The sequence below is a fragment of the Sycon ciliatum genome, chromosome 6 (assembly GCF_964019385.1).
Source record: "Sycon ciliatum chromosome 6, ocSycCili1.1, whole genome shotgun sequence".
NCBI classification, from domain to species: domain Eukaryota; kingdom Metazoa; phylum Porifera; class Calcarea; order Leucosolenida; family Sycettidae; genus Sycon; species Sycon ciliatum.
The window spans coordinates 30,916,203-30,978,702 of record NC_088648.1 but is presented as its reverse complement, the minus strand read 5'-3'; the positions used below and the strand labels follow the sequence as shown (position 1 = coordinate 30,978,702).

Below are 62,500 nucleotides of genomic sequence, written 5' to 3'. Positions count from 1 at the left end.
ATGCATGGTGATGCCGAACCAGACCATTTCTGCAAGGGCGATAGGATCAGACTCATAGTTGGAGACAAAGTAGGAGTTGAGCTTAGCTTGATCTTCGTGACAAAGAGCGTCCTTATGCTGAACTTCCTTCAGCTGGCCATCTTGCTTCATTTTCTTTATCAAAGCTTTGAGCGCTTGGTTTGCTTGCACAAATTCTAGGTCCGTGATTACGTTGATGGGTCGTCGTAGTTCGGTGAGGCGTCGTTGAATGGCAGCACGAAATGAAATGAGGCTTGCCTTGCTGTACATCTTTTTTCATTCTTGGTCCGGATTTCGACGTATGCATGTTTCAAAATGCCAGCAAGGTCGGTCGGAGAAACAGTGGCCAGATCACACGTTACTTTCTTCTTGCGGCAGAAATCGGTCAGAACGGCAAGCCATTTTTTGGTGGCAGGTGTCGTGTTTTGGCTTTTCGTTTCGTCGATAAGCTTTTCAATATCTTCGTCAGATACTTCTTGAAATCTGCTCGTTGTTGAACTACTTGAAGCGGTAGCATCATCACGTAGTGAACCCGGATCGGGAGGCAGTGAAGGTACAGTTTCAATCCCCATATTTGCTTGTCCACTATACAAAACTTTGAAAGGAACTTTCTCTCACGAGCTCGCAAGGCCGGTAAGGTGACCTGCATGCAAATGACAGTACGCATGCGAACTGGGAGCAGATTCAGCGGGCAATACACGAAAATTACTACCCGCTTAGCAAGAGCTGTCATTGGCTGCAGTACAGGCAACCCTCACGTGACATGCAACGAGAGAGCTTGGAAGCTCAGGGCCCTACAGTATGCTTTTTGCTTGCTCATCATGCACAGTAGTAGTAGTAGTAGTAGTAGTAGTATTGTTTTTTTTGTAAATCCCTACAGACATTGCCGTCTTTTTACAGGCAACCCTAGGTGCTCTTTGCAGAGCGAAATGAAAGCATGTAACCTGGTAAAGTGTCAAAGCTGTGTGCACCCTGGCTAGTCGCTAGCGTCAAACGATATTGAACTAACGTCTGTTGCATAGCTGCGCGATTAATATTTTATTTGGTATTTATTTTTTATTTTTTAACTTTTTTTGTGTCACGCCTAGCCTGGTGCTATCCCGTATTCGTCCCGCACCGTACCGTACCATCAAAGACAGCTGGCCACAAACAGTTGGCCACAATATTTTTGGTTGTTTGTACCATCAGCATGCCTGGCGCTATCCCGTACCTGTATCGTTTCTGACGGTCACGGTCGTTCTGGAGTCGACGGGATGTCTGTCCTGTCGTTTCCTGTGCCCGGCGCTGACTCTGCCGATCACGAATGTTCTGGAGTCGACGGGATCTCTCTTCCGACGTTTCCTGTGACCGGCGCTGACTCTGCCGATCACGGACGTTCTGGAGTCGACGGGATCTATTTTCCGACGTTTCCTGTGACCGGCGCTGACTTGCCTGTTCAGGATTATTTTGGAGATGACGGGATCTCTCTTCCAAAGTATGTTTATGCTGGCGCTTCCTGCCACCTATTCGGCAACTAACGTCCAATCTAATTACATTTACTTGTCTCCCTACTTCGTATTTCTTTCCAGAAAATCTCCCCATACAGCAGGGATTCGTTTACATATACGACTCCCTGCTGTACATACGTTATAATTATTATCCTATCGGCCTACATGCGATTCCCGGGCTGGTCGACAGGCGCCCCAGCCAGCCTGCTAGTGGGATCTCGGCCTCGCACACAAATCCACACAAAATGTTACTGCACTGAATGCATTCCCCCGATACACTTCGCATATATACTCATTGTCTTGATGGTACCGTACTCTTGATGGTACGGGACAGGTACAAGATAGCGCCAGGCATGCCGATGGCACAAACAAACAAAAATATTGTGGCCAGCTGTCTTTGCTGGTACGGTACGGTACGGTACGGGACAGATACGGGATAGCGCCAGGCGTGACACAAACAAACAAACAAACAAACAAACAAACACCAAATCAAGGCTGTGTGGACCCTGGCTAGCGCCAGACGTTACTGAAGTAACGTCTTCTGCATAGCCGCGGGAATAAAATGAAATTAGTGCCGGACTCACTACTAATTACACGTGATCTCGAGTAACTCATCCGTTATCAGTTGAGACTGATCAAGGTGGGGAAACATGTGCTCCAGCAGCACTACATTTCATAGCCCTCAAGCTGTCAACACATCATCAGAGGTGCTAACTGACAGTGACTCACTGTGTGGTGAAGGTGTGTCTATTTGTTGGAGCTGACAGACTTGTGAAAGGCTAGCTGGCTCTGCCGTCTGTTTTGCATCACTCCATTAGTGAGTCAGACTCACATTCCTAACTGGGGCTTCACAAGGCAATGTGTTCATCATGATGCAAATGGAGTATAAATACTTCCACCAAAAGGAACAACCGCCACAATATAACGATCTTGTTATAGTTCACCACCTATCATAAAACTTCATGTCACTGAAAGGGAGTCCTCTCTGCCTTGAGCACATGCAGCCCCTTGTATTGCCCAAACACCTAATACTTCATTGCTGATTGATGTGTGCGTGCTTGTGATTTGTTGCAGACCTACCTGAATCCTTCTGTCACAGTAGCTGTGAAAACATACCCGAGAATGAGCGTAGGTGCGAGAGTGGCTGCATCGGGACTGTCTATAATTATACTTGTGTTGGTGAGTCGTCCAGTATATACAAGAACCTTGTTGTTCTGTTCAAGGACCGCATATGCACAATTACATTAGAGCCTACCGGCTCAGAACGCAAACAGGCTGGCTAGTGAAGCTCTTGGAATTTTGCTGACATTTTGAGTAGATACTGCAGCCCACTGCAACCATGAGGAAGGTTTTGTTGCTGGAGATTTCTCCACGCCTGAGCCTAAAAAGGCACAAAATGGATAAGAATTAATTCAAACTAGGGACAACAAGGAATTGTTAGAAAAAAAATAAGGAATAAAAATTAGGAATGGGAGAACTTCAATTTTCCAGAGCTGAGGCGGGAAAGTGGACTGCCAGAAAAGAGACAAAAATGCCAGACCCACCAGGACTAGAAACCTGGACCTTGCTTGGTATGAGCAATGCCCTAATCAACTCAGCTATGGGGCCAGGCTGAACTTAGGCGCTTATAGGCTATTCAGACTACGGCCACGTTTTGCGTTTTTTATTTGAGTGTTTTGGAGGTGGTTTGTTTTTTTGTCGAGATGGAGGAGACTCAGAGGAGACGTGCTGCCGTGTTGCCGTGTGCTGCCGCTGGTCACCTCCTCATCAGGTACAAGCTGTGTGGCACATGGAGTCAAGGTATCCACGCATTCACCTGGACCCCACTGCGGATGCTTGAAAAAGTGCCTGTGGTATTGCTGCAAATTGGGCCACATCGATGGCGCTGCGACCAGATCGAACATCGACTCGTCCGATGACGTCCCGGTGGCAGTTGGTAAACGGATTTGCTTGTACAATTCCCTGCCTTTCCCTGCCTTTCTTTTTTAGGCTGTCCAACTTGTTGTGGACTTCTTGCTGGATGAATATTTTCTCACCTTGTTGCTGATTCAGTAGGGAGGTGGCTTTTTGCTCCTTCGCCGCCCGACTGGACATATATTTGTCCAGGCTGTGAAGGAGATCTGCCCAAATTTTCAGGAAGATGCGCTCCGCATTGTCGGAAAACGATCTGTTCGGCATTTTCACTACCACTGACAGACTTTCGCTACAACTGACAACAGACTGCCAAAATTCCACACATCTGCATGTACTGTGACAAACGACAAACGAAAATCTGGGGTCCGAGCTTTTCGGTCACGTTTGCGATTTCGCGCTTCAGATCTCCCGCCACGTTCGCCGTCACCATGGAAATACTGCCGTAAACGTCGATTTGGCCGTAGTCTGAATAGCCTATTAAAAGTTTTCACTGCAAAGGCAACTCCCCAGATGTGTCCCACATACTGATGGCACTTGGGTCTGGGTTTGACTATATACTAGGGGACATAGTCCAACTATGGAGCTCTAGTTGAACATATACTAGGGTGACACAGTCCAACTATGGAGCTCTAGTTGAACATATACTAGGGTGACACAGTCCAACTATGGAGCTCTAGTTGAACATATACTAGGGTGACACAGTCCAACTATAGAGCTCTAGTTGAACATATACTAGGGTGACACAGTCCAACTATGGAGCTCTAGTTGAACATATACTAGGGTGACACAGTCCAACTATGGAGCTCTAGTTGAACATATACTAGGGTGACACAGTCCAACTATGGAGCTCTAGTTGAACATATACTAGGGTGACACAGTCCAACTATAGAGCTCTAGTTGAACATATACTAGGGTGACACAGTCCAACTATGGAGCTCTAGTTGAACATATACTAGGGTGACACAGTCCAACTATGGAGCTCTAGTTGAACATATACTAGGGTGACACAGTCCAACTATGGAGCTCTAGTTGAACATATACTAGGGTGACACAGTCCAACTATGGAGCTCTAGTTGAACATATACTAGGGTGACACAGTCCAACTATGGAGCTCTAGTTGAACATATACTAGGGTGACACAGTCCAACTATAGAGCTCTAGTTGAACATATACTAGGGTGACACAGTCCAACTATGGAGCTCTAGTTGAACATATACTAGGGTGACACAGTCCAACTATGGAGCTCTAGTTGAACATATACTAGGGTGACACAGTCCAACTATGGAGCTCTAGTTGAACATATACTAGGGTGACACAGTCCAACTATGGAGCTCTAGTTGAACATATACTAGGGTGACACAGTCCAACTATGGAGCTCTAGTTGAACATATACTAGGGTGACACAGTCCAACTATGGAGCTCTAGTTGAACATATACTAGGGTGACACAGTCCAACTATAGAGCTCTAGTTGAACATATACTAGGCGGAAACAAAATATTAACGCGAGCAATGAGAGCTGAAAGAAAATTACACCAATTAACGATATCAGGTGACAACAGATGAGATAAATTCACCACTAGAAAGTAACCATGCAACCGCAAACGAGAACTACTGATCTAAATTCACAAAAAAATTCAATGTAATCATTTTTTTCTGCCTGCACAAGATCGGTTTGGTGGTAAAGATGTAGGTAGACTCCAATACACGCAAATACCTTTGACTCCGTGAACGAGACCAAACGGAAAAACACTCAGCAGTATAACTAGAACGACAATCACTATCCTGAACAAGATGGTTAGCAACAGAAGATTCATACACCCTTACAAAACTACTAGAACCAGTACATGCTTTGGAGTTACTTGGCAAGGAAACTGACCTGTCAGTCCTTGCCACTCCTGCCGTTCCAGAAGAGGCTGCCTGCTGCGATGATGCTCCCTTTGATGTACCAATGGCTGTTGATGTTGATGATGATGAGGAGGAGGAGGACGAGGAGGATGCTGACGCCGACGATGACGACAGCGACGGAGACGATAGTGACTCTGTCAACTTCTTCCTAGAGCAAGTCACAGGTCCCGCAGACACATCTGGCGGTTTCTTAGGTGGTCGGCCACGTTTTCTGCCACTGGAGGTGGACACAACCGAACACGGTAACGAGGAAATCAATAAAGACGAAACCGAGGATACGAACGACTATGACGGGATAGAAGGAAGAGGCGGTAAAGACGAAGGCAATGACGAACATGCCGATGACGACGAAGAAGACAACGGCAACCAAGTCGGTGCCGTCCCCAGTGAGGAAGCGATTCCAGTCTCAGTACCATACTTAGGGGGACGTTCACGTCTAGGCCTCGATGACCTTGCCTCCAGGCATACCGTAAAAGCCCCTGTATACGCCGATCCGAAATTACGCCCACCCTCCGTGTACATGCCCAGTCTAGGCCCCCCGCGTTTGGGCCTCTCAGAGAGGCCCAAACGCGGGAGGCCTAGGAGAAACCCATCACCTACACGGCAGGATAGTTCCCTGCCTCTGTCTGCCGTTCCCCCTCTGACATCTGTGTTGGACGGGCTTGAGCTTGGCAGCTCTTTGGAGGTGCGTGCGGAACCGCCATTGGTGCAGCCCTCGGGTGTGCCTAAGTCTGCCTCTGGGTGCTTTGCATGGGGCTGTGCCTCGAGTGGTGAACTCAACTCGGCCGTCACCCTGCTATCACATCCCTCCCTTCGCCCTTGTCCGCTGAGTGCGTAGCTTCTGTTGTAGTTGGACCCGGTCAGGCGGGATGGACGAGACAGAGAGAGTACAGAGGAAGCGGAGGATGGAACGGACGGCGGAGGGAGCAGTGAGTCGGAGAGCAGTGATGGGAGTGATGGTGAGAATGCCGGTGAGAGTGTTAGTGTTGTGCGTAGGTTTCGTGGTAGCAAGTCTTCAGTGTACAATCATCTGCTAGCTAGTCCTGATTGTTGCAATTCGTATTCCGACTCTTCGTTCACTGTATTGTGCCGTGGTCGTCATGGTTATGGACTACAGTTAAAAGTGTTGGAAGCTGTCTATCAGCGTCTCTACAAGCCTAATTTGTGTGTACAGAAAGATAGTATAATTGGGTTGAAATTGTTCAAGTAACGTGTCGTGTTTAGTGCGGCCAAGCTTGGCCGTTAATGTTCTAGGTGTAATGTACTGCTGTTATGTGTTATCACGTTGTCTTTCCTTCCCTTCTCCTTTGTTCATTTCTCGCTTTGATTGTTAAAATTCACACTTGTAAATTTCACTGTTGTTGCTCTTTGTGTTATTTCTCTAACTTAGATTTTCTCTAATAGTTCAATTTTTGTTTCAGTGTCCTTTAGTACAACGACGATTCCTGATGAGTGTTGTACGAAAACTTGTTTGAATACATATTTTTTCCCTACACCATTTCTTCATATTTTCATCGTTTTATTGCACATCGTCTCCACCGTTTTTACATTGCATGAATAAAGTACACAAATGTCGGTTCAGCTAGTTTTATTGATTGCGGTTATCAAATTGTTATTATTATCATCCGTTCTCACTTTTTTGTTTTTGTTGCTGATACACACTTGTCACGCTTAGTTCTTAATAATAATAATAATAGTAGAAAGGAAAAGGACATATGGAAACGAGTTAAGAGTAACTCTCCACCACTGTAACTAGATACTATATACAGTCAGAAAGTGCAACAACTAGGCACAAAACTGACAGAGTACTGAGACATTCGACGTCCTGACACCTAGCTTCAACACATCTCCAGGTGTCAGGACGTCGAATGTCTCAGTACTCTGTCAGTTTTGTGCCTAGTTGTTGCACTTTCTGACTGTATATAGTATCTAGTTACAGTGGTGGAGAGTTACTCTTAACTCGTTTCCATATGTCCTTTTCCTTTCTACTTTTATTATTGGCTCAATACCCGAGTTTCAAATAATAATACTAATAATAATAATAATGAACACACGGCGAGGAGACAACAATTTGATAACCGCAATCAGTAATTCAAGCTGGATCGACATTTGTGTACACTTTATTTATGTAATGTAAAACTGTGGAGACAATGTGCAATAAAACGATGAAAATGCGAAGAAATTGTGTAGAGAAAAAAAAGGGATTCAAACAAGTTTTCGTACAACACTCATCAGGAATTGTTGTGAAACCACAAGTCCTCGAGAGTGAAAGGCCTTCTCGCTTGTGACATTGTGTTCGTGTGAATGCAGTTGTATCCCGACTCCGCCGGACCGCTGATGATTACGACGTAGTATATGCCACATGCGCTATGTGCGGTTTGCTGTGTGCGCTGTAGTTGTATGTTGTATGTGTATGGTTTCTCATATACGCTGTCATTTTCACGCTATAACTACCTGGTGGTTTTAGTGTTGATCATTCATTCATTCATTGTTCATTGTTATTAGTCGATGGAAATTTAAAAAAAACTGTTGAGAATAAATAGTTGTCCTTGTGCCGTGTGTGGTCGTTCGTTCCTGATACTTAAGAGAACCAGAGGGTTCACAACATTTGGCGACCACGCCAGGATACGAAGCGAGCATGGCACAGGAACTATGGATCATTGAAGCCAGCTTTATCGCTAAAGGAATTCGGTGTGGATTTGAAGGCGATAGGTTGAGAGATTACGTGGAGAAGAGGCTCCGACAGAGCGAGGAGTTTGAAGAGCGCAGTGCTAGACGGCAAGAGGGTGTGCTCCGCACAGAGTTTAACAAAAAGCTCAAGAAGATTAACGAGCGCATCGCCAGCAGTAAATAAGAGGGAGCAAAGCGAGATTCGCTTGCCTCACGCGAAAGGACGCCGAACAAGGCGTGGTTGACTTTGCTTACAGACAAGCAGCGGGCAGAGGAGTATTTGAAGCCAGTGGGAGGATCAGATCCAAGGTCCACTGCGTTGGTACAGTGCATGGCGACATCGGTCGGAGACGCTCAGAAGCAGCTGGAGTCTCGGCCGAACGACGTAGAAGCGCAAGACGTAGAAGCGCTAGACGTAGAAGCGCAAGACGTAGAGGCGCAAGACGTAGAGGCGCAATATGTAGAGGCGCAAGACGTAGAGGCGCAAGACGTAGAGGCGCAAGGAGTAGAAGCTAAGGAATTGAGAAGGGTGATACTGGTTAGCACGGAAGAGATCAACTGCGAGACTGTGTGGAACACGGAAATCGGATGTGTGTTATCTAGTCCAGCGTCCGCCCCACGAGGCAGTGACCCAGTGACTGTGTCGTGTGTGACATCCCACAGCGGCAGGCTTCGCGTGTTGCTGGATTCGGGTGCCAAGGCGTCATCTGTGACTGCAGCATTGGTGTCCACAATCGATGCAGAGCACGTTGGTGTTAATGTTGAGGCGAAGCCGTCCGGTGCGGAATTAACCCAACAGCGGATGGACAAGTTGGCCATTACGATCCTGGGTAGCTCCGCAGTCATTCCGATAATATGTGCTCTCGTGAAGCCAACATTAGAGCTTGATCTGAAGTGTGCAAGTCCGCAGACCATTGCTCAGTTGTCAGAAATGGTGAGCACTCATAATATTCCACCTTGGCACCGCCACAGCAGCGGATTACTCGTTCTGGGCGTGTAGTCGGAGCCCCGGTCGTTTTTGACTCGTGAGTTGTAGTACGCCGGTGAGAAGCCCTATGGTGGGGAGAATGTTGTGAAACCACAAGTTCTCGAGGGTGAAAGGCCTTCTCGCTTGTGACATTGTGTTCGTGTCAATGCAGTTGTATCTCGACTCCGCCGTACCGCTGATGATTTCGACGTAGTATACGCTACATGCGCTATGTGCGGTTTGCTGTGTGCGCTGTAGTTGTATGTTGTATGTGTATGCTTTTCTCATATACGCTGTCATTTTCACGCTATAACTACCTGGTGGTTTTAGTGTTAGTTTTTTCAGTTGTTCATTCAGTTATTAGTCGATGGAAGTGAAATACACTGTTGAGAATAAAATAGTTGTCCTCGTGCCGTGTGGGGTCGTTCGTTCCTGATACTTAAGAGAACCAGAGGGTTCACAACAGGAATCTTCGTTGTACTAAAGGACACTGAAAACAAAATTGAACTATTATAGAAAATCTACATAACACTAAGAACAACAGCAATGAAATTTACAAAAATGTGAATTTTAACCAAGAAAGCGAGAGCAATAACGAATGTGTGTACCAACACTAAACTTGCAACTGAAAAATGAACAAAGAAGAGAAAGAAAGAAGGAAGGACAAAGTGATAACAAAATAACAGAAGTACATTACACTTAGAACATTAACGGCCAAGCTTGGCGGCACCAAACATGACACTTTACTTGAACAATTTCAACACAATTATACTATTTTTCTGTACACACAAATGTCGATCTAGCTTGTATTACTGATTGCGGTTATCAAATAATAGCGAGAGAGCTTGGAAGCTCAGGGCCCTACGCTATGCTTTTTTGCCTTGATGACCTAGACAAGAAAAGCATAGAGATGTTATAAATTCTTATAAATTTCTCCTTTTTTTGTAAAGACATAACCTGGGATTCGAACCGGCACTATCGCCCTGCATGCATCTCCCAATACACTTCGCATGCATACTAATTCTTCCAAGTTGCTCATAGCCAGCAATCGCATGTCACCACGTACATTGAAAATCAACATAATTTTGCGAATCGACCTTTTTTTCAGGATCACTTTTCAACGAGGACGAAGCAAAGTCGGCCGAACGAAGCCTAGAGGAAGAAAATCACCCTCTCCACTTCACCATCACGATACTGACATAGACACGAGATGAAACAACTAAAAAATCCACAAGAAAACTGTACAGCCATCATCGCGCTGACTTTGGTCTGACTTTGGTCTGAGAATTTCTATCACGATCAAAAATGTACGAGGAGCACTCAAAAATAAGCCACAGACGTACCTTTATCGCTCTCTACTCCTTTTTCAAGGCACAAAAGTCGACTCTCCACTTTCAAACCAGGAACCAGACATACCAGTTGTCCTTTTCAGCTGCTCCACGAGCGCAGGAAAGGTTCACCAAGGGGCGCAGAGCAGCATCCATTCCAGAAAAAGAGCTAAAATACGAGTGAGACTGCATGCCTGAGTACATGAGTACATGTATGAGTACATGCAGAAAATAGTCAATTTCAGCGTTTCTGCTCCAAACAGCAACTAGCTTCGACTAGAAACAAAGATTACGCCAAAGGATCAAACAACAACCATTTTCTGCAGTTTTTTTGCAGATGGCTTCCTTGTGCTTGGCCCAGCACGCCAAAAATCACACCTCGGAGGAGTACAAAAATTACAACTCTCAAGATGTCCTCGATTGCTGGCCATGTCACGCTATGATCTTGCATTTGAAAGCCCTATTTGAATATGTATTGTGGCCAGCCGTCTTTGATGGTACAGTACGGGACAGGTACGGGACAGGTACGGTCGAGGATAATAGGACACCGTCTACCGCCTTGATGACCTAGGCAAAAAAAGCATAAGGATGTTATAAATTTTTCAATTCTCCTATTTTTTTCAGGCATAACCTGGGATTCGATCCCGCACTATCGCCCTACATGCATTCCCCCATACACTTCGCATTCATACTCATTCTTCCAAATTACTTCACGTTATGATCTTGCGTTTGAAAGCCCTATTTGAATATTGCGGCCAGCTGTATGTGGCCAACTGTGTTTGATGCGTTTGAAATCCCTATTTGAATATTGCGGCCAGCTGTATGTGGCCAGCTGTGTTTGATTGTACGGTACGGTACGGGACAGATACGGGATAGCGCCAGGCGTGACACAAACACACAAACAAACACACAAATACCAAATTAAAGCTGTGTGTACCCTGGCTAGCGCCAGACGTTACTGAAGTAACGTCTTCTGCATAGCTACGGGAATAATGATATTTCCATCTTGCATAATCCTAAATTCTAATCGTTTGTGTGCAGTTATGAGTTGCCACTAACGTTCCGATACTCTGTTCCTTGTGCTTGTCCTCCAAACACTTTTTTGATGCTGCTTTTGGTGCTTATGCAGATGCTGATACCACTTCTCAAAATGCTAACAAAAATTTGGCACAGCAGCAAAAACGTCCAGTACCTACACCAGGTGAGATTGAAGTCATTGAATTCAACTTGTCCGCATCATACTTCCTATGCATCACCTAAATGCGAGTTTATCTTTTAAGTGCCTGTAAACCGTCATTCTTAAACTGGAAACATTTACGTGGAAAACTGGATCCAAGACCCTAGAGAAGGAACTGACATCTTTCCTAACTTGCTTTTGATCATGGCTTAAACTTGTTTGCTCAAGACATCTCTTACATCGAGTAACACTTCCATGATACTTTCATAAATTTTATTGTGATGCCAATTTGCGGAGCCGGTGCACCCATTCCACACAATGATTTCTTTACTGGGACTCCTGTACACAGCAGCTGCTATTCCGCGAGGGTGTGCCAGCCATGACTCGTTACAGCCTCTGTAAGCTATGACGAAACTGTTAGTGCAGCAACCATGACAAGTTACAAACTCTGTCAACCATAGCTTTAAAAAAATTTCATCAACCATGACCTTTTACAACCTCTGTTGACTATGACTTGTTACAAACCCTGTCAACCACGACTCGTCACAAACACTGTGAACCATCGCTTGCTGCAATGTACATGTATGACCTCTGTCAACCATGACTGGTTTGGCCACGCGTTTTTATTTCTATGTTTCTCGTCACCTGCGCGCATACGATTCTGGAGTCTGGAAGAAAAAAAGTATAAAAACTGTGCTGCACTGACTGTGCATGTGGGGACCAGCACACTCATGCACATGTACACAATGTGGCCTGATCTGCACGACACATGATGCGAGGTCGGCGTTTGTTGTGCGCAATCCAGCATGCACAGATGGCGGCAGCAGCTCCCATCACATGCTAGTTGCTAACTACGGATGCTATTTTGCACTGTGTGTTGGTGAATTTTAGTGTTAACAAAGGTCTAATGATTGTGAAAAGAAGAAGGACTAAATGTTACGAGTTATGACTAACTGTCCACCAACGAAACCAGATCTTATACAGTCAGCGAGTACGAAAAAATGGCACAAAACTGACAAGGACATAACTCGCAACATTTTGTCCTTCTTCTTTTCAAAGTTATTTAATTGGCTCACCATCCGAGTTACAAAGGTCTAGTAATTTTTTTTATTCTTCGGTCATTTTTTTATTTTTTTTCGACCTCTCGCATATGGTTTTAGATTTTCAGGTGACGAGAAACATGGAAATAAAAACGTGTGTCCTTACATACCAGCTCAGTATGTACATACACAGTCTAAGCATACCTGGTCACAGGTCTCTAACTAGGTGATTATGAGCTGTTGCAAAACATGTGAGTAAATTAAATTTTTTTAAGACATAACCTGGGATTCGAACCCGCACTATCGCATGCCCTGCATGCGTCCCCCGATACACTTCCCACACATACTAATTCTTCCAAGTTGTTTCACATTGTGATCTTGCATTTGAAAGCCCTATTTGAATATGCATTGTGGCCAGCCGTCTTTGATGGCACGGTACGGTAGGGGATAGGTACGGGACAGGTACGATCGAGGGTAATACGACACCGTCTCCCGTACCGTACCGTACCATCAAACACAGCTGGCCACATACAGCTGCCCGCAATATTCAAATAGGGCTTTCAAATGCAAGATAATAACGTAAAGCAACTTGGAAGAATGGGTATGAATGCGAAGTGTATGGGGGAATGCATGTAGGGCGATAGTGCGGGTTCGAATCCCAGGATATGCCTGAAAAAAAGGAGAATTGAAAAATTTATAGCATCCTATGCTTTTATTATTATTAATATTATTATTAATTCAACATCTCCTGGCTCGTCAGAAGACTGCCAATATATATGAGAAGTCGGGTGGTAGCCAACGACGGCGAACTGAATAATAAGGAGAGAAACAAAGAGAGTACTGCAAGGGGAGGCATGCCGAAAATGGTGAGATTATTTAGGACGAAGAAGCTGAAGCTTGAACTCCTTAATGTCTGTGCATGCTTTAAGGCTAGTTGGCAGGGAAGACCAGAGAGTGTACGCAGAGAAGATAGGAGATTTCAGAAACAGGGAGGTATTGGCACGGGGTAATGAGAAGGAATGACGTGTTGATCTGGTGGACACAAACCAGTTATACTTAGCAAAGTGTTTGGGAGCCAGGTCTAACAAGATCATGTGTACAAGGATGCAAAGATGTTGCTGGTGTCGCTCTAAGAGGGGAGATACTGAAGCTAAACTGTAGAGACGTTGGGAGGAGAATGTTTGATTTTTGCGAAACAGGATTTTCAGAAGCAGACGCTGGTGTATTTCCAGAGTTTGAACAAGGGCCTGAGACAGACCGCACCACGCTGTGTCACAGTAATCAAATATAGGTAGAATATACGACGTAATGAACAATTTTCGGCAATGGTCATTTAAATGGTGGCAGTGAGGTTGCAACATGCCAAGGGAGGAGCTAGCTCGCTTGCTTACTGACTGGACCTGTGGGGACCAGGACATATGGCTGTCGAATATAACACCAAGGTGTTTGTGTTCATGAACAATTTTAACGTTAGCATTGGCTCCTGGAAAGTGCAACGGCTGAGTAGGCGGCGATGGGCTGATGAACATTGCTTCAGTCTTCGCGATGTTGGGCCTCAGCTTCCAAGCTTCCATCCATGCTATGGTGGAGTTAATGCCGGTCTGCATGGAGGTAACGAGGTTGGACGGCGAGCTGTCAGAGCACAACAGTGCAGTGTCATCAGCAAAAGGCTGACGTCTGGAACTAGAGAGGGCAGATCGTTCACATAAGTTAGGAAAAGGAGTGGACCCAGTATGGACCCCTGTGGAACACCAGACACTACAGAGCTGACGACAGCCACTGCAGAGCTGTACCACGTACTAGGAAAATGTGCTCAAGCTTTGCAAGTAGGCCTCGATGCCAGACTGTATCAAACGCTTTTGACAGATCAAAAAAGACAAGACCTACATGCTTCTTCAGGTTACGATGTCCGTAAATATCCTGGATTAAGCGTGTCAATTGCAAAGTAGTTGAGTCGCCACGACAGAAGCCGGATTGTGCAGAGGAGAGGGCAGGGGTGACATGGTGGTAGAGAGATTCATAGAAGATGCGTTCACAGACCTTGGATATAGTTGGTAGGAGGGAGATGGGCCTGTAATTAACAGCTTGGGAGCGTTGTCCTTTCTTAAAGATCGGGACAACAATAGCAGGTTTCCACGCAGATGGGAAGACTCCTGCACGATATGACAAGTTGAAGAGCAAGCACAGGGGATACGACAAGGAAGGCACCAGCAGTTTAAGGACTTCATTTGGAATACCGTCTTTTCCAGGAGACTTGCAGCTCTTAAGACGTTTCAGTTGTTTGCGGACCACACCAGTTGTTGTAAAGACCTCCAGAAGTGGAGCGCGCAGCTCTGGAGCTGGGTGCAGGGGCGGGATAACCCAGTTCGGATCGTCGGGTAGGCCGGGAGAGACAAACTGTTTGTTCAGAGTGTCCGCAATGGACTTTGCATCAGACTGACGGTTGCCATCAGGATCAATCAAGCACTGAATTGGGGCGCGAGAGACACTGGGACGCTGGGTGCGAATGAACTGATAGAGAGAAGGACGATTGGGTGATGAGATTGTTGCAGAGAGGGAGCTGATGTAAGAGCGGTAGGTTTTACGGGATAGGTCTTTGACAAAGTTGCGTTGAACTCGGTAGGCCTCCATATTGACAGGTGTTGGAAATTTTCGGCTGACACTGAAGAGGTCTCGTTCACGTTTCACCGCAGATACGAGGACAGTCGACACCCAGGGTGGATTGGATGTCACAGACGATGTGCGTGTGTTTGACCGACAAGAATGGGTGGAAAAATCAGCGAGGTGGTGCTGGAAGGTTTGTTCCAGGACGATTGAAAATTGATCGACTGCGTCGTCAACAGTTGGGGAATTGCCTGGGCGTAGAAATGACCAGTCACAATGAGAGAGATCGGAATTAAGAGAGTCCCAGCAGTGAGAGGGGACATGACGATAGCGGTAAGGGAACTGTTTGCGTGGTGCTTGCTGCAAATGTTGGCCAGGCGATGGTGAGAGCTCGACACGGTCAGATGATCCGAGGATCCAAGAGCGCAAGTCGTGTTAATATCCGTTGCAAGCTGGAGGTTGTTGACGAAGAGAAGGTCTAAGCACGACTGGGTCCCTGCAGGTGTTGTGTGCGTTGGGGTATTCACAAGCTGCTCTAGTCCGAAGCAGGTGAGGTGGCGGTAGAGCGCAGCTCCCGCGGGGGACGTTGAGTCAGTTGGGCACCAGTGCTGGTGCTTACAGTTGAAGTCTCCAGTCAGTATGATGTGGTACGAGGACATGGGGATAGTGACCAGGGCATCGGTGAGCATGTTACAGAAGTGATTTATCTCTGTGCTTTTGGCAGAGGGTGGGCGATAGGCACTACAGACAATAATAGGCTTTGGGGAGCCGGAACAAGGTTTAAGCTCCACCCACACTCTTTCACAGGTAGGACGACTGAGGTCGTTGCGAAGTTGGATACAACTGAAACGATGATCACGAACGAGAATAGCGACTCCACCATATCCCCTGGAGGCGGTACCAGACCTGTTTTCGTTAGGAGGTCGATCACGCCGAAAGGTGGTGTATCCAGAGATACTAAGAGCGACACTTGGAGCTAGCCAGGTTTCACTGAGGCAGATAATGTCAGGTCTGTGGATTTCGGCAATAGCCGACAATTCTGCGGATTTGTTGAGAACGGAGCGGCAGTTAATGGAGAACAAGTTTAGCTTTTCCTGGCAGCGCGGGTAGTAGGGCCGAGCCAGTGGATTTAGGTGGGAATTGGCCATCATTCGCTAGCTGTTGCGACATCGTTTGTGCTGGTGCCAAAGCTGTCACTTTTGAAGCGCCAGGGTCGGATGGTGTGGGAAAGCATGTCAGGCCAGAATGCCTTATTGGCTACTTTCTCCTCGTCGGCTGCCTCCACAGTCACGCGTGCATATGCAGTCCTGAAGTAGGCTGATGCATAGACGACGCATTGCACTATGTCGACCCCATGATCGGAGCACCATTTAGCAATAGATGATGCGGAGCAGTGAGGTTGCACGTTCCCTATGTAAAAGACCTTACGCAGTGCCCGGGGCGCTGCCGTCAACTCAGCAACATGGCCACCAGCGGGGGGTGTTTCGTTTGTGTAGCGGGACTTCTCCTCGCGCTTGGTGATCAAGGATGTCTGCATATTAGTATTGCCTTCTACGGGTGTGCTTGAACGCTGAGCCCTGCGCAAACGCCTTGCTTGGACGTCCTGCCATTCGGGTTGAGGGTTGTGCGTACGGTGTGAGACGGAGTCGACAGTGCTAGGTTTCTGTGCAGTGTGTGCACTGGGCTGGCTGGCACTGCCAGCATGTGCGTGTGTACCGTACAGGATGTGTACCGGCGGGCTTGAGCTGGAGGGTCCAGCGGGTGCACGTGCAGGTTGTTGGGATGTTCCTGCTAGTACGTCGCTGTACTGTGCTGTGCTGCCAGAGGTCGTGTGGCTCTCGTGTACGCGTGGCATGGCATGTTGTGTGTGTACTGCGGTGTGTACGCTATTGTCTCTTAGGTCAGCAATTTCCCGCCTGAGTTGTTGAATCTCAAGTTTCAAGGGCGCAATTTCATCGTCTCTGCCCCCCCCCCCCTTGTCGCCATCATCTCCTTGTTTAAATCCATTATTGTGGTGGACAATGAGGCTAAGGCAGTCGTTATATCTCCTATACCAGTCATACCTTCCAGGATGGGGTGGGACCCAATCCCCTCCTTCCGGAGTGCTCCTACCAGGTCTGGCCGCGAGAGAGAATCAGATTTCGAGATGCCGTTCCGGGTGGCCAGATTTTGGAGGCAGTCAAACGTCAGAAGGGCCAGGTCGACATGCTCATTGGTGGCCATAGTCCACAGTACAAGTCACAGACTCTAAGGGTTACAGTTGCAGACTGACAAACAAGCTGAGAGGATGTTGAATCGCGAGTACATGCAGAGCTTCAAATTTTGCATCCGCTCTACGAGCACCACAAAAAAGAACCACTTTTGCCGTCAGATACGGATAGCGCCAGGCGTGACACAAACAAACACACAAACAAATACCAAATTAAAGCTGTGTGGACCCTGGCTAGCGCCAGACGTTACTGAAGTAACGTCTTCTGCATAGCTACGGGAAAAAAATATTTTTATGAGTGAGATTTCTTCGTTATAGTAGTTCTGTTGGGACTGTGCGGCCTCATACGTGTTATATGTGCAGACATGCCTGAAGACGAGAAGATCGTTAACATATGCGCCCGGATTAGCGAAAACCATCAATGGTGCTTGATATCTAATTCATGAAAAAGTGTCGTTGTTGTTTTTGTATATTTTACTTCACCAAATGAACTGGCCGAGATGTCGTCTCACCTGCCCATAGGACATGTTCTCACAGAATGATGAAGGGATGACATGAAAGGCAAAACAAGAAATGATAATAATATAAGATAGAAAGGACCGAAAGAAGAAAAGGAAAAATTATATCAATTTTATTTATCGCCGTGGTTGGCAATCGCCCACTCTCTTCACATTGGCCGGTGTTTCAACCGAGTCTTGAGATGTTGCAATGAGAGAGCTTGGACGCTCAGGGCCCTACGCTATGCTTTTTTGCCCTGATGACCTAGACAAAAAAAGCATAGGGATGTTATAAATTCTTTAAAAAAGTCCTTTTTTTAGACATAACCACGGAATCGAACCAGCACTATCGCGCGCCCTGCATGCATCCCCGATACACTTCGCATACATACTAATTCTTCCAAGTTGCTTCCCGTTATGATCTTGCATTTGAAAGCCCTATTTGAATATGCATTGTGGCCAGCCGTCTTTGATGGTACGGTACGGTACGGGATAGGTACGGGACAGGTACAATCGAGGGTAATACGACACTCTCTACCGCCTTGATGACGGCAAAAAAAGCATAGGGATGTTATGAATTTTTCAATTCTCCTATTTTTTTTAAGGCATATCCTGGAATTCGAACCCGCACTAACACCCTACATGCATTCCCCCATACACTTTCCATTCATACCCATTCTTCCAAGTTCCTTCACGTTATGATCTTGCGTTTGAAAGCCCTATTTGAATATTGGGGCCAGGTGTATGTTGCCAGCTGTGTTTGATGGCACGGTACGGTACGGGACAGATACGGGATAGCGCCAGGCGAGACACAAACAAACAAACAAACAAACACACAAATACCAAACGAGAGAGCTTGAAAGCTCAGGGCCCTACGCTATGCTTTTTTGCCTTGATGAGCTAGACAAAAAAAGCATAGGGATGTTATAAATTGTTTAAAAAATTCCTTTTTTTAAGGACATAACCTGGGAATCGAACCCGCACTATCGCGCACCCTGCATGCATCCCTCTATACACTTCGCATACATGCTAATTCTTGCAAGTTGCTTCACAATATGATCTTGCATTTGAAAGCCCAATTTGAATGTGCATTGTGGCCAGCCGTATTTGATCTTACGGTACATTACGGGATAGGTACGGGACAGGTACGATCGAGGGTAATACAACACCGTCTACCGCCTTGATTACGGCAAAAAAAGCATAGGGATGTTATAAAAAAATTTCAGTCATATCCTCGGATTCGAACCCGCACGCACTATCGCCCTACATGCATTCCCCCATACACTTCGCATTCATACCCATTCTTCCAAGTTGCTTCACGTTATGATCTTGCGTTTGAAAGCCCTATTTGAATATTGCGGCCAGCTGTATGTGGCCAGCTGTGTTTGATGATACGGTACGGGACAGATACGGGATAGCGCCAGGCGTGACACAAACAAAAAAACAAACAAACAAACACACAAATACCAAATTAAAGCTGTGTGGACCCTGGCTAGCGCCAGAAGTTACTGAAGTAACGTCTTCTGCATAGCTACGGGAATTAAAGCTGTGTGGACCCTGGCTAGCGCCAGACGTTACTGAGGTAACGTCTTCTGCATAGCTACGGGGAATAAAAATATACAATAATTATTATATGAAGACAATTTCATGGAGTCAGAAATAAAAAGACGATGATTTCATTAGGTCAAAGAATAGACAGACAATTTCATGGAGTCAGGAACAAGTAGTATATTTTATAGACTTGCACAGATGATTGATAGATGAATGATAAGGTTGGAGTTTATGGCAGATAATAAAAGTTTAACGAGGATATTCACAAAGTAAGTATATTAATGGCAGAAAAAGCTTTTCTGAAGGGACCAGGGACACCTATCACTCTAAAATCAGAGGGAGAGCGTTCCAGCGAATGCTTCGCCGAAACATCATGGTAGATCGTCCCGCAGGCCCATGAAGAAAGGAAACTTGAAGCAAGTTCTACACTTGTCCCGTGTAGGGCACTGATCCTCTAGAAAAGTCTCTGGGGCCGTTCGGGTGAATAATTGTTGAAGAAGGGACTACAGGAGGAGTTATTGCATCGATGAACAAATACGACAATTTTGTGTGAAAATGTAGGTGGTAGACTAACAATGCTGAGCAGAGAGAGCAGCGGGGCGGTTGGAGTCAAGAGCCGCTGTTTCAAGGTGGCACAGATGCCAGCCGTGAACATCCTTTCAAGCTGACCAAGCAGGTGTGCGCTAAGTCCTGGAAAGAAACTGTTTGAACCATAACACAGCTGGGAAAGGATCATGCTCAGGAACCACATTCACCGGGCAGGGAAATTCAGTTCTCGCCCATGCCTCCAGAGCTGACCAATTGTTCGCGCTGTCTTGCGACCAATATACTCCACATGTGGAGTCCAGGATAAATCATTATCCTGGACTAAACGAAGGTACTGGGATGTAGGGGTCACACAAAGTTTCTCGCCATTGCAGAAGACCTCTGGTTGTATTGCAGCCGCACCTCGTGGCCGGATGAAGAGCAACTGTGTCTTAGAAGTGTTGAGGAGTAGGCCAATGTCCTCCAGCCACGTAGAAAGTTTTGTCTTGGTTTGCATGAGGGTTCTGCACACTACAGCAGAATCAAAATGGGAGCAATTGATGATACTGTCATCTGCAAATTCTTGGTGGCGGACGGTGGCAGTATGGTGTAGAGTTCACTAGTGTAGAGCACAAAAAGCAGTGGCCCAAGTGTCCCACAAGTGCTACCTTGTGGGACACCACGGGAGCAAATGACGACTTCACTAACAGAGTACAGAACTTTTAAACTCTTGAAACGCCCTCAGAGGTAGTCTGTGAACCAATGCAGTCCCAGCTTTACCAAGGGAAAACAAAACGGTAACTTGACATTCATGCTTATCACGGTCGAAAGCTTTCGACATATCAACAAACACTGTCCCAGTGAATTCTCGTTTTCATCTAGCGGTGGACCATCGATTAACAGCTAACACAAGTGCATCCTCAGTCAAATGTTGCTTGCGATAAGCAAACTGGCTGTCGGGCAATGGCTGTCGTGTCTCCAGATAGGCAGTGAGCTGTCTCTTAAGAGCCGCCCCATACTTGAATGCGTCGTAAACGACGCATTCAAATGCAAAACTTCAAAAGATCGTAACTGAGTCCAATCTCGCTCAAAGTAATCGAAATATCCAGGGCGAAGAGAAAACTCTAACCTGCCGGGAAAAACAATCTGCGAAGCGCTGCGAGCTACGGTTCCTGAGATAAATCACTCGTAAGTTGAGCCGCGATCGCAGCAATTTCAAAAGCGCGCACTGCGACTTTGGTATTGAGAATTTTGAGACTTTTCGTCACGCTGGGTTGCTCACTTGCACCAATGGCCATATCAGGTGTGTTTGCTTGCACGAGTTCAAGAAGGTGTGAACTCAAATCCGTACGGGTACTGGCTTAGCTGGCTGCTGTCTGCTTGAGTTCAAAAGTTGTGAACTCAAGTCCGCACGAGTACTAGCTTTGCTGTCTGCTTGCTGCTTCTTCCGACGTGGCTTTCCCTTGCTCTTGGTCTCGTCATGGCCGACTGCCTTTGCTGCCTCCATTGAATCCGTTGTTGATCCAGATTTATTAACGATCTTCGTCAGGGAGGAAACTAAATGGGCGAGGTCGTCGATGTTAACTATTTTATCTTTTCTGTCGATCGGCGGGAAGACTACGCTCCCTTTCCATTTCTTCGAGGATTTTGAAAAAGATGACTTTCAGATGCTGAGCAAGACTGATGGAAAGAATCTCTGCGCATGGGGTCTGGAACACCAAACTGATTATCCACTGTGATATCACCACAAACATTTGTGTCCATCCTACTAAGCCAGCCCCTGAGGGGCAAAACTGCAAGATTGACTGAATACAAGCGGAGCCCAAAATGGCAAACCTCCACTGAAGCAAAAAACGTGCACCTTGAAACAAACATTCAAACAAGTGAAATTTCTTCGTTATTGCAAGTGCTTTTAGGGCTGTAAGGCCTCCTATGTGTTAAGTGCGGATATGTTAGCACATTCTCTCGTTAACCTGTGGATTTTGGACAACGTTTTGGAAATTCGTTGTGATGCTGTACACAGCTATTATTCTAACGAGCCGCAAGTGTAACGGTTTCTAAAAATTAGCCGAATTACGTGTTCAAATGATAATGGCGATCATTACAACTATAAATCTCGGTGCCGACTACTTCAAGAAGTAGCAACAGTAGATTTATCCATTTCTGGAGAATGTTCTCTTTTCAACGACGAGATTTCTCCCCGAGCTTGGAGAGCTTGGAAGCTCAGGGCCCATACGCTATGCTTTTTGCCTTGAGGACCTAGACAAAAAACGGATAGGGATGTTCTAAATTTTCTTATACCGAAGGATGTACCTAGAGTGCTGACAGTGCGCAACACCATAAAATTAATTTTTTTTAAATTTCACGGTTCGCGTGAGACTCGGCTGGAAGCCGGGCTTTCCTCATCCGTAGGAACGCCACCACCCTTCAAGGATCAAGGCGCAGATGCAGCTCCTAAAGCGGTGGGAGGTGAGTAGATCAGCTCACCAGCAAGTGGTCAAAGACCGAAAATCCCATTCACTGCATCCATGTTTTCCTCGTGCCAGGCCACGAGTTCCCAATTAACTGTGGGTCGCAGCACGGCTGGAAAAAATCCTTCCGCTTCCAAGCAGGACTTGAACCTGGTACACTCTGTTTCTCAATCATGATCTTAGACCGTCACACTATGCCTGCCTGCCGCAACACCATAAAGGCGGAGCGTAATACAGAACACAATAACGAGGACAATCAAGGCTTTTTCTGCTACTTTAAGCTTCGTGCTCACGCAATCATCAGGCAAAATCATGTTGCCTGATGATTGGGTGAGCATGAAACTTAAAGTAGCAGCAAACAAGCCTTGATTGTCCTTGTTGTTCTGTTGCGTAAATTTTCTTGTAAAAAATCTCCTATTTTTTCAAACACATTACCCGGGATTCGAACCCGCAATATCGCCCTGCATGCATCTCCTGATACACTTCGCATGCATACTTATTCTTCCAAGTTGCTTCACGTTATGATCTTGCATTTGAAAGCCCTATTTGAATATTGTGGCCAGCCGTCTTTGATGGTACGGTCGAGGGTAATACGACACTGTCTACCGCCTTGATGACTTAGGCAAAAAAAGCATAGGGATGTTATAAATTTTTCAATTCTCCTTTTTTCAAGGCATAACCTTGGATTCGAACCCGTAATATCACCCTACATGCATTCCCTGATACACTTCGCAATCATACTCATTCTTCCAAGTTGCTTCACGTTGTGATCTTGGGTTTGAAAGCCCTATTTGAATATTGTGACCAGCTGTTTGTGGCCAGCTGTCTTTGATGGTACGGTACGGTACGGGACAGATACGGGATAGCGCCAGGCGTGACACACACAAATAATGTCTTCTGCATAGCTAAGGGAATAAGGCTTTTACAGTGACATACCTTACAGTAACACCTCCAAATGGAAATAATCACGTTACATAATATTAGTGGTTTGTTAGATGTGGATCACAACGTTAAATTTCAGCTCTCTGATTTGTTTTGTCTTTTAGAGGTGAAGAAGACCAATCCAACCTTCACTGATCATGAGGGCAAAATAGTTTGTTTCTACCTCCCAGCCGTCAAGCCTGGCTACTCAAGACAGCTGGTGGGGATTGGACAACATGGCTGGGTGGATGTTTCGAAGAAATTCAAAAATTCTCAAATGGGTGATCTTAGCTATGTGCTCTTCCCAGGCTATGATATCTACGGTTTTCAATATATTCGTGATAGCGATGGTCGTAAGTCACCTGTCGGTGCCGAGTTCTCATTGGGTACGTACTTAATTAAGGAGTACAACTGATGATTTTGCAATACCGGTCTACTTTTTATTTTTCAAGTAGCATTTAGAACAATCATTCCTCTTGTTGTTTGATGTGTTGTGTACTTGGAAAAGGTGCAGAATCGAGAAGCTCACCATACTTTTTTATGCAAAGATAGCGCTGGATCAGTATGCGTAGTACGGCCAAGATACCAGAATCCATATCAAACTCTTAGAACTGATGAAAAATTGATGTTAATACGAACAAGGGCTGAACATAATTCTAAAGATTCTCGATAGAGTGAGGTGCAAATGCAAGTTTTTAAACTCCACTTACTTTAGGTCCCTGTGTTGGAGAACTTGATCTTGTGGGTTTTAAAATCGCTTTCTCTACAAGTGGGATGCTCTTGCCATTTGCCAGCTTGAAGGTGGCGAACCGTGCACCAGAGGCATTGCGTAGGCCTTCCCGTACTTTCACTACGCAATTTCTGGCAAAGATCTGGAATGGGGCTCTGATGTAATACCCAAGAAGATCCCATATATGATATTCGAGACGACCAAGTGACTGCACGACTAGAACACAGGATAACCTGCCTGTTGCAGATTGGATAACCTGCCTGTTGCAGATTGGATAACCTGCCTGTTGCAGATTGGATAACCTGCCTGTTGCAGATTGGATAACCTGCCTGTTGCAGATTGGATAACCTGCCTGTTGCAGATTGGATAACCTGCCTGTTGCAGATTGGATAACCTGCCTGTTGCAGATTGGATAACCTGCCTGTTGCAGATTGGATAACCTGCCTGTTGCAGATTGGATAACCTGCCTGTTGCAGATTGGATAACCTGCCTGTTGCAGATTGGATAACCTGCTTGTTGCAGATTGGATAACCTGCCTGTTGCAGATTGGATAACCTGCCTGTTGCAGATTGGATAACCTGCCTGTTGCAGATTGGATAACCTGCCTGTTGCAGATTGGATAACCTGCCTGTTGCAGATTGGATAACCTGCCTGTTGCAGATTGGATAACCTGCCTGTTGCAGATTGGATAACCTGCCTGTTGCAGATTGGATAACCTGCCTGTTGCAGATTGGATAACCTGCCTGTTGCAGATTGGATAACCTGCCTGTTGCAGATTGGATAACCTGCCTGTTGCAGATTGGATAACCTGCCTGTTGCAGATTGGATAACCTGCCTGTTGCAGATTGGATAACCTGCCTGTTGCAGATTGGATAACCTGCCTGTTGCAGATTGGATAACCTGCCTGTTGCAGATTGGATAACCTGCCTGTTGCAGATTGGATAACCTGCCTGTTGCAGATTGGATAACCTGCCTGTTGCAGATTGGATAACCTGCCTGTTGCAGATTGGATATTGTACTACACACTTGTATTTTGTTGGCCGGTTTGACAAGCTGGGTAGGTGTGTCCAAATCTCTCTCCCTCTCTCCATTTCACTTTCTGGCTCTTACCTCTCTCTCTCTCTCTCTCTCTCTCTCTCTCTCTCTCTCTCTCTCTCTCTCTCTCTCTCTCTCTCTCTCTCTCTCTCTCTCTCTCTCTCTCCCTCCCTTTCTCTGCCTCTGTCTCCGTCTTCGTTTCAGTCTCTGTCTCTGTCTCTCCCTCCCTCTCCCTCTCCCTCTCCCACTCCCTCTCCCTCTCCATCTCCCTCCCTCTCCCTCTCCCTCTCCCTCTCCCTCCCTCTCCCCCTCCCTGTCTGTCTCTCTCTCTATCTATCTCACTCTCTCTCTCTCTCCCTCCCTCCCTCCCTCTCTCTCTCTCTCTCTCTCTCTCTCTCTCTCTCTCTCTATCTCTCTCTCTCCTCTCTCTCTATCTCTCTCTCTCTCTCTCTCTCTCTCTCTCTCTCTCTCTCGCTCTCTCTCTCCCTCCCCCACTCACTCCCTCCCCTACTCTCTCCCTCTCTCTCTCTCTCTCTCTCTCTCTCTCTCTCTCTCTCTCTCTCTCTCGCTCTCTCTCTCTCCTTCCCCCACTCACTCCCTCCCCTACTCTCTCCCTCCTCCATTCTCTCTCTTTCTCTCTCTCACTCTCTCTTTCTCTCTCTCTCCCTCCCCCCCCCTCCCTCTCTCTCTTTCTCTCTCTCTCTCTCTCTCTCTCTCTCTCTCTCTCTCTCTCTCTCTCTCTCTCTCTCTCTCTCTCACCCTCCCCCACTCTCTTTCCCTCCCCTACCCTCTCCCTCCACCATTTTCTCTCTTTCTCTCTCTCTCCCTCCCTCTCCCCCTCTCTCTCTCTCTCTCTCTCTCTCTCTCTCTCTCTCTGTCTCTCTCTCTCTCTCTCTCTCTCTCTCTCTCTCTCTCTCGCTTTCTCTCTCCCTCTCTCTTTCTCTCTCTCTCTCTCTCTCTCTCTCTCTCTCTCTCTCTCTCTCTCTCTCTCTCTCTCTCTCTCTCTCTCTATCTCTCTCTCTCTCTCTCTCTCTCTCTCTCTCTCTCTCTCTCTCTCTCTCCCAATCTCTCTCTATCTCACTTTCTGCCTTTTTCTCTCTCTCTGCGTCTCTCTGTCTCTCTGCTCTGTCTTTCTCTCTACATCTCCCTCTATCGCTCTTTCTCCCTCTATCTTTCTCTTTCTCTCTATCTCTCACTCTCTCTCTCCATATCTCTCTATCTCTATCTCCCTATTTCACTCTCATAATCCTGCTCGCTAATCGTCTGTGTGCAGTTATGACATGCGACTAACGGTCCCGTAATCTGTGCCTTGTGCTTGTCATCCAAACACTTTCTTGATGCTGTTTTTGGTGCTGATGCTAATGCTGATGCTGTTGCTACTCCTGACGATGCTACTGCCGCACAACAATCTCCAGTGCCTACGCCAGGTGAGTTTGAATTTATTGAATTCAACTTATTTCCTTCATACTTCCTCTGCATCACTTGAATGTGTGTTTATCTTTTAAGAAGCATGTCTGAGAAAACCAGAACATTTGTGCAAGTCGATCTCCAAATTTTTCGCTCAAATTTTGCAGGTAGGCTTGCGTTGGGGTGTAGATCGACGTTCCAAAGCCTGCGCAAAATCACGTGAGTGTGTTTGCGCGCACGCGCGTGAGAGACAGACATTATTATTATTGTGTGCGTGGGTGCACGCGCGTGAGTGTGTGTGTGCGCGCATGCGCGTGACACTGAATGTGTGTGTGCGCGCACATGCGTGTGCTTTTGTGTAACGTAATATAACATTCCAAAGATATTCACGTCATCTATTCTGTGTTCTCCTTTATGTCATTCTCTCCCCCTTGCGGGAGGGACATGGAATGACAAGTAGTAGATGCATTGCCGTTAGTGATCCTGAGGGATGTGTGCGTATGCAACCAAGTGCATGAGTGCGCGCATGTGTGCGTGCACGAGCATGTGCACAGGCACTTGTATGCTAATGCACTCGTGTGCGCACGCGCTTGTGAAATTGCGTGTCTGCGTGCGTGAGCATGTGTGACTACTATACTATGTGCCCACCAAGGTGAGCACATGTGCGTGCGTGTGTGTGGGGCGCAGGCGGATATGTGCAGACGTTTTAGAATAATAATCAAGAAGGACAGAGCTGTTCCGGTAATGCAGTCATGAGACACCACAGTAGGGCAAACCGCACTCAATGTGCTACTGTGCTGCTGCTGCTGCTGCTAGAGTGCACAGCGTAATTGTTGGTACACAGCTACGTGAAATACAAGAGAACGTCTCAGCATTCTGTAAAGAATAAGTGATAATGCAAAAGGTGAGAATGTATTTCGCCACAATACGAATTGAGGTGCAGTCCACTTATGTGAGATAAAGCACAAGTGAACCGATACACATTGCACGGAGATAATGCTAGCCATGTTACGCAGCAAACTCCATGAACAGGAGTACGAGTGAGGAGACTATTGATCTGAGTACTGTGCGAATACAAAATTTCACACAATTTACGATATGAAGAGAACGATTCGATTTGTGAGCATTACGTAGGACTATACTGTGAAAACACTTACGGATTGTCAGGCTTGTCTGAGCTGCTTTGGCTGCCGCTTCATTTCTAAATTGCCCAGCCAACCGGTTGCCAGATGTTGCTGATGGAGAGCGACTTCTCCAATTGCAGTCATTTCTGCTTCATCCACATTTACATCCCGAATGGAAGCCACCGCTTGCGCTGCCATATCCTTTCCTGAAAATTTCGGCTCATGCCCGAAGCCAAACATTTTCAGCTCAGGCTCTGAGCTTTCAAGCTCGTCTGATACGTCGGAATCGCTCATGGTGAGGACGTCTTTGTCAGAACTATTCCTTTCACATACCAAAATACCTGTACTTTCTGAGCTTGGCCCAAGCAAGCGAGTCTCAATGACGTAGAAGGGCATGTTGGGGGTGTGTCGCGGCCGCATGACGTCATGGCGCGTCCCCCGAAAGTACAATTTAAACCGAAGATATCTCAGGAACGCTTGGTCGGATCGAAGTGGGACCTTCACCATTCGACTCAGCGTCCAAAACTCTACGGACCATGAAGTTTTGATTTTTGGGTGTAGGTCCCCTTTAACCCCCACTAATTTAAAATGCAAAGCACGATTTCTACAGTGTGTGTAAGAAATACCCAACACAGCTTAACATGCATGTATATCGATCTCAGCGGAACTTGGAGAAGAGTCTGACTCGATCGAAGTACCGGGGATAAATTCGGTCCGTACAAGCTACGCTGCAGGACAAAAAACGCCCATCACTGTTTCAGTTCGTGAGCAAATTAAAAAATCATAAAGTATCTCGTGCCATCCCGACACTCACCATTAGTTCTACGCAGCAGGCTACTACCTCTTCAGCTAAAGCCACTGCATTGAACTCTCAGTTCGCCTCAGTGGCCGTGCCTGATGACCCTTCTCTACCCATTCCCCCCATTGCCGAGGAGTCGGGTGAGGCTGACCGCCTCACATCTGTCTTTACTACGACTGATGCCATCCGACGTTACATTCGAAAGCTCCCGTCTGACAAGGCGCCAGGCCCAGACGGCATCACTAATCTGGTATTAAAGTCCCTTGCGCCCTCAATAGCATACCCCTTATGTCTGATTTTCAACCTATCATTCCGCACTGGTCGTTTTCCCCCTGCATGGAAAACAGCTAATGTTATACCGATCTACAAGAAAGGGTCCCGCCACGAAGCATCAAACTACCGTCCGATATCTCTACTGTCCTGTGTTTCCAAACTCTGTGAGCGCATTTTCTACGACCAGTCCGGATTTCGCAGAGGCTATTCTACCACCCTCCAGCTGACGCGCCTGGTGCAAATTAGTGTGTCGACATCGGGATGCTGGAGATCTAGTCGGGATCTGTTTTTTCGAACTTGCCAAGGCCTTCGATACCGTCTCGCACCGGGGGCTCTTGGCCAAGCATCGTGGATCATTTACTGTAGACGGCACTCCCCTGCTATGGCTGACATCTTACCTAACTGGGCGAAAGCAGTGCGTCACGGTACATGGGACGGCCTCAGCCGACACAACAGTACTATCCGGAGTTCCCCAGGGTTCCATCCTCGGCCCCCATTCTTTTTATCTTATACGTCAATGATCTGCCCGCAGCTGCCCCGGGCACATCACTATTCGCAGACGACACAACGCTCCTACGGGCATCTCCTAACATCACTGGCCTGATGAGTAACCTAGCTAACGGGATTCAAAGAGTCATTTCCTGGATGTCGTCTTGGCGGTTATCGCCCAATCTGTCTAAAACTAAAATCATGCTCTTTCCTTCTCAGCCTGATGTACCGCCCCTGCTCCATACCACTTTCCCCCAGCCTATAGACATAGTCTCCAGCCATAAGCTTCTTGGCATTTTCATTGACTCTAATCTTTCATGGGAACCCCACATCGATTACATATGTAAACGATCAAGTTCATCTTTAGGAATCCTCTCTTCTCACTGTTACCATCTCCCAATCTCTTGTAAACTCCTCTTTTACTCAGCTTACCTACGCCCCGTTTTTGATTATGCAGATACTGCTTGGGCTGGAATTTCCACAACCCGTGCTGCCAAGCTCGAAATTCAGCACCAAAAATGTTCTAAATATTCTCCTCCGAAAACCCCGCATGCTCCCATCTTCCACCCTTTATGCCCTTGCTGACACTGCCCCTTTGTCTAAGAGACGTAATTCACATCTTGTCACCCTTATCCATTCTCCCAAACTCAATCTATGTCCACCTCACCTCCACTGGTTCAACTGGTTTTCTTCCCGTAGCACGAGAAACTCCCTTTCCCTTCCGAAACCCAAGTCCTCCTTTCTACTTCACTCTCCCCTTTTTACTGCATCCTCTGCGTGGCTGGCACTTCCCCAAGAAGCTATGGACGTTTCTTCCCTCCGCCTTTTTAAGAGCCTTGTCGCGCCTTGACTTTGATTTTGTGTTTCTCATTTTGTTGCAATCACTACTTATCATTGCGGTTCCTTTTTTCTTCTCCTCCCCTTCTCCCTTCCTTGCCGTGGTTGGCTAACACCCTCCCTCTTTGTATTGGCCGGTGTTATCACTGTGCTATGAGATGCTGTAATAAATAAATAAAATTCCTGTGATCTATAACTGGTGAATATATCTCCTTATCACTCATCTATATCGACCTCCACTAATTCTCGTGATCCTTGACTGGTCCTATATTACCCATATCACCGTAATATCGACCGCTTGTATCGACCGCTTGTATCGACCACTTAGGCATTGTAATCTTTCGACTTTGGAGGGACTTAGAATTTTCCACTCCACTTCAAAAAGAAAGTTTGAAAGAAAGAAGACAAAGGAAGAGAACAAGCAGGATTCGAACCCACAACATTATGAATCTCAAGCAACCCCATATACCACCCAGCCACTGTGCTGCAGATGCTGAATCCTGTTGTTCTTACAGTCTTGTATCCAAAATAGGCAACATCCAATGTACACTATAGTACAAATGCTATACTAAAAAGGTTAAAATAGCTCCTAAAGGTTCAAATTTTGGGGTTATGGCAAAGGACTCGTGATAAATAGGATATTGACCTCGACCTGGTCTATCCTATACATATTCACCACTTTAACTTGGGGTTTATACTTTGCTATATTACCCACTTAGAGGTTGTAACTTTTCAACTTTCAAGGGACTTAAAAGTTTCTCTCCAATTGAAAACGAAAAAAATTGAAGAGAAGAAAAAGTTTCAGCAGGAATCGAACCTGCAACCATAAGATTCCCAAGCACCTATCTTGACTACCTAGCCACCAGGGTATTGATGCAGATGTTGGTTGAAAGACAGGTCTTTGGTCTAGAACACGCAATACTACCTACACATAATAGTATACTATTTTATACCCAGCTCATATTAACTCCCACTCATATTAACTCCCACTAATTCCTGTGATCTATAACTGGTGAATATATCTCCATATTCACCACTTTAACTTGGGGTACAGTCAGACCTCGCTTAACCGCACACATCTGTTTTCCACAAAAATATCCGGATAGACGAGGTAACCGGATAACTGAACACACATACTGTATATGCATGTGGCATGTCAAAAGCAGTGACATCGTACATACATGTAGACGGGTCCTATGCAGTACAACTAGCGTGCCCAGTATGTAAAACACTTGAGGAAAATGACAAGTGCATGCAACTGAGTGCTGTCCGCATACACCCAGCAGGTCAAGGACCTCATTTGCTTGCACAACTCCCTGACACTAGCTTCTGCAAGCGCTAGCCAGCCACATGCAACCGGATACGACGAAGCTTTTTGCACACATTTTAACCAGTTTGTACACGAAATCATGCACCGGTATGCGGATCGCGAGGTCCGGTTATCTGGTTATGTTGTATGCATGACATTATGCTGCACATCGGTTACCAGCGATTTTCTTCCGGATGGCGAGGGATCCGGATAAACGAGGTCTGACTGTATATACTTTGCTATATTACCCACTTAGAGGTTGTAACTTTTCAACTTTCAAGGGACTTGGAAATTTTCCCTCCAATTGAAAAAGAAAAAATAATTGAAGAGAAGAAAGAAGTTTCAGCAGGAATCGAACCTGCGACCATAAGATTCCCAAGCACCTATCTTGACCACCCAGCCACCAGGGTGTTGATGCAGATGTTGGTTGAAAGAAAGGTCTTAGGTCTGGAACACGCAATACTACCTACACATAATAGTATACTATTGTATACTGGGATACTAAAATAGCGATTTCGGACCAGTATTTCAGGCCAAAAACGAAGCTAGGTATAAATAGAATAAACACCTCTGTCTTGTGTTTATGGGAATATAAACACTGTATATAAAACCTCGGCTACGCCTCGGTTGTTATAGCAGTATTTATGTTCCCATAAACACTACAACATCGGTGTTTATTCTATACATATTCACCAGTTATAGATCACAGGAATTAGTGGGGGTTAATATGAGCTGGGTCTAAATGCTGATATATGACCGCTTCAAGATCACAAGTTTCTGTGGGGGTCAATAATAAGAGAGTGATAAATTATAGTTTTAACTTAATATAGCTATGAATAGGATGATGGCCGCAGACATCACGCAACTAGGTTACTTGTTTGAGATGTATTTTCTGTGTATTTTATAACAAAAATATTATTGAAAACCCATAATCGATTTTCTTGTTCCTATCATCAGTGGGAAAAATACGGAACTAAGGATACAACCAAAGAAACTGAAGTTAAGTACTGTAAATAGAAAGGTGTTAGAAATAACAACAAGATACAAGTGCAATAAAACCACTAGAGGAAACGCAAAAGGTAACAAGATTACGTAACCAAAGGCGAGAAGGCGCTAAAGAAGTGTCAACCTACGAATACAACTTCAGTGCAACAACATGAAACTTGCGTTCCACAATATTGGTTTGTTAGATGTGAATAACAATTGTTAACTTTAGGCTCTCTGATTTGTTTTGTCTCTTAGAGGTGAAGAAGTTCAATCCAGCTTTCATTGATCGTACGCGCAAAATAGTTAGTTTTTCCCTCCCAGCCGTAAAGCTTGGCCACTCTATACAGCTGGTAGAGATTGGACAACAGGGCTCGGTGAATGTTTCGATGGGAAACAATTCCGATGAGGCGAATGCCAACAGCAACTATGTGGTTCTAACCCCAGGCTATCATATCTACGGTTTCCAATATGTTCGTGTCAGCAATGGTCGGAGGTCACCTATCGGTGCCAAGTTCTCAGTGGGTACTCCCCATGGTAAGTACTTACAGAGGAAAAAGCGAACAGATGATCCTTTTTCAACACCAGTCTACTTTTTGATTGCTAGTACTGCATGTAAATATAATGGGGAAGCAAATCTAACGTTTTAACGGGTGACATGTGTTCGTAATAATAAGTTCTCTTCAGGCTGTAAGGCCACATTTGTGACGTGTGCGGATAACCCTGAAGACTGCGAGATAGTTGTCGTATGTTCTCACTAACCTATGGATTTTGGGGTATAAATTTTCGACTTGTTATAATAACATGTCTTTCAGTTTTCAAGTAGCATTTAGAACAATCATTCCTCTCCTAGTTGAGGTGTTGTGTATTTGCCTAGTTGAGAACGTTGGCCGTAGAGCAACGAGCTATCTTCTAAGACACCAAAATATCTGTGGCGCCATCCTTTTGCCATTGCCAATAGTGCGGCTTACTACTCAAGCTCGTTACTGCATTGGCGACGCATAGGTGTAGGATGTCAGGACATGTTGCGGGGAGGGGGTTTGACAACTGGCAAGGATGGGAGTGTTTCACTTGATGTTGGTGGCGGGCTCTGGGGCGGGCGGGCTCAGGGGCAGCAGGTGGCAGCATGTCTGTCAGCTGGGCTGGACCGGAAATGTAGAGCTGCTTGAACAGGTAGCACAGTCTCGAGACTTGCCGACACACTGATAAGCTCGGGAGCATGGTCCTAGCGCCAATGCTGTGCATGCAACGTTGCTGGATGCGGTCAAGCTTCGCGAGGTTGGACCGGGCTGCGCCTTGCCAGACTAGGGAGCATATTTCATGGTTGGGCGGCTGAAGCCTTTGTATACGCTGAGGCGGCCGTTGCAGTCGTGTACACACCTTCCTGAAGAAGCCAAGGCGCAGGATGGCTCTGACTGCAACCTGGTGGAGATGATTGTGGAAAAGCAGTTTACGGACGAATGTCACACCGAGAAGCTTAACATCTGTTTCCTCTCAGATCACGGAACCATCAAAGCTGAGAGAAGAGGATGGGAGGAGTGTTGATCTTCTGCTCATCGACATTCCTTGGCACTTTGACAGCTCAAACCGGACCTTCCATCTCGATCCCCAAGCTTGGAGCGCATCGAGGGAGGCTTGCAGTGAGTTAAAAGTGGCGGGGGACACGTGATCAGCACGGATCATGCAGTATAGTGTTGTGTCGTCTGCATACTACGCTAGCTGGCATTCTGGGGAGACACAGTCAGAGATGTCGTTGACCTAATAAAGGAAGAGCGTTGGTCCTAAGATGCTGCCTTGCGGCATACCGTCTTGGATTGGGAAGTGCGAGGAAGTCTGACCACCAACAACATTATGGACAACTTATTTTCGATTCGTTGTGATACTGTAAACATGTTGTTATTCTAACGAGCCGCAAATATAATGATTTCTTAAAATTGATAAATATGGTGGTAAAGACACAACTGGCAATATGGCGGTAAACAAACGCCTGCCCACACACACCCTCTAAGCTGCAAAGTTCTGGCACAGAGCTCTCCTTCTCGCCACCACCACCATCAGTTCGCGTCTGTAGATCAGTCGATGAATTATAGTTCTCACTGCCAAAGCTCTCATTCATCTTTGCTTGCTTGCTTGCTTGTTTGCTTGCTTGCTTGATTGCTTGCTTGCTTGCTTGCTTGCTAGCTTGCCTGCTTGCTTGCATTGCTGAATGAACATAAGCTGGTTTGTAACCGTGGATCGCCATGGTGAATGGGCCACGCGTACTCACCCGGCCGATATGTGTGAACAATAACGAGAGAGCTTGGCAGCTCAAGGCCCTACGCTATGCTTTTTTGCCTAGCTCATCATGCATGGTATTAGAACTAATGGAACTTTCTCTTTCGCCCCAACTTTGTTGAGATCTTATAGTGTTTTACGTCGACCATGACGGCTACAATGCCCAACCATACCACAGACAACGGATCGGCTACATCATTGTACTGCAAAACAATTCCATCTGTTCGAATAACATTTCACGATGAGCTAGGCAAAAAAGCATGGGCCCTGAGCGAAGGAAATAAACTTTCTCTTTGCATTCGAGGGTAATACGACACCGTCTTCCACCTTGATGACCTAGCCAAAATAGCATAGGGATGTTATAAATGTTTCATTTCTCCTATTTGAAACTTGGATGTTGAGCCATAAATAAATGTAGAAAGGAAAAAGACATATGGATACAAGTTAAGAGTAACTCTCCATCACTGTAACTGGATACTATATACAGTCAGAAAATGCAATAACTAGGCACAAAATTGACAGAGTGCTGAGACATCCTCACAACCAGCTTCAACACATCTCCGTAGAGCTAACCGACAGCCTTCCAACTTGGAAGGTTCAAGGTTATGGAAAGACCAAAGAGGGGAAGGCAAGCGCAACGAAAACGAGCAAAAGCTACAGTCCCAACGGAACAAAGAATTTCGAATGTTACTGGTCGATGATGAGACCAGTACGATATTTGACAAAGCGGTCTAACTACAATTCGAAGCAGCAAAGCAGCACACCACCGAACTTGGGTGGGTCGTAAATATCAAAGATAAGTAAAGAAAAGGGAAGCTTTGCGAAAACGAATTGTACAAGCCGAAAGCCAAACTCCTACAGTACTCCTCATGCATGACATTGTGATGGACTAGTTGACTACAAAACAAGTTGTTTCACATGACGTATGTTTCGCCGTATGTTTCGCGGCGGCTCATCAGGTGTGCAATTTGAAACTCGGATGTTGAGCCATAAATAAATGTAGAAAGGTAAAGGACATGTGGATACGAGTTAAGAGTACATCACTGTAACTGGATACTTTATACAGTCAGAAAGTGCAATAGCTAGGCAGAAAACTGACAAAGTACTGAGACATTCGACGTCCTGACACCTAGCTTCAACACATCTCGATAGCGCTATCTGACAGCCTTCCAACTTGGAAGGTTCAAGGTTATGGAAAGACCAAAGAGGGGAAGGCAAGCGCAACGAAAACGAGCAAAAGCTAGCAAAATCTACAGTCCCAACGGAACAAAGTTAGCTAGGTTAGCGCTACGGAGATGTGTTGAAGCTAGGTGTCAGGACATCGAATGTCTCAGTACTCTGTCAGTTTTGTGCCTAGCCCACTTTCTGACTGTATATAGTATCCAGTTTCAGTGATGGAGAGTTACTCTTAACTCGTATCCATATGTCCTTTTCCTTTCTACATTTCTCGAAATGTTTTTTTTGAAGACATAACCTGGGATTCGAACCAACACTATCGCCCCGCATGCATTTCCCTGATACACTTCGCATACATACTCATTCTTCCAAGTTGCTTCACGTTATGATCTTGCATTTGACAGTCCTATTTGAATATTGTGGCCAGCTGTATTTGATGGTGCGGTACGAGCTAGCGCCAGGCATGCCGATGGCACAAAAGAAGAACACGGATCTAAAGCTTTGTGGCCCCTGGCTAGCGCCAGACATTACTGAAGTAACGCCTTTTGCATAGCTACGGGAATAGTAATTATAATATTATTGTTCCGCTCAATCTGGGAATTTGCGCAATCTGAGAATCTACTGGCACAGATTATCAGACCTAGCACTGAAATCCGTCCATATTTCAACCCAATGTAGACTCTTTGTTTGCTGTTTTCTACGGGAACTGTCATTATCAAGTTGTGCTTTTGCACGAAACACAAGCAAACTGCGGTGTCGAGATGATAGGGACCTTTCGGACCACGCATACGGATATATATTAATCCCTTGATTCCATGATCCATGCATGTGTGCGTGAAAACACCTGTTGGCCAAACTAGATCAGAGTGCCTGGGCTTCTGCGACACTTCTGGGAGCATAAGCGGTACTCAAGTAGGTGTGAGGACTTAGAACTTTTCCTCAGCTTAGGGAAAAATCAGAAATGAAAGAAGTAAATTCTGAAACCAAATACTGGGATTTGAACCCAAATTCTCAGATTCCCAGTCAAACAACTTCGGGACAATACTACAAGTGACAACTGACAAATTCTGTGTATAGAGAACTAATGAAGTTGAACTAATGAGAGAACTAAGAGAACTAATGTCCAAAGTAAACGACATAATGTACATACTACATACTTTCTACATTTATTGATGGCTCAACATTCGAGTTACATGCACGTACTATTACAATAGTATTCCTTTCCTCCTATAAACAAAGCTTATACAGTCTAGGTATGCTATGTCGTGATAAAACCACTGTATATAAGAAAAATTCACCAACACAGTAGCTGACAATGAAATAGAAATATCTGGATACAGCCTTGCCAGGGTGGATCGAGCCGGCTGTCCTGGTGGATGTAACAGATTCACTGTTACTACTAACACTAGGAATAGGATACACTTATCACCTGCTATTATCACGCTGCTGCTGTTAGGTGTTATGTCCATCATTGCTTGTTCATGTATATAAGAATGCATTATGGCAAGGATCATTGCTTATTCCAAGAATGACTACTGAAGTTAGTTGGACTGTTACACTGGTAGCAAGAGGATGGTTTTTCTTTTCGTCATGTTCGGGCTATGCGCAGTGGCCGCATTAGTCGCCTACGGTATATTCGAGATTCAGAAGCGTCTGAATCACCTTATCGCACTCGGTCAGTGCGATGGATCAGATCAAACGCCAAGACGTGCTCAAGCTCCCAGCGGAGAGAGGCCACGCATGCGCCATGTTAAGTCTCCGCCTGTGTTTCGTGGAGATACAAGAGAGTTCAAGGAGTGGGCCTTCGCCATCGAACTCGCCATGAAGTCCCTGCAGCTGGACAACGCGGAGGAGCGCTTGAGCTACGCGGCGAGTTTTCTGGAGGGCAACGCTCGTCTTTGGTTTATCGCCTCTCAGGAGGCAAACACGCTGTTTTCCGACTGGCCAGACCTGAAGAGCAAGCTGGGAGAAGTGTACGGCCCGGTTTATGACAGGGAACAGGCGCGCATCGACTTATTCGCTCTTCACCAAGATGAGGCTCTTGACGAATACATCAACAAATTTTCGCGGCTTAGCTTACAAGTTCCCGAGCTTGATGACCACTCCAGAGCTATCTTGTTCACGCGTGGGCTGGCTCAGGGCCTAAGCGGTGAGGTACTTAGGGAGCATCCGCAACATTTGGCCCAAGCCATACGAGCTGCGGTCTCAGCAGACCAGTCGATGCGGCTAGCACCAACAGTTCCTAGTATTCCCTATGACGCGGTATGACGTGATCCTCGGCAAACCATGGCTGACCCGGACGAACCCACAGATCAATTTTCGTACCAATGAAATCAAGCTGGAGGGTGGATCCATCATCTGTCAACCGAGTGAAAGTGATGGCACGGACAAATCCAACCCACCGATCGAGACGTTCCTCATCTCAGGGAAGCAGGCTAGGCATGCAATGAGAGGTGGCGCAGAAGGAATCCTAGCGTATGTGACAGCAGATCCGGACGAGCCACAGACGGTGGATAGTCCGGGTAGGGAGGATCAGAAGGATTTCAAGGACCTGCTGAAGGAGTTCGGGGACGTCTTTCCCGATGAGCTTCCAAACAAGCTGCCACCCAGAAGAGGCGCAGATCACGAGATAAAAACGGAAGAAGGAGCTAAACCGCCATCTCGTGCAGCATATCGTTTACCAAAACCAGAGATGGATGAGCTTCAAGCTCAGCTCACCGAGCTGCTCCGTAGAGGATTCATCCAGCCCAGCAAATCCCCATATGGAGCCCCTGTGTTCTTCGTAAAGAAAGCGGATGGAACACTTCGAATGGTATGCGACTGGCGTGAGCTAAACCGCATAACCATTAAGAACAAGGCATGCCTACCGAATATTGACGACCTCTTCGATACCGTCCAAGGCAGTGCGTATTTCACCAAGCTAGATCTGAGGTCCGGTTACAATCAGATTCGAATAGAAGAAACAGATATTCCGAAGACAGCAATAAATACCCCATTCGGTCACTTTCAGTTCACAGTGATGGGTTTCGGCCTAACAAATGCCCCGGCAACATTCCAAACCTTGATGAACAGTGTCCTCCAGCCATACCTGCGTAAATTCGTTGTGGTGTTTCTAGACGATATCTTCATATTCAGCAAATCATGGGAGGAGCACCTCGATCATGTCAGAACCATCTTAAACGCCCTCAGGAGGAATGAGCTATATTGCAAACCGTCTAAATGTGAATTCGGCCGGACAGACGTTCTGTTTCTTGGGCACCGGATAGACGGCCAATGCATTTCTCCAGATCCAGAGAAGATCAAGGCCGTGCATAACTGGCCTGTCCCGACGACGGTCACGCACGTAAGACAGTTTCTGGGATTCGCTAATTACTTTCGAAGGTTCATTAACCATTTCTCGGCCATCTCCAAACCCCTGGAGGAACTGACAGGGAAACATGTGCGCTTCGAGTGGAATCAGACTCGACAGGAGGCATTTGAGCGATTGAAGTCTGCTCTGCTGGATGCACCAGTGTTGCGACTAGCAAACGTCAGTCAGGATTTCCGCGTTGAGACTGACGCAAATGACTTTGCTGTGGCAGGAGTCTTAACGCAGCAAGCAGAGGACCAGTCCTGGCATCCTGTGGCTTACGTGAGCCGAAAGCTGTCTTCTGCCGAACGGAATTACACGGCCGCCGAGCGAGAAACTTTGGCTGTAGTGTACGCCCTGCAGTGCTGGCGAGTCTACCTATTTCGCCACTTTCAACTCTACACCGACAACATGGGAGTTGTCTACCTCAGGACCAAACCAAACTTAACCAAGAGAGAGGCTCGATGGATTGAATTCCTGGCCGACTATGACTACACGGTACATCACAAGCCAGGGAAGTGTAACATAGCAGACCCGTTGTCACGTCGACCAGACTTGGAACTGAATGGAATCGAGTTCTCTCTGGATGTGAATCAAGGAATTGCGAATCAGATCTCAGCAGGGTATGATAGTGACCCAGAGCTTTCGCCAGTAATCAAGCGCTTGATGGCTTGCAGCGAAGACGCCATGCATGAGCGATACGTCTGGAACAGTGTGGACCGGCGGCTGTACCTAGTAACATCGGGCGATGCTCGCCTCTGCATTCCTCGCGGTCCGGTACGGCTGCAACTGCTCAAACAGAATCATGATTGCCTGACGGCCGGCCATCCGGGGAGAGACAGGACCTACCTGAAGCTGAGCAGATACTTCTATTGGCCAGGCATGAGAAGTACTGTGAAGGACTTCGTTAAATCTTGCGACCGGTGCCAACGCGTAAAGGGTAGCCAGACCAAGGCAGGACTGTTGCAGTCCCTTCCAGTCCCCGAACAGCCCTGGACAGACATCAGCATGGATTTCATCATGGCACTGCCGCTGACCTGCCGAGGACATAGCGCCATTCTAACCTTTGTGGACCGTCTGACGAAGTATGTGCACCTGATCCCGACGACTGTTCATGTTGACTCTAAGGAGGCAGCCCGATTGTACGTGGATCATGTGTTTGCTGCCCATGGCTTGAGCAAAACGATAGTTTGTGATCGAGATCCGCGATTCACGTCGGCGTTCTTCAAGGAGGTTTTCAGTATTCTTGGCGTGGAGCTAAAAATGAGCACGGCCAACCACCCGCAGACCGATGGCATGACTGAGCGTGTGAACCGTGTCATTGAGGATACGCTAAGAGCTTTCGTCAACCATAGGCAAAACAATTGGGATGAACTCCTATCGCTATGTGAGTTTGCGATCAACAATGCCGATCAAGCGTCAACAGGTAACACGACATTTTTCCTCAACCATGGATGCCATCCAGTTACTCCCTCGAGCTTATTGACGAAGCAGAAAGCTGGAGCTGGCATGGACACGAATGGTCCGCTGTCATGGCTGGATGGCCGCGTAGAGGCACTACGTGAGGCACAGGATGCCATCGTGGCGGCGCAGGCCCGGCAATCATTGTATGCGGATCGAGGACGGGTGGAGGACGCCCTGAAGGAGGGGGATGAGGTGTTGGTCTTCAGGGACTTCCTGCTGACGCCCGAGGAACGAGACAGGCCTTCACACAAATTAAGGCTCAAGTGGTATGGGCCGTTCAAGGTGCAGAAGAAAGTGGCCCCGAATGCGTACAGATTAGCTCTTCCAAGAATCATTCGGGCCCATCCAGTGTTCAATATTGCTGCCCTCAAGCTGTACCATGGCAATGAGATACCGGGCCGTACTCAGCCGGCACCTCCACCCCTAACCGATGCGGATGGCCATACGCGGTACATTGTCGAAAAGGTGTTGTCGCACAAGAAGAGAGGACGGCGCACGCAGTACCTAGTGAAATGGAAGGGCTACCGAGATGCCACCTGGGAGCCGGAGGAATACTTGATGGATGAAGCAGGAAACGCTATTATTCCGCTGAAAACCTACCTGGACCGTTTTTCATAAAATTGCTATTTAATTGGCAGCCACAGTTGTGTTGCTAGTTTCTACGTGTTGCAATAGAAATGTAGCATTCTGCATGATTAGGATAGTGCTTCCCTGCCAGCCAGGCGTTATTTGCAGAGGACATGCACTGGATCTTGAGTTCATCAGTGTTGTTTTCGGCTACCATGCATTCCACATATCCATGCATGATCATTAGTTACCATAATTGTTCCTTCGAATTGGTACTGTTCTGACAGTTGAGAGGGGGAATGGTGTAACAGATTCACTGTTACTACTAACAATAGGAATAGGATACACTTATCACCTGCTATTATCACGCTGCTGCTGTTAGGTGTTATGTCCATCATTGCTTGTTCATGTATATAAGAATGCATTATGGCAAGGATCATTGCTTATTCCAAGAATGACTACTGAAGTTAGTTGGACTGTTACAGTGGAGGTGTGTGCCTGTATTACAGGGCTACACTTCCTGTCACCGTACAGCCAGATTTGAAGGTGGACGGTATTGAAGCCGTGTGGATAAGTCTGCACCACTCCAAACAGCGGCACCTTTTTGCGTGTATGTATCGCCCCCTGCTGAATCAATTCATTATTGGGACAGATCTGAGCAGGCTCTTCACACGGCTGCAGTGGAATCACCATCTGTCACCCTGCTTGGTGACTTCAACATCAATGTTAGCTCAGCTGTAATACCTCAGCTCCACTGTTTCAATGATGCAATTCACTCTTTCGGTTTGAGAAATTTAGTCTCTGTCCCCAATCGAATAACCCCAAGATGTGCAGTCGGCACAACATTGGACCTGATCCTCACCAGGAGCCCTGCTACAGTCTCCTGCAATGTCGTACCCTGCACTCTGAGTGATCACTCGGCCGTACATGCTAGACTGGACCTCGCGCTACCGTCCGCTAAGCATCAACACTCCTCGCAACGCCAGGGAACCAGTTTAACCCGCAACATGCGCACCATAAACCTTCCAGAATTTCGGGATGAGCTTGCCAATGCCAACTTGAGCGTGTTCCAATCGACTTCCTCCACTGATGAGATGTGGATCACTTGGCACACTAAATTCATGCGTGTTCTTGACAGACATGCCCCACTCAAATCCACCAGCAGGAAGGCGAGCTCATATCCCCCGTGGTCTGACAGGGAATTGTACCAACTCCAGTGTCGCAAGAAAGGCTACATCGCCAGTGGCATCCGAACAAGGACAGCCCCCATCTCTACTCGGCATTCAGGCGTGCCCGTGCGGCTGCCAGAAATGCCTATCGTAGGAAACGCAATGAGTATTTCCAAACTCAATGTGCTGAACATAGTCGCAATTCACACAAACTGTGGCATATCATCAACACTGTAACATCTCGAACTCGCCAACGTATTGAGCCAACATGTGATGTGGAGGATGTCGCCACAGCCTTCAGTAAAGTTGTTACTGATAATGATAGACCCCCTGTGCTCTCCATGCCACAGGGTCCATCACGCCCCACAGCCTTATCAGCTTTCCAGTATGTCCGAACCAACTCTGTTTATCGTCTCCTGAGAGGCATCAATGCAGCCAAGGCCACAGGCAGTGGCAGCATCCCAGGAGTACTTCTGAAGTGCTGAGCTGATGTCATTGCTCCGTCTGTTGCTGCTCTCTTCAATGCCTCAGTATCCCGTGGTACAGTACCCTCTGCCTTCAAGCTTGCACACGTATCACCGCTATATGAAGCTGGTGACCCAGCAGTTCCCACTCACTTCCGTCCCATTTCCCTTCTCCCAATCCCGTCCAAGCTATTAGAGAAGCTGGTGCAGAAGGAACTTGTATCAGTCATGAACATCACGGAGTCACTTCCCTCCACTCAGTTGGCGTTTCGCAGCGGCCATTCCACTGAGGATGCACTAGCTCTCATCACCAACCGTATCCTTACTGCCCGGGACAAACGAATGTACACAGGTGTCTGCTTACTGGACATGTCTAAAGCATTCGATAAAGTTAGACATCACCCACTAATTCTCGACCTCTTCAATGTTGGTGTCACGGCCACAGCCCTGCGGAGGTTTATTTCTAACTTCTCTGAACGGACCTCGCGTGTTTGTATCGGACCATCACGCAGCACTATCACTCTCTGCACCTGCGGAGTGCCACAGGGATCTGTGCTCGGCCCCATTTTGTTTAACGTATACACTCGGGAAAACCCTATGTTGCTGGACAAGCTTTGTCTTTGCAGTTTGCAGATGACATTGGTCTCACTTGTACTGTAGGAGTTTGGCTTTCGGCTTGTACAATTCGTTTTCGCACAGCTTCCCATTTCTGTATAAAGAACGATAGAAGTATTTCTTGCGTCTGCAAAAAAGTGCTCAATGTTCTAAGACAGAGCGGGGTTATACACTCAGACACAAAGGATCTCCAAGTTTCTCAGTTTTGCAACACTGAGAAACTTGGAGATCCTTTGTGTCTGAGTGTATATATATATGGTGGTGGCAGTCAATTTTTTCTTCAGACTTTTCCCGTTTGTCTCTTTCCTTCACACCATTTAATATATATATATATGTTGGACTCAGTAGAGCGTCCAGCCCCTATATGATATCCAACCCCTATAATAGTGTCCATTGGTCCAAAATCCACTGTACAGAGTCCAAACTTGGAATCAACTGTGAGTTCAAAGTTTAGATGGACATCATTCCCTGTGTAGAGTCCAGCCAATTGGCTTCGCCCCTATATAGAGTCCATTGGTCCAAAATTAACTGTATGGAGTCCAAACTTTGAAATCAGCTATAAGGAGTCTTTATGTGGACAACACTCCCTGTATAAAATCCAGCCAATTAGGCATCCCCTATCCAGAGTTCAAAATTAGACATAGAAACTGCTGTAAGCAGTGAATATTAACCAGAAAACGGCCTCTCCCTCTAATCCTTTACATCATTCACTTCTCAAGATAAAAAATAAGTATTGAGGCGCCACTGCAGCCACTTCATTACATGAAAAACCCTACAAACACCATCCTCAAACCAAGTGGTCTCTTCGCAGATGCTGCAAATTACAATATCTCAATCATGTAGTGTTGCCAAATTATTGTGCACGCACACACACACACTCATGCACACACCCACACAACGCCAAGACAATACCTAGAAAAAAACAAGAATCAAAAGAGAAGTATGGAGAGCCAAGGATTAATTATTTGTTTTCAAATTATTGTGTGCGCGCACGCGCGCGCACACACACACACACACACAAACTTATACAACGCCTAGAAAACACCAAGAAAAGAGTAGAGACACAATACACACGCAACTCCAACAGCCATGCAAACGTCCACCCATTTACACGTAAAGTCAAGAGGGATAACAAATAATTATACGAAACGATTGCATACGTGGGCGGATGCACGCACGTTTACATACATGTAGTAGTGTAAGAGAGTAACATAGTGCAGTAGTCAGCATATACTAGCACATGCTGAGAGTGCAATAGCAAGCTTCACCATTGCTCATGGCCATGCAAATGTTCAGCAGCACTCAGTTCCGCAAGCTTCTGAAGATCGGCACACCTGCAACAAATAGATAGCACAAGGATACGCGTATTACCGTAATGATGCATGGGAGCACACAACTACCAAGTTCTCAACGAAAGTGATGCTCAATGAAAATCCATCCGCTCAAAGACCTGTGAACAGGTGACGGTGGGGACAATAATCTATTAGTAATACGAGGAATAAGATCGTTTGTGCACACTCAAGACGCACAGACACACCAACATACATGTAGTGTACTCCACAGTGTTTCGCTTCACTGCAATTAAATTGAAATGAGATGATTTGAACAATCTGTACAGCGTTGCCGTCAGTCAGTCTTCCCCAAGATGGAAATGCAATGATTTCTTGTCACGAGGCAATTTCAATGACACAATGTCATGTTTGTGACATCAAAACGGTTACTTCATGGAATACGAGTACATGTATTAGCTTGAGAAGCTTTTTCTTGTCGGCATACAAGAAATCCTCCTCCTCCTACTACTACTACTACTACTACTACTACTACTACTACTACTACTACTACTACACTGGCGCTGCGTTTGTGGATCCCATTGTATTTGAAATCATACTAGAGTCTAGTAGAGGAAGAGTGTCGTGGAGTTCACATAATTATCACAGGGATAGAAATACATTTCTCATGAAATAAAATAATAATTGATGATAGCTAGACGATCGTATACGATTGATGCAAAGTCCTTGCAGTCCTTGAGGACTGTTACGAAGTGGTTGATTACTTTTATGGCATTCATTCAAGCAACATCAAACAAACGCGATACGATCCTTGAAAATGGAAAATAAATTCAAGCATAACGACAGAACAGCAGACCAATCGAAACGAGTAAAAGCTTCCTTACCTCAGTCATCGTCCTGCCATGTAGTTGGACAGCCTTTTGACACGGTGGTACAGGCAAACAGTCAAACAGGTTATCCTTGTGGCGTCGAACGAAAGAGAGTGTCAGTGTTTCTGACTCGTCAGATTGGAACTGTGCTGAACTTTTCTCGTTCTCCGCTTTCTGCTTTCATCCCTCGCTCTGATGAAACCGTTCAAACGCCTTACTGGCAGCAATGGCAAGCCAAACAGGGGATCCTTGTGGCGTCGAACGAAAGAGAGTGTCAGTGTACCTGACTCGACAGATTTGAACTGTGCTGAACTTTTCTCATTCTGCAATTTCTGCTTTCATCCCGCGCACTGATGAAACGTCTTCAGAGAACCACAAGACGCTTTCCAGATATGATTTTGAATGTCTCCTTATCCTCCTTGGTTACTTGAGACAGATTACTGTCAGCAACTGCACAGCAGAACTTGCAGCCATGGCTGAAGTGAAGAACGGAATGCGCTGCCACGAGGCAAGTAAAACTGAAAAGGTGTTTGTTCTCTTTCGGGCACAACACACAGGACGGCGTGACTGGATAAACTGGACTCCTGGACCGTGAATAGGGGACTCGTAGAAAAAGTGTACTCCTTATAGGGGATTGCGCGGCAGGATGAAGCTGATCAAACCTGAGTGGACTCCTGGACTCTGTATAGTGGATTTTGGACCAATGGACTCTATATAGGGTGCTGGACATCATAATTATAGTGCATGGTATCTATACTGAGTCCTACATATATATTATTAGGTATCACGCTCCTCGGCTTTCGCCTTGTTGAGCACTCTCAGTAGGCTGCTCTAGTGCTGCTGCATCGCGCAATGCCCGCTACTTTTTGTAGTTTGAGCACTCTGGCGCTAGAGCGACGAGCTACCTTAATGTCTGTGGTGCCTCCTTTGCACCATGGCTGGTAACTCGGCCTATTTAGCTCGTAGCTGTACTGATGAGGCCTTTATGGCCGAAACAGCTTGCTGTCTACAGCATTAGATATCACGCTCCTCGGCTTTAACTTGTTGAGCACTCTAAGTAGGCTGCTCTAGTGCTGCTGCATCGCGCAATGCCCGCTACTTTTTGTAGTTTGAGCACTCTGGCGCTAGAGCGACGAGCTACCTTAATGTCTGTGGTGCCTCCTTTGCACCATGGCTGGTAACTCGGCCTATTTAGCTCGTAGCTGTACTGATGAGGCCTTTATGGCCGAAACAGCTTGCTGTCTACAGCATTAGATATCACGCTCCTCGGCTTTCGCCTTGTTGAGCACTCTAAGTAGGCTGCTCTAGTGCTGCTGCATCGCGCAATGCCTGCTACTTTTTGTAGTTTGAGCACTCTGGCGCTGGTGCTGTCTACAGCATTAGGTATATTAGGTACTTCGAAGTATATATATATATATATATATGTGCTGCGCTGACGAGTCAACAAAGGACGAAACAGTTCTGTCCGCAGATTGAGTATATATACTCAGCGCAGCACAGAGGAAATGAGGCCGAACCTGATAGCAATGGAAATAAAAATTTCCAATCAGGTCCGAACGTACCTTGCCAGAGTGCTCAAACTAACAAGTCAGCGAGCTCTGCAGTGGATTTTTTTTGTCATTCATGAACCTGATGATGGGCCAGGGCCGAAAATTTGGTGTAATGTAAATCTTAATTGTAATTTTAATCGCAATGAAGAGAACATTTTGGAGTTGAGAAGTGAAGTTTCCTTAATGTTTCTTCTTGCTCCTTTATTTGCCTCAGAGGGGAAGTGTGGTGTCATCCCAACTATCAGTCATGGGGAATATCAAGTAGTCGATGCAGGTGTTGGAAACGTAGCTACTTATCACTGTAGCCCAGACTATCACATGATGGGATCTGGTCTGCTGATCTGCCAAGAAAATGGACAATGGTCTGAAGCCCCTTCATGTGAGTGTAATAAGGAATATTTCTGATAGAATAACGGGGGGGGGGGGGGGGGGGTCCAACTGTCAACCACTCTATTCATCTGCTATTCACAATCTTGGCATAACTCTATTGTTGATGTAACATTAAGAATAATCTGCCCGCCTGTGTGAATTCACTACCAATGAATGCTCTACAGCTTTGTGTTCTGCTTCTGTCAAATCCGATGAGAATTCCAGTTCTGATGTAAATACAGTCTGACAATGGCCTGTGAAACCAGATCACGGACGGTCAGCCATACAGATTTCTCCACCCCCAGTGCAAATAGTCAAAATAGTTCAAGTAGTGCAGTGATCCCTACACGTTTCTTGGCTTCTTGACGCTACAGAGAAGAGCAAAGCAATGATTATAGCTTAGTAGTAGGGGTGAAATGAGTATATCGAATAGTCGAGTGCTCGCTCGAAAATTTGAAACCAGCAGGATACTCGTTTCGCGAAATACTTAAGTATTTTATGTACAGTGTATTGTTTTGTTTTTTGTTTTTTTACTGAATACCACAGTACCATCAGATGCTGCACATGCATGTACATCAAGCATTTCTGTTACTCTGACTGGTACTGATGGCCCATGCATCTAGTAGCACTACAGAGAAGAGCACGGCAATGATTATGGCTTAGCAGTAGCACTCCAAAGACCGAACATTAGCAATCGAAAATGTCCACCGTGCACATGCTTTGTTCCATGTCGCCTATTCTCTGCAACAAGAAAACTGTGTACATACATGTCCCTGCATTCAAACCCAAATAGCTAAACCCGTTGTTAGACTGAAAGTTGTGTACATACATGTCCCTGCATTCAAACCCAAATAGCTAAACCCGTTGTTAGACTGAAAGTTGTGTACATACATGTCCCTGCATTCAAACCCAAATAGCTAAACCCGTTGTTAGACTGAAAGTTGTGTACATACATGTTCCTGCATTCAAACCCAAATAGCCAAACCCGTTGTTAGACTGAAAGTTGTGCATGTACACATAGGATAGGAAGGTAGTTAGTTCAGAGTGTTACTAGTCATGGTGTTTGTAGGACTTTGACTGCGTACTGGGGATCTGACTGCCTATAGATGAGTCAGTGCACACGATTCGACTGTTTACAGGTTTTAGATTGCATAGTGGCCTCCCGACTGTCTATAGTGAGCTGCCTGCCTTCTTTTGAGCTCCAAGGAAACTAGTTTGTGCTTGAAATGTGTATATACGGTGATGGCTGAGTCCTACCAGCTCGTGGTGACCGTCAAATTTTTGATTTTTTCTTTTAACATTATCTTTGCCACTCCCTAATTCAGTGCATATTTGATACTAATCTGTCATCTCTGATATGCACAGGTGTCGCCTATTGCAAACCATCGCTTATCCCTAATGGTCGTATTGTAGAGCGATCAGAAACTTACCAGATATCACCTATCTATTCTCCTCCTCCTCCTATCAGTACTTTTCCTCTTGCCGAAGTTTATCCAGAGTGTGATAAAGGTTTTGAAGGAATGGGAAAAGCAACTTGCTCAGGAGATGGGGCAAAATGGGAATATGAAACCCCATTGTGTGATACCGTTGAAAATACCGGTAAGTACATTCATAATATCCTATCTCCGGACAGTTAGCTGCTTGTAACTGTTAAGTCACATCAGAGGATTAAGGACTTTCCTTTATGATCTCAGTGAAGACTAGTAAGCAGAGGAGCTGCAATGTTCAAAGTCCGGGTGCTCTGACTGCCACAGATAATTTCGTAATCTTTTCATGATGGAAGACAATGTTGCAACATACAATCTTGGAGTAATCGGGTTATTGTATCACCTTAAATTACTAGAATATAGTTGCGCTTGACTTACTCTTGTAACATATAAAGTTAATTTTAACTTCTTTAGATGTGTCCTTCCCCAGCTACATATACATGTGTCTAATCTACTTGTTAACAATTACATTCACAAACATGGAAAAGAGTGATAAGTTAATGAAGTTGATATGTGTGCATTGCCGGAGGATCATGACTACGTGAAACTAGTAGTTGCAACACAGCTTCTCCTCCCTCTCTTGATCGTGTGCATATGAAGAAGTGCAAGTGCAAAGTGTGTGTGTGTGTGTGGGTATGTGTGTGTGTGTTTGTGTGTGTGTGTGTGTGTGTGTGTGTGTGTGTGTGTGTGTGTGTGTGTGTGTGTGTGTGTGTGTGTGTGTGTGTGCGTTTGTGTGCGAGTATTTGGATTATTTTGTGGAGCACTCATCTCCTCAAATTACCACTTGAATTTGCCAACCAACACAAAAACAAACCCAAATCCTCGCACACAAACACACACATACACACACACACATACCCACACACACACACACTTTGCACTTGCACTTCTTCATATGCACACAATCAAGAGAGGGAGGGGAAGCTGTCTCTTTAATTTACCACCCAACGCACCTTTTTGTATGTACATATAGTTTGAGCACTTCAACTCTCCATACTGTTCTTGGGCGCTTAGTCCTTTCAGTCGGGGAATGAAGGTCGTTACAAGTGGAGAAAACACTCTAAGAGGGAGTTAGAAAGTTCTAAGGAAGCTGTTCTATTTTATGCTATTTCCTTTCTCAATGCTTTAGAAGTGAAGCAGGTAGGAAGTGGAAGTGGAGGATCTGACGAGGGCGACAGGAAAGAATTGTCCCTGTTTAAGGAGGGTCCTGCAAGCGAATCATCCCAATCTGTGGAGAGCCTCTCCGGCAAAACATCCCAATCTGTGGAGAGCCTCTCCGGCAAAACATCCCAATCGTCTAGGAATGTGACCGAAGAATCAACAGTTATGCAAATCTAACTTCAGAAGAGGGTAAGAGATTCACTGCTAGAGGTCAGGACTTTGAAGGGTATACCGGTATAATATATTATGAGATCATCTTTAGTGCTCGCAATTGGGAAGTCAGTCAAACAGTTGGACCATGTTCCGCTACAAGAGCAGATGTACATTTTCCATCTTTCCACACCGTTCAATTGAATGATTCAAATACAGCAGTTACATGTCCAGCTTTTTCCCTTCATTGTGATCCTTCAATTGTAGTTTCCCCATGGCTGGTTCAAATTTGAACAGGGTGTACAATATTCTCCCCTATTACATCCCTAGATTAAAAATTGAAAAGGCAGTCTCTATGTTTGTGTGACTATAAGAGATGATGAATTGGCTACAGTGGAGCCTCAGGATGTGGGAGAATGTATAGACAGACAGCTAGATGGTCTTCAAGAACACAGTGGCAGAAGAAAGATCCTTATGTACAAGTGCCAAGCCGAATCCATTTTAATCACAAAACGGATGCGATTCAACACACCTTTCAAGTTAAAACAGCTTGTGTGTTTGTTCTGTCCAATATCGGATAGTTCAAGCATGTTTACCTACAGAACTCTACATGTGCTTAAAATGCTTCTGATGTCTACCAACAGAAAAGTGGCAGCACTCTTCTACTATCTTGTTTGTGAAGCCACCTGTGACCACCGTCCATTGCACTTGCTTCCTCTATTACCTGATTATATTTCTCCACACCAGAAGCAAGAGTATACAAACTCGTGGGAGATCATAAAATGTTGTCATAGCCTGAAGTTGTAATGGTAGGTTTGCCTTCTAGCCCTCTCCATAATATGTGAAGTTTTGTAGTACTTCGAGTAGTTATTGCTAATATTTCAAATTAATAATAAAGTCAAGTTGAAAATACTTCCACGATTATGATCTAGCAGGAGTAGTGTACTCTTGAATCTACTCGAAGTAGATTATAGAGGAAGTACTAGCTTATAGAGGAAGTACTTTTTTGTCCTCCACGCATAGGATATGGGGATATGTTTGGGATTTGGTACTTCAAGGCCTCATGGTTCCTCTATCAATAGAACAGGTCCTGCATTTTCCTCGACTTGGTAAATCATGGAAAATAGCGTATTAAAAATCAAGAGATCCACCATCCATGCATCACATGTCAGGAGGAATGCACTATTCGGTTCTTTCCCTCATTCCAGATCCTGCGTATGCCCCCCCCCCCCCCCCCTCAAGCTCCCTGTGTATTCACATAGGCAGGTGACCTGTGTGGATTCACAGGAAGCATGAGTTTCGAAGTCTGAAGAAGAGTATCACTAGCCTGGAAAGAAGGTCCTAGGTTCTATTCCCGGGGTGTTAGTCAATTTTTCTTCAGACTCTTTCTGTATACATCTGTTTAGGACACACTCGCTTCTATTTCTATTTTTCTCGTCACCAGCGCTCATACGTTTCAGGAGGTCGAGTCCGGAGGAAAAAAAAGAAAAAAAACTGTGCTGCAATGTGGTTACCAGTCATTCATATGTGCACCCTGGCCTGGCCTGCTTGACACATGATGAAAGGTTGCTAGCGCGGCGTGACTGTAGGTTTTGTTGCACAATCTACGAATTTTTGCTGCTCCTGCACAGAAGCTCCTACTTCGTCTACTAGCGCTACATGCAGTTGCTCACTTTGGATGCTATTACTTAATTTTTACACGGTGTACTGGTCGATTTTAGAGAATTTGGTACATGTATGACGAAAAATTTACAGTAAATCTTTTTTTGTGGTCATTTTCTTCTTTTGTTCCACCTCTCAAATACGATTTTAGATTTTCGGGTGACGAGAAACATAGCAATAAAAACGTCTGGCCTTACATCTGTTTCTGTTAAAGGGGAAGTTAAGGCAAAAATAAAATTTCACCAGTTGTAGTCTTCGGGGTGCTGAGTCGAATGGTCGTGGTCCGAGGAAGCTGAGACGCTCCCTTCCTACTTGAATCCCAATCGAACTCGCGCACTTCCACCGAAACTGGGTGACTGTGCCCTACTAGATGGGGATTTGTATGCAAAATGTCACTAAAAGCGCCATTTCGTTCTTATAAAAGCACGGATGACCGCGATTGGCCCATATGTTGTAGTCTTTTGGACGCTGAGTCGACTGGTTTTGGTCCGAAAAGGCTGCGATGCGGCGTTCCTCCTTTATTCCCAATCGAACATGGTTGAAGAAGCGGTCACGTGCTCCTGCGTACACCAGTCACCTGGTCACCGTGCCTGCAGGGTACAACTTACTAGCCTGTTTGACCTTTTTTGGGTGCAGTCCTGTCACTCGAGTTGAACTCGAGTTGAACCTTGGTGTGAAAGTTGTCACCTGCTGGCGTGGTGACCAGGTGATTTGGGCACCCAGGACCACGTGACCACTTCTTCAACCATGTTCGATTGGGAATAAAGGAGGAACGCTGCATCGCAGCCTTTTCGGACCAAAACCAGTCGACTCAGCGTCCAAAAGACTACAACATATGGGCCAATCGCGGTCATCCGTGCTTTTATAAGAACGAAACGGCGCTTTTAGTGACATTTTCCATACAAATCCCCATCTAGTAGGGCGCAGTCACCCAGTTTCGGTGGAAGTGCGCGAGTTCGATTGGGATTCAAGTAGGAAGGGAGCGTCTCAGCTTTCTCGGACCAAGACCATTCGACTCAGCACCCCGAAGACTACAACTGGTGAAATTTTAATTTTTGCCTTAACTTCCCCTTTAAGGATTGGTTCATATATTGCCAGTGCGCGCCGGGAGTCACTGGCGGTGGGCCTCTCCCAGCCAGTCTCGGCGCATTAAGATTTTGTAAACCAGCGGAGTCGTAAAAGAAATCATACAGTAAATAATCGCAAGAGACTACCGGCTAAGTTGGGCAACTCTTGCGATCTGCCCTGGCACCAATCACGTAGAGTTTTAACCAAAAGTGGTTTGTGAACCGTACGCGCCGGTGATCGCCGGTGCCGGAAGCCAGACTTAGTCAAAACTTCAAATAAATCAATACTTGTCCCAAATTTTGCTAAAGCGAAGCTAGAGAGGAGGTCCGTTCGCCAGTCTTGTAGTCGCTTCAATGTGGCAAATTAAGTCAACATACCAACTCGTCCTTCTCGGATGATCTGCTTGACTGTTGTGCCACTTATGAGACGAATACATTTGTGAAAAATGAAAATATGCCATTAATATATACATTGGCAAGTTCTTGTGACTTCATCAACGTTTTCAAGAAACATTTCGACATCATCGCTTACTTGAGTGCAATACAATGCGTTGAAGTAGTTTTATGATCTGCAGTTAAAGGTAGCGCCGAGTGGCCATCACCGAAAGACCTTGAACTACTGAAGAAACAGAGAATTCAAGCTTCAATTGTCAAACATGTCGTAACATTTGGCCACATTCTGTACTACTTTGTAGTAAATTTGGTGCTTGAACCGTATGCGCAATGGGTCGGGAGCTGACTCACTGCCGATGTGTTGCGGCGCCGATTTTGCTTAGTATGTGAACCAACCCTTACATTTTCCCTCAAACGAATGAATATGTTTATGACTTGGGGATCCCTGCTTGCTAGCTTGTACGTGACGTGTGTGGGTACAGGGAGGGATGGGTCTCACCCACCTGTGTGGATTCACAGGAACCGTGAGTTTCGAAGTCTGAAGAAAATGTTCACCAGGCTGCACCATAGCTCAGTGGTTAGAGAATCGCTGGCCTCATGCGATGGTCCCTGGTTCGAGTCCTAGTGGTGACTGTCAATTTTTTCTTCAGAATTTTCCCGTTTGCGTATTTCCCTCAAACTTATGAATATGTTACAAATCCTATTAGTCTTACTCGTCATTGTGACATTTCCAAATGCAAGGACATTTCTTCAGTTTCTATTGGGTTTTACGTTGACTATAGTCCTGTCCTGTGAATTTCTGTTCTACTTCAGATGAAACTCCGCTTTGCTAATCCGATGGAATTTGTATGAATTTTCCACCTAACGTGTGCATTCACATATGAATGGTAACAGGATAATGCTTGGAGTCTACATGGAGTGCACCTGCCAAAGGTGTGCTAGTGTCTTGCCACAATATAAGCAACTGTTACACAACTCATCATTTCCCCAAACCTACGTTACCAATTGTTGTCACTTCCCCAATGTTGTTGAAATCAAGTTTTTGTTCTTTTCCATTTTCGTTACATTTTCAAAGTATCTTTTCATTTACCGGTGTGCGCTTGTCTACAACTTGTCTGTGATCAAATTGCTGACGCAAAAGTGAAGATACACTACTTCGCTAGTGCTGAAGATTTGGGTTTGAATACTAAGAAGATGCAAAAGTCTAAATGTTATCAATACATTTTGGCTGTTCTGCATTCCCTTAGTCCCTCTCATCTGAGTTTTCATGCCCCCCCCCCCCCGCCCGTAATGAGTACATGTAAAAGAAAATGTATTGGATAAATTCTAAAAAAATTATGCATTTTTTTGCTCACTTTCTGCATTGAATTGATATTGATTGAAAAAGTTGGCAGTATATTGTTTGTGACGTGAACGTTTACAATCAAGTCCAAGTGCGCACGATGGTGTGGGTGCATGTGTTGGTATGGCTGTTTGCGATTTCGGGGAGTGCAGACTAGTGTCTTGTTAGACTGCAAGTCCTGTTTGCTGAAATAGGAGAAAAGCCATGCATAGAGATATGGAGGCCACTCTCGGATAGCTGAGTGAGAAGGACGGACATTGGGCTGCCTTTTGCCTCCACAGATGATGGCCAGCCCTTTCTTATAATAATAATTTTAAATTGCTCAATCTGCGGACAGAACTGTTTCGTCCTTTGTGGACTCGTCAGCGCAGCACAGAGGAAATGAGGCCGAACCTGATAGCAATGGAAATAAAAATTTCCAATCAGGCCCGAACGTACCTTGCCAGAGTGCTCAAACTGACAAGTCAGTGAGCTCTGCATAACGCAAACAGCAAAGGCACTACCCCACGCAAGAGTGCTCAACTGCTACAAGAGCAGGAGCGAAATACTCAATCTGCGGACAGAACTGTTTTGTCCTTTGTGGACTCGTCAGCGCAGCACAGAGGAAATGAGGCCGAACCTGATAGCAATGGAAATACAAATTTCCAATCAGGCCCGAACGTACCTTGCCAGAGTGCTCAAACTGACAAGTCAGTGAGCTCTGCATAACGCAAACAGCAAAGGCACTACCCCACGCAAGAGTGCTCAACTGCTACAAGAGCAGGAGCGAAATACTCAATCTGCGGACAGAACTGTTTCGTCCTTTGTGGACTCGTCAGCGCAGCACAGAGGAAATGAGGCCGAACCTGATAGCAATGGAAATAAAAATTTCCAATCAGGCCCGAACGTACCTTGCCAATAATTAGGAAATTAGAAGCCACATGCCACGTACTGCTCTTTTCTCTCCGAAACTCAACACTTGCAAGCCAGATATGAAAGAAAGAAAAAATCATCAGTCACACCACCGGGACTCAGAGAGCAAAGAGCAGTACGTGGCATGTGGCCTCTAATTTCCTTAAACTTTGAAATTCTCCGTGAAGTCCAAATTTAAAATTGCAATAATTAATTATCTATTCTTATTGCATCATCATCTCGTGGCAAGCAATGCCAATATTGCTAAAGGCTTGATAGCCAACCACGGCCAAGTAAAAAACAGAAATGCGCAGCCGTTAATATGCAGCAGACGTCGTACGCTTACATACGGAGATTATACATCAGGCAAAGCTCCGTATTAGTTCCGTACTGCTTCCGTATTGGTCGGGCAGGGATACTACACCCTCCCTTCCTACAGATAATCACGCCCTCGTGATTTTCAAAAACTTAGTGAAGAGTTACGAACACAGCGTCAACCGGAAGATGGCAAATAATAATTGGAAATGATAACGTTTAGAGTAGACAGAAGAAATGAACTGATAACAAATCATAAAGTAGAAGTAAAAGCACACAAGGTTCACACGATCTCACGGGGTCAAAAGAGAAAGAACTGTCCTCCAATTAGGACCTGAAACCACAGCACTCTTGCTGCACTACGCTGGCACAACCCGCCAGGAACATCGCAGTTCAAAAACCGAACTGAATACACTATAACTATAAGGGGCGTTGTCACACACATTGTCCCACGTTATCTGGGTAAACCGTGGCTCACCATGATCAGACGTCTACCAAACTAAACTGGATTCACACACTCGCATAAAGGAAGACTGAAAAGAACAGGGAGACTGAAGGAAGAGAGGAAAGAAAATGCCATACCTAGAATCAGCGTTATCGTTATCGGCTGGAGCTACGGCGGAGGGCAAGCCAGGTTTTATCTTCATCTTGGTTGAGCCGGTCACTCAGAGCGGCTAGCTCGGCGTCAGACAAATGACCTCCCTCGCCGTCTTGAATCGTGGTCTTCACATTGTCGATAGCATCGCTTTGCGCGACGTAAAGAGTGATGGTCTAGCCAGGAAGAGTGATGACGAAAATCTGCATCCCACTACGGACACGAAGTACCAAGTGAATAGTGGACTCCTGCTGAACGTTGTAGTCACTCAGGGTTCGGCCGTCTGCCAACTGCGTGCCGGCAAAAATCAAACGCTGCAGATCTTGGGGAATACCCTCCTTGTCTTGGGCAGCAGCCTGCCTGTACTGTTATCGTCCTCATCAGCTTCGCCATCACCACCGGTAGTACACATGTAGGTAGCGGGTCGCTTGGAATCACCATCGGAGTCTCCAGTGTGTGCCGTGCGGAAAGAATGGTGATCCACGTTAGCACCCTGACTGTGCTGCAGGCTAATATTAATAAGCAGGGCCAAGCCCAGGAAGGCAAGAAACATAATTCTCATCTTGATTCGTCGCACGGAGCTGTAGCGGGTTGAGCCATCGGAGTCTGGGGTCGAATCACGTTGTTTTATTTAAAACTACACCGCTGCCACCAATGTAATGGGTAGCCGAGTGGTAGGCGCGGTGAAATCAACAAGAATTACTTTTATTCTACTTCTTTCAGGTACACACCTGAGATATAATTATTAGTGAAAGAAGAAACGGCAAAATGACTGACTTTCTCTCCGGTGCACACCTGGAGGTTGAATAGCTCGTTATTATCAAAATCTCATCTTCATCAAAACAGAAATGCGCAACCGCTTATATGCAGCAGACGCCGTACGCTTACATACGGAGATACACTAAATATACATCAGGCAAAGCTCCGTATTAGTTCCGTACTGCTTCCGTATTGGTCGGGCAGGGATACTACAAATGCACTGACCTGACGCTGTGACGGGGAGGAGAACGGCAGAAGTGGACACAGACGAACGAGGAGGAATCAGGACGAGCGAGCAATGGCAGGACTGTAAGTAATAGCTCAATTAGAAATGAGAACTTGACATTCATGGCACTTGCCACTGCATATTTCTTGTCCACTCACAATGTCTTTCCTCTGCCCCTGTCTGCCCACGGCCCTGTTGCTGCACTGGCCCGATGAATCGAATGTCTCCTACAACTGGAACGGGCCCGTAAACTCTGTCGCGTCGGCGGACTGTATGCACAGGACGAAAAACATTGCTGCGAAGACGTCCCCTATAGGCGACGGTAAGGCATCCCTTGATATGTTGCCAGTGTGTGCCATGATATCGCGCGATGGTGAATGAGGAATGATGAAGGGTTGACCTACGGTGGGACGGTGTACCTGTTATCTTCCAACACGTTATCAGGTCGACAGCGCATTGTACTCACTCTATTCTTGTAGTTCGTTACGTTTAAGGTGTGTGTGTATATCTTGCCAATGGTGTACAGTCGCACGCTACAGACGCCATGTTCATTTCCAGGGTTTGCAAACTGTACGTGAAGAAAGACAGCATGCCGCCATCTTGCGTTCTCAATGACTTGCACCTTCACCCTGTACTCCAGTGCTTGTCGCGACTAAATTCATTCGAAAAATTACTCATTCAAAAAGTGGAACCCTTCCAGACGTGTTACAAGCTAGACACAAAGCATGGCAGTCGACCGCATTCAAAGCGAGTGAGGTGCCACGAACAAAATACTCCACCTTCCATTGCCAATTGACGACAACCCGCATCTCATGCATGACTTGTGTGCTGACAATACAAACATCATAGTGAACTGTGTACCAACCAGTGCGAAGATTGTCTGGAAGCACCTTGTCTAAAAATCTTGCGAAGATTGTCTGGAAGCATCTTGTCAGGCCGAAGGTTGTCGTCGCAGCCTTGCAGTGGTTATCTGAGGAGGCGAGACGAAAGACTCATGAATTGCTTGCACATTTGTACCAGTTGTACCGGCTACGCGAGTGCCATGGTGACAAACGCAGGTTCTTGTTGAGCTTTGAGACACATGTCAGCAGAGCATTGTTGCCTCACTGACCTCTTGCAGTCATTCCGTGAATGATATTTTGCGCGAGTTTGCATCGCACGCAGCATCGCAGATCGTGTCAAATTACGCATCACACTGCAAAATTGCTCCTCTGCATGCAAGTGGATTTCATTGCACTTCTCAGTTTGGGATATGCTCGAATATGATAATTCTCCATGTGAGTGCACTAGCCCTGAACATACATGTAGGTGACCCGTTTGTGGTGTCTCATAGCCTACCTCATGACATTCTGCTTTCTTTCTGCATCACTTGTATCTTGCAGGTATATCATCCTGTGACGACCACATTGAAGTCTGAATTTGAAGTGTGAAGATGCTTCAGCAACCACATCGTACTTTTCCATTGCTTTCATTGTGCTTCTACTGTGCATGTGTGTAAGTTGTGGGGTATACTTGTGATGACATTGTGTGCTGGCGACACGGTCAGATGTTGTCCATGCGAGTAACGTACACCTGCATGTTATGCATTGAAAAGGATCTGCCACTTACGATCCTGGGACCAGTATCAGGTCAGCTTTGTCCTGTGTGGGCTGTACCAGATTGCTGTTCACTTCTCTATAATCTGTTGGATGTGTGACTTTCTGCAAGTTTCTGTTGTATAGTGGCCACTTCCTTGCTTGTCACTTTGTATGATATTACATTCTGTATTCGCTGCTTCCATGGCGTGGTCTGCAAACTGCAATCCTTGAGCAAATGTCATGTTTGCTATGTTGTGCTTTGGCCGTCAGCTTGTCTACACATTGTACAGTCAACTTCACGTATAACGACACTCGGCGGGGCATCAGAAAAGTGTCCTTATTCGCGAAGTGTCGTTATACCCGAAGTCCCATTATATGATTGTATTACAGTTGGATGGGACTTTGCTCTGGGCATGGAAATTCTGTCGTTATTCGCGAATTGTCGTTATATCTGCAGTCGTTATTATCGAAGTTGACTGTAGTTGAATTATTTTGTTTCACATCTGACTTCCTGAAGTACGGTGGCCACTGCTTTGCATGGCATTATACATGAAGAATTTCCTGTTTGTGTCGTGTGCATGTGCGTATGTGTGCGTGGCCACATGCGTGTGCCGGGTGCACCCGCGTGTTTGTGTATCTGTGTGCGGGGTAGCGAGGTGGGGAGAGCTGGTATGTATCAGTGTGTTATTGCAGTCTCATGGCTACTTACAGTACATCGCGCGCGTGCTCATCATGTTCACCTTCGGGGTTGGGGTGGGGAGGGAACGGAAAAAGAACTGAAATTATCCATATAAAAATCGCTCTGTGAGCGGTTCTGAAAAACCTTTACTGGTGCTGCCCCGTCGTAAAAGTAAGAAATTAGAACTGGAGCATTTTCCCCCCAAATGCGAACAGATCCACCTAAATCGCGAATGACGGGACCCGAACGCACCAGCTTAATAGAATGGACAAGAGAAGCCAGGTGTGCACTGCGTCCATGTGATAACGGGGTTGTGTGAGCGATTTTATAAAGGGCGGATGATGAGAGCATTGGGGGTTGACGGAGGAGAATTTTAAGGATTTTCTTGTGATGTATTTCAAGCTTTGCAGCAGCGGAAGAGGATAACCCAACCCAAGACGTATCTGCATAATGAAATATTGGGCGAAGGTAGGCGAAATAAAAAAGAAGCTTGCAAGAAAGTGGGAGGTAGGAGCAGTGGGGGGAGAGAATTCCTAAGGATTTACTTGATTTTGTACAGATATATTCGATGTGAGGTACCCAAGAGAGTGCAGAGTCAATCACAATGCCAAGGTGTTTGTGAGAAGACACTACGTCAATTGGATTTGGAAAGTTGGCATGGATGAGGGTTGTGAACTCCGGCTGGGGCGGGAAGAGCATGATCTTTGTTTTTGATAGATTTGGGGACAACCTCCAGGACGACATCCAGGAAAGAACTTCCTGAATGCCAGCACGCAAGTTGTTTTTCAGGCCAGTGAGGGAAGCTGATGAGGTGAGAAGGGTCGTGTCGTCAGCAAACAATGCTTGTCTTGAAGTTCAATGTCAATTTTCTTTGTGTTATGTTTCCACCGTGTTTGCCCTGTGATACTGCCATATTCCGAGTGACTGCATAGGGAAGTCATTATTTCCCACCGCATGTATTGACATTTTTGTAGCACTCTCGGCACTGCTAGCATTATAACTAGCATAATCGCTCCAAATAACTAGCAGTGCTAGTAGCACAATTTCCTCATATAACTAGCATTATCCGCCGGTGCCTAATGCGAAGTGTATCGGGGGATGCATGCAGGGCGCGCGATAGTGCGGGTTCGAATCCCAGGTTATGTCTAAAAAAAAAAGGATTTTTAAAAGAATTTATAACATCCCTATGCTTTTTTTTTGTCTAGGTCATCAAGGCAAAAAAAGCATAGCGTAGGGTCCTGAGCTTCCAAGCTCGCTCGTTTTAACTAATTTCCTTTTCGTTTACTTTGTTGAGCCCGTGGTTTCATTTCTGTGTTCTGTTATGATTGGCTTCTGGAAATAATCGGAGTGGATGTCATTTTTATGTGTGTGCCTTATGCAACAGGTTCAAGGCTAGATGCACTTCACATTCGGCGTGCAATCTCGGCGTCTGGGACCTGATAACGTCTTGGTTGGATGGGTAATCAAGGATGATACTACTCGGCACATCAAATTCAATGTACATGTCAATGTAATTTTTAATTTTTCAGAGCTGCACTATTTACGTCTTGATGCTTACTTCGGTACTAGCGTGTTTCCCCGTATTATTTCTATCATCATGCGTGTTCTTGGGCTGAGCGAGCACATACACGAGTGTGCAGCTATAACCCTGTGTATCTTTGGTTACACTTTGTTCTGCAATGCATGTACATTGTAACAGTATGTGCTTGCACTGCTTTGTGTGGCCTGCGTATTTCAGGACTATTCAGTGCATTAGACCCAGGTTGGTTTGATTGCCGGATGATCTCTTGTTGTGTCGCTCTGTGTTTTGTATTCATCAATTTTTGGGCTTGAGAATTGAGCTGGCGTGTGGTTCCCAATATGAAAACATAATGCTGGTACTCTGTGTTTCGATTATCGACTGTCCGAGCAGTCACGATTCATTACCAGAACGGTCAATACTGTAGTCTCTTCACGTGTTTGTCTTTTTGTGTTTTCGCAGGGGGAATTAGCGGTGACGTTGCACATAGAACGGCAGTGTTGCATCACTGGACGACCCTGCCTCTGCATCTGACTTCACTTCCCAAGGTTCTATTGCGGATGCACCAGACAGTCACTTCCTGTAAACACGCAAACAGCAAAAGAAGAGATCCCGCAAATCGATCTGACCGCACTCGCCTCTTTAAAATCCGTGCCGCACCTTATTTACTACGACATAGCTCATTATCCACATGTCCTTTGCGTCTCTGTGTTTTTCACTGTTTGTATTTGACCTGTTGTAGAGAGGTTCCGGGGTACGATTTTCCGTGCCAAAATCCGTGTGGGCGCTACGGATTTTTTCCAGGCGTGCTCCATACGATTTTTCGGCACGGAGAATCCGTGTGTACTGGCTTTCACACGAACCATGTTTCGTGTGGAGATTTTGCGTCATCGGGTGCAGAAAGATTTTCCGTGTACAAATTTGGTACGAGAAACATGGATTTTCCGCGGGAAGTTTTGATTTCGGTACAAATTTTCAAAATAAAAAGGCATGGCGCGGGAATGTTACGTGTTTGCGATCGTAACCTAGGCAATGACGGCAAACACATAAGTAATTAGTTACTAATTTAGTTCCGTACTCCGGAACATTTCACTGCTCGAAAACGACGTATAGAAAATCCGTAGCGCCTCTACGGCCCGTAATAAAATATAAAACACAAGATTTTCTCATCTTTTTCTATTTCTTGTTTTTCATTAGCTTTAGCATGTTCATTCACATTCTTCATCATTTGTGAGAACTAGACCTGGTGT

General features: G+C 45.9%; 1 protein-coding gene across 1 annotated transcript; it reads left to right on the top strand.

The window, feature by feature from the left end:
* Window positions 1-23,562: 23,562 nt before the first annotated feature.
* Window positions 23,563-49,064, top strand: LOC135820208 (sushi, von Willebrand factor type A, EGF and pentraxin domain-containing protein 1-like). The gene is made up of 4 exons (XM_065333522.1): window positions 23,563-23,671; window positions 32,531-32,809; window positions 47,273-47,437; window positions 48,793-49,064. The coding sequence occupies exons 1-4, from the start codon at window positions 23,563-23,565 to the stop codon at window positions 49,062-49,064; spliced, it is 825 nt and encodes a 274-aa protein (XP_065189594.1).
* Window positions 49,065-62,500: the final 13,436 nt, after the last annotated feature.

Bases quoted from the DNA above. Each gene is read 5' to 3' on its own strand.
- LOC135820208 (XM_065333522.1), top strand. From the start codon at position 23,563: ATGGGTGATCTTAGCTATGTGCTCTTCCCAGGCTATGATATCTACGGT. The intron at 23,672-32,530 runs GTACGTACTTAA...TTTGTCTCTTAG, and splicing joins CGGTGCCGAGTTCTCATTGG to AGGTGAAGAAGTTCAATCCA. The intron at 47,438-48,792 runs GTGAGTGTAATA...TGATATGCACAG, and splicing joins ATGGTCTGAAGCCCCTTCAT to GTGTCGCCTATTGCAAACCA.